The 72089-nt window shown below is 27.6% G+C and overlaps 2 protein-coding genes across 5 annotated transcripts in view; both read left to right on the top strand.

Moving 5' to 3' along the window:
• LOC100202393 (hyaluronan mediated motility receptor) overlaps positions 1-3644 on the top strand; it is a 68523-nt gene extending 64879 nt beyond the window's left edge. For both annotated transcript variants that reach the window (XM_065814793.1, XM_065814794.1), the window contains 4 exons: positions 1092-1160; positions 1338-1445; positions 3268-3382; positions 3484-3644. In XM_065814793.1, the coding sequence (XP_065670865.1) occupies positions 1092-1160; positions 1338-1445; positions 3268-3382; positions 3484-3494 (303 nt within the window). In that variant the 3' untranslated portion in view covers positions 3495-3644. The remainder of the gene's footprint in view (positions 1-1091; positions 1161-1337; positions 1446-3267; positions 3383-3483) is intronic.
• Positions 3645-14049: 10405 nt separating this feature from the next.
• LOC100213867 (N-alpha-acetyltransferase 15, NatA auxiliary subunit) lies at positions 14050-60303 on the top strand. Of its 3 annotated transcripts, none has more exons than XM_065814790.1 (22): positions 14050-14190; positions 15418-15493; positions 15585-15669; positions 24380-24573; positions 25372-25440; positions 38153-38299; positions 38963-39107; positions 39491-39625; positions 44430-44525; positions 44744-44850; positions 44949-45021; positions 45095-45261; positions 50452-50604; positions 50694-50972; positions 51069-51132; positions 53284-53370; positions 53444-53508; positions 53597-53705; positions 53793-53891; positions 54007-54153; positions 59669-59763; positions 59898-60303. In XM_065814790.1, exons 2-22 carry the CDS (start codon positions 15443-15445, stop codon positions 60042-60044), a joined length of 2514 nt encoding a protein of 837 aa, XP_065670862.1. In that variant the 5' UTR covers positions 14050-14190; positions 15418-15442; the 3' UTR covers positions 60045-60303. The 3 variants fall into 3 exon arrangements, with proteins under 3 accessions (XP_065670862.1, XP_065670864.1, XP_065670863.1); XM_065814792.1 differs by having other exon boundaries at positions 14070-14156; XM_065814791.1 differs by having other exon boundaries at positions 14121-14203.
• Positions 60304-72089: the final 11786 nt, after the last annotated feature.

Raw genomic sequence — 72089 nt, 5'->3', positions numbered from 1 at the left:
AAATTTTCCTTGAAAAGTCCTGGAAATATCCTGGAATTTTGAATTAGCTATTGGCTGGCCACTCTGTAATTTAAAGTAATAACAATTTATTTTATTATCTAAAATATGCAAAATACAAATTTATCTGTATACACTCATAAAAAGAATCAGATTTGTAAGAACTCAGACGCAATAAGAAAGTAGAAAAATTTATGAGTAATTATTACAGTAAACAAGATCTTAAAAGTTTGACAGATTTTTTTGTAAAGTCAATAAAATAAAACTTCTCAAATTTTATATGAGTTTAGAAGTTAATTTTATATAAGTTCTCGAGTCGAGTTTAAATTATTTTTGTATTTTATTAAAAAACTAGATATATAAAAAAAAAGTATGAAAAATGAAGTTTAAAAATCAATACTAATTTTGATCCTTTTGTTTTACGGTTGACTATTGAATCATTATAACAGAAAGGATTTACTGTGCAGTTAAAATAGGTGAAGTTTAAGTTATTGTTCTCACAAGGTTTTGTTTTTAGTACTGGTTGCTTCTTATTTATATTAATAATTTCCCTGATAGTTTTACCTCTAAAAGGACTATATTTGTTGATGACACAACTATATGCTTCAATCTTAGCAAAAATTACTTTTTGATGCCTTTGAGGACAGACATCCAATCTTAAATGAGATTTCCCTTCTGTCACACCATTATTTTTATGTGACATCATTGAGGATTGCAGTTGCTAATTGCTTAGGTAATCCTAACTTTGCTAGTTGCTTAGGTAACCATAACAAACTCATTTTTTACTGCTAATAATTATTGCAATGTTTTTGATATTCTCATTAAGTGGCAACACTGTGTTCTTTTGTGTTATTGTCTTTTCGGATTATCTTCATGCCAAACATAGCACAGCTAATACTCAGCTATTTTCAGCCGTAACAGAGCTACCATCGAGTTTAAGAACCAGGTAGATTTAGTATGCAAGCCTGTTAGATGTCAGGCTGGTCATGAGAAAATTTTTGCTTAAAGTGCCTTTGTCAAGACAATGGCTGGATGCAATTTACATCTGTCCAAAACAAGCCTTGTTTTAAGTGTTGAGTATTTTTGTTTTATAGGATCAGTTAGATAAATTTCAAGCAGAAAAAGATGTTTTGCTTTATGAAAATGCTGCATCTCAAGTTGAGGTTAGAATGTATTGTCAGTGTTTTTATTAATTTTTTATTGTTAAAAGTAGAACATTTTTAATTTTGTGGAATTATATACAAGATTTTTTTATATAGATATAAAAAAAATAATTGAGAAGATATATCATGTTGATTGCTGAAATTTTTATATTTAAAGTTATTGCTTATTTTATGTAGCTTGGTAAATTATCTGAGAAGTATGCAATGTTGCTAGGTCACCAAAATAACAAACAGAAAATCCATCATGTACGAAAGCTGAAAGAAGAAAATTGCTCTCTAAAAATGGTAAGGACAAATATAATGAAATATATTTTCAACATTTTTATTTAAAAAAATATTTTATGATGTAATATCAGTTTAATTGGTGAGACTGATTAGTTTAAAATTATTTTCAAGTCAAGAAATATTCATGTTGTTGTTTTTTTCAAGTGAGTATTTGTGCCATTGCAAATTACAGGTCTGTCATAAACAACAACTGTTCAGGTTTCAGTTTACAGCTATATTGTTATATTTAGTGATGTGCCATCAGCAAAGGCCGAATAAGGCTAATTTTAGGGTTTAATGTATGTATATAAAGGTAATATCTTAATATTAGGTATGCAACTTGCATATATAAGGTGTGCCTATGCACCTGTTTTTCAACCGATGCCATCGGCCAATGGTTAAACCGATTAATTGGTTGCTGGTCACCAATATCATAGGCTAGTAGGTCGAATCACTTCTGATGAATAGGAACATGTTAAATATGTAATTTAAATCCTTAATATTATTATAATATCCTTAAATAAATACATTAAACCTATTATTAGCCACAATCGGCATTAGCCGATGGTACATCACTAGTTATATTGCTATTGCATAAGTGAGTTTATTATTTGTTTTTTTATAACTAGTTTTGCATTCCCGTTAGTGTGAAAAAAACATTTTTTTAGAAAGTTTTAATTTTCTCTTGTTTTAAAGAGCTACTTTATTTGAAAACTCAAAATCACTTAATCATATATATTTTTTTTCATTTAATTCTCTGTAAATTTGTTGCATTTGTTTATTATATATTATAATTCTAAACACTTGTTTAGAACTGGTGAAATTTTTAACTCTTCGCTGCTGTGCTATGAAATGGGATAATCTTTAGATCCTTTTTAATAATCCAACTACTCCAACATGTATTGCTAATACACCATCTATAGCATCACTAACAAACTTGTTAATAGATTGATTGGCTTTATTTACAATCTCTTCGTATAAATTACTTGATTAATTATTAGTATTGTTTGTTGATCAAAGAATTCAACCACTAGCTAAGCTTTATACATATTGCGTTAAGAGAATGCAACCACAGTTATTCTTGCGTAAAAAAATCAAAAAAAAATTTATCATTGTAACGCTTTAACTTAGCAGTTTAAAAAATTTTTTTTTGGCTTGTATATCCAATAATATAGTTATGCCAAGACAAAAGTTAATTTGTAATTATTTACTTATATAACATATAAAGTATTATGAGTTGAGCGTATTGACACTTATTATGAATTTGTAATATAAATGATGAAACAAAATAAGATTGCATTACCACCTGCTATTTAAAAAAATTAAATGACCAAATAGTGATGTATTAGTTAATAAGATTAAGTTTTTTTGTTTGTTTAATGAATGCTTTTGTTGGTACAGCTGGAGTATTGTTTCGTTGGTACAACTGGAGTACCATATTTCGTTGGAACAACTGGAGTACCTTATTTCGTACAAAAATAAGATTTTCAAAAAATAGTTATATTTAATTATCTATCAAGTTGTGTTTTAAGCATTTGCAAAATGAAAAATTGAATATTTCATATTTTTTTTAAAAGAAAAATATTTATGAAAATATGAATGTTTGTAAATTTGTACTAACGTTTAATAAAGCAAATTCGCCTTTATATCGTTTTTTACAATAAATATTAAAATAATTTTTAATCTTAAATTCAAGAAAGCATAAATGAATTAAGTATTAGGGTTTTTAGTATTTTTAAGTTCTTTTTATTTCTTTTGGTATTATACTTCGTGGTGCGTTTTGATGGAATCTCTGTCACGTGTTTTAAACAAGGTTTTTTGTAAGTTTTTTTGTTTTGTTTAGGAAGTGCTAAAATTAAAAAGTGTTATTGCAAAATTTCAGAAGGAAAGTAACTCACAATCAAAACGATTAATTGATGATCTTTCATCTAGTGTCTTACGTCAACCTTTAAAAGAAGGTTTGTGATTAATATTAAATCCTTTAATAGATTTCATGTTTAATAACATGAAATCATATATTATGTTATGTACTTGTAAAATAATGTATTTTATTTTTTAGTTAATTCTTGAACAGGAAGAATTTTTATCTTCAAATTGAAATTTTGCAGTGCTCAATGATTTGTTTTACTTTTATTAACTTTGTTATTTAATAATTTTACTTTTTATATAGTAAAATAATATTTGTAAAATTAGGAAATTATGTAATTAAATTCAATACAATTTTTTTTTTTTAAATCTGCCACATTAAACAGTTATTAAACGAAATGCAAGCAACTACGCGGACGAAAAATATATTTCTATATTGGTGTGTCAAAATTGCAAATTTATATATATGTAGGGGAGACCAGGGCAAATTACACTGATAAACAAATAAAATTTTATGGTGCATATCTTGTTAACTAGGTGGTTTTTTAAAACAAATTAAATATGCTGATTTCAAATATGCAAACCATTTTTCACCATCACGTCAAGTTGTAAAGATATTTGGGTTCAAATCTTTAGTATTTAAGGTAAAGTCCCTAATATTGTCGAAAAAAAAGTTATTCAAAAGAATGTCAACCTGGGTCTCAAAAGAAGCGTATTTTCATAGAGATTTTAGAAAACATAAATATTTTTTCTTAAAATTTATTGACAAAAAAATTATGTTAAAAAAATGCTAAAGTCTCTTAAAAAAATTTCAACAAAATGTTTTTCAGCAATAATACAAAAAAATACTTATTTTTATTACAAATGAAGAACATTTTTAAAATCTCTATGAAAATACGCTTCTTTTGAGACCCAGGTTGACATACTTTTGAATAACTTTTTTTTCAACAATATTAGGGACTTTACCCTAAATACTTAAGATTTGAACCTAAATATCTTTACAACTTGACGTGATGGTGAAAAATGGTTTGCATATTTGAAATCAACATATTTAATTTGTTTTAAAAAACCACCTAGTTAACAAGATATGCGCCATAAAATTTTATTTGTTTATCAGTGTTATTTTTACTCTTTGAGCTCTGTAGTCCTAAAGGCACTTTTTTTTTTTTTTTTAAATGTTAAAGTGTTGTCTTGAAAAATATGAACTTAGAACTTGCATTCATTACTATTATATCATTTCTTGGGGCCTCAAAAAATAAATATAAAGTTTTTTTATCAAATGTATTAACTTACACACGCCGGGGCAAGTTAATGCAAACTATAAAAATAACACTATGTAACACAATTTTTGTTCCTGGCTTTTAAGTGTTATATTTCAATTGCTTATTGAAAGTGACTTTATTAGGCACAAGCTTTGCTTACACGACAATAGCACGAGGAAAGCTCGTTTTTTGTGTGAAAATAGAACGATTTTTTTTTTTCATTTTCGTCGATATGATCAGGTAAAAATAAAAATTGCACAAGCAATAAACAAGCACAGTCGGAAACCACTCAAATAGGTTCAGAAATGTTTAGATTTTCTAGATTTACGATTGTGCTGTGAATCACTCTCGAAGTAGCCCCAAATGTAGTGCCCCATATTTTCGTAATACTGTCCTTGGTAACGACGTTGAAAGTTCAATATATCTCAATGAAAGCGCTCGCTTTGCTCCTCTGATTAAGCGCCCATGTTTTTATGGCAGCATTTTTAATAAAAATGAGTTCATTAAATAATTGGTTTTAAAAACTTTTTTTAAATTATCTGGGTAATTTTATTGTAATAATTTAGCTGATTTAATTAGATCATGTTTTGATCATCTTTTGAAAATTTTATCACTAATAATATTCATATAAATAACTGTCACTTAATTTATCAAAATATCTTTTATATTTTGATTTTCTCTTAAATTTAAAAGTTAGTTTTATTTGCCACTTACTGCAAATAGAAATTTAAATTTGTGCAGCCATGACGCAGTGGTTAGAATTCTGCCTCAGAACCAAGAGATCCGAGGTTTGACGCCGGTTTAACTGGGAAGCTTACGCCGATAAGGAAGAAAGCGTAAACTTCCTTCCTTATCGGCGTGCTCCGTGGTAAAACCGTAAGGACTTTTGGAACCACCTAAATAATCATACAGTTTAATTAAATACTTTATTTCAAATTATTTTCTTTTAAGGTGTTTTAATTAATTAACTCTATATTTTAAATAAATCTTTTAACTTGATTTCAGATTACCTAAAAAAGTGGCCGCTTCTTTTATGTCTATTTAAAGGTCTATTTTTTAAGTTTTTGAAGCATAATAATACAGAATTACACAAATAAAAAAGCCTACGATATATTTATATCAGAATATTATAAATATTATAACAAAGCATTTCCTGAAATTACAAAATTAGTTAAATCAAAAACGTTATCAAATCCTTGGATAACTAAGGGTATCCTTAAATCTTCTAAAATAAAACAAAGATTATATAATAAATTCCTTTAAAAAAAAACCCTACGTAATGAAAGCAATTATAAAAACTACAAACGACTCTTTGAGTCAATTATAAAAAGATAAAAAAAAACTACCATTCAGATCAACTAAAAAGCATTTTTTTTTTTTGTTTTTTTTTTTGTTTTGTTATTTCAGTTAACAAAGTCAGTCGTTATACAATTAAATAAACTGTTAAAATACTTTTACAAATATATAAATATAGCAGACTAACAATATAAACTAGGTTTCCGAAAGAAGATCACAAGGATCTTGTCATCGGGACCTTATAAATATAATAATATAATAAAAATAAAAAAAATATAATAAAATATATAGTTTTTTACATCTTTTTTAATATATTTTTATTTACAATAATTGTGAAGTGCAAGGTATTATGAAGAATACATATATATTAATCTTTGACACGAGTTAAACTGTAAATAATATAAACCAGCAAGATATAAAATACAAAACGTGAGAAAAAAAAATTAGAAAAAAAAAAAAAAGTTCACAAGTTAAGTTAAAATAACAAGAAATTAAATTTTTTTCAAGTGATTAGTGATATTGTAAAATGTTATCTTGAGAAAGAATAAAATTTTTTGCTTTGTTTTTAAAAAGATGAAGAGAATTAGTTAGATCAAAATCAAAATTTGGCAAAACAAGTTTATTCCACAGGTGTGGCGCACGATAGGCAAGACAGAATTGATTAAAATTTGTGTGACAAAAAGGTTTTTCTAAAAAGTTTATGATTCAAATGATCCTCAAGGTACTTGGCGCATAATTAACGAAGTTATTGGTAAAAATAATCCAGAGAGAAATAATTTTCCAAAAATTCTTAAATTCAAAGACAACTATGTTATAGAAAAAGAATTAGTGGCTGAAGCACTTAATAAATTTTTTATTAATATTGGTCCGTCTTTAGCATCAAAAATTAAATCCTCTAAGATCAACTTTGATGCATACTTAGTCTCTAATAAAACTAATATTATGCCTAATGATAATCTAACTGAAGAAGAATTACTATGCGCAGTCTCTTCGATTAAGCCCAAAAAAAGTATAGGCGTCGACAATTTAAGTGGTAACATCATTATAAATTCAATAAAACTGATTACAATCCCGCTTTTGTGTATCTTCAACTTATCTTTAAAAGAGGGAGTTTTTCCAGAAAAAATAAAAATTGCTAGGGTGGTCCCTATTTTCAAATCAGGCGATCCTAGTGACGTTACTAATTATAGACCGATCTCTGTTCTTACATGTATTTCAAAAGTTCTTGAACGAATTATGTATAATAGACTCTATTCTTTCTTAATCCAAAATAATATTTTGTACAATAAACAATTTGGTTTTAAATCTGGTCATTCTACTGATCACGCAATCTTACATCTTGTCCACGATATATTTAAAGGTTTCAATGAAAAAAAATATACTTTAGGTGTTTTCATAGATCTAAGTAAAGCCTTTGATACTGTCGATTATTTAATTCTTTTGTCCAAACTTGAGTTCTATGGCATCAAAAATTCTAACTTGGCTTGGTTTAAAAGTTACTTGTCTAATAGGAAGCAATATATTTTTTACAATGGTGGTAAAACGGATAATATGATTATTACATGCGGTGTTCCCCAGGGATCAGTTCTAGGGCCCCTTTTGTTTCTAATTTATGTCAATGACTTATATAAATTTTCTATTATTTTAAACACAACTTTATTCGCCGATGATACGAATTTGTTTTATTCTCATGAAGACATTAATATTTTATTTTTAAAAGTTAACAAAGAACTTGATAACCTAACCCAATGGTTTAAAGCCAATAAATTATCTTTAAACATTACTAAAACTAAATACACATTATTCCATCGTGTTCATAAAAAAGAAAATATTCCACTTAAACTTCCAAATCTTTTTATTGATAAAAATATAATAAAAAGGGAAATATCGTCAAAGTTTTTGGGCGTAATACTCGATGAAAATGTTACATGGAGAGAACATATAAGTGTTGTTGAGAATAAGGTTTCTAAAAATATTGGTATACTGTATAAAGCTAAACAGGTCTTAAACCAATCTTGTCTTAAATACATATACTTTTCATTTATACACTGTTACCTAAACTATGCTAACATTGCTTGGTGCAGCACCAATGTTACAAAGCTAAGTAAACTTGTATGTAAACAAAAACACGCCATTAGGATTATTACAAATGAAAATCGCTTCTCTCATTCAAAAATACTTTTTAGTAAACTTAATATTCTAAATGTTTATAATTTAAATCTCTATCATGTTCTTATATTTATGTTTAAACTTGATAAAAAAAATGGCACCATATTTATTCAACTCTTTATTTAAAAAAATAAATCACATATACAGCACAAGATTTTCAAATAATAACTATACTCAATCCAAAACCTACTATTCTGCCACTAAATACTCAATCACAAACTGAGGACCTAAACTCTGGAATACACTTTTAAATAATGATCTTAAACCACTTTCTTCGCTTAATCAATTTAAAACTAAACTTAAGCAAAATCTTTTACTAAACGACAATGAATTAAATTTCTTCTGAAGCGTTTAAAATGAGAGTACTATTATTAATGATTTAGTATTAATAATTGTTTATTACTAAGATTGTCTATTCTAATACATAAATATGATAAATAATCTTGTCTCTAGTCTTGTTTCTGTTTATTTTTTTTTTTTTTGTTTTGTCTTTTTTTTGTTTTTTTGTTTTTTTTTTGTTTGTTTGTTTGTTTTTTCTTCTTTATTGTTGGTCTTTTTAGTAAATAAAAAGTAAACTTAAGCGTTAATAAAAAAAATAATTTATAGCATATGTAACTTTTACGGTTTTTATTAGCATTGTAATTTACGGTATATTTATTACGGGGCTTAGTGATAAGGCAACTATAGTCTTCTTTTTGCCCCTGTCATATATTGTTTTTTATTCATGAACATTGTTATTGTAAATACTATTAACGACGAAATATATAATTAAAAAAAAAAAAAAAAAAAAAATTCAAAGTTTGATATTTTGTCTCTTCTTTAAAAGCTTTAGTTTGTTCTTCTCTTTTCTAAAATTTCAAGGAAATTTCTGTTAAAGTTATAACTATACCTAAAAAGCGTAACTTAACAGTTAAATAAGAACTAATTCTTGAAGACCATCTTCCCAGCCCGCATTCGGTCCTAAAAATGACGTCTTTTAAACGTTTAAAAGACGTCATTTAAGAACTAAATGTTAGTTGAGTTGTTGGGTTTCACTCATATTTAAAAAATGTTAATAATATGAATAAGGTTCGTAAATCTCCGCGGGGCCCCTTTAGTTTCGGAGCCCTCCTCCCCTCCTCTCCTATTGCGGGGTTGTGCTCCCTCTAGTTACGCCACTGTAACTAAATACTCAAACAACACTTATTATATTCAGCCCAAAAGTTTTTAAGCCGCAACTGAGTTTTCAATATCTAATTTTATTGCAAGTTATATGTTGTGCAATTTTATTTTTATGCTTATATATTTATTTATTACTTTTTTTCTTCTTTTTCTTCAAATTGTGATTTTTTTTGTCCCAGTCATTAGAAATATTGATTGTATTTATACATTAATATGGCGAAACATGAAATCAAAAAAGATTAAAAAAAATTCTAGCACTTTCTAAAAGTAAACGCACGTCGTTAACTAGACCCAGTCTTCCCTGTATTTAGTTTAAATTGATCGCGTAAATTTTAAGATCAGCAAAATCTACGCTAACAGTTAACGTTTCAGTATTTCGAAGTTGTTTCATTCACTGTCTTGGCTTTTTTCATGGTTTAACAACTGAAACAAATGCAACGACTGTTATATTGCCGGATTTGAAGGTCTTGGAGTTCCTCTCAGTCCAAATTGAGACTATATAACATCAATTGAAAAGAAGGGTGAAAAGTAAAACTAACAATATTTTCTCTTTTAACATTACAGTATTGCTCATTAGAAAGAGAAAAGATTCTAGTGGTGGCAAGAAACTGTGGACCTGACTTAAAAGCAGCTGACTTTTTAACTACAGTTAATATTTTAACCACAATGCCTATACATCTTTTAAAAAATCGTGACTTTATGAACCAATCCAACTGTGAATTGACTTTTATCTATTTTTAAATTTATTTCTAAATTAAGTAATTTCAGATTTTTCTGTTGTTAAAAACTATTTATAATAAAGCATAATAAAAATTCCTTTATATATTTTAATAAAAAATGCTTTTTATATAGGCTTTAATATGGTGGTAAAAATATGCTGATAAAAATATGTTGATAAAAACATGCAGATAAAAACATGCTGATAAAAATCACTTGTTTTTTTTTCGTTGTCGCTAAAAATTCCCTTTTTTAAAACAGATTTTTATTTGACCTAAATATATTTGTTAAACATTTAATTTATAGTTATACAAATTTTATTATACTCAAAGAAACTGTATATTTGCTTGGCTATTAAAAAACTGATATGTTTTGGAATTAAGTTGGTGTAGCTGAAAATCAGTTTAAACAATTAGGCTAAACATTAGGTCCAATATCAAACTGTTTTCATAATGGTTTCATGCTTTTAAATAAACTAATTTTTAATGGTCGGGTTGACTACAACATCTTAAATAAAAGACCGATTTCTTTTTTTTATAATTATATGTGCTAAGAAAGAAGAACCTTGCGAACCTCTCCTGTGTTTACTTGGAGCATTAAATATATATAAAATCAATTTACATTTAATTTTAGTCTTCATGTATAGGACTATGTTAGCATTGTGTCTAAAAATATTTGAATCCTATTTTAGTGAAATCTGTCATAAATACACTACAAGATTCTCAAAAAATAACTTCGTTGTTCCAAAATATAGTTTGAAATTGAACTCAAATAAGTATCGTGGACCATACCTATGGAAAACATTCTCAGACATAGCTAATAAAAAGATAACCTCTCTAGATCTACTTAAAAAGGAATCTAAACATTACTTCTTATTTAAGAATTACACTGTGCTTGATTTTAAATGTTTCTTTTAAATAAAGTTAAACTTAAATATAAAAGTTAATATAAATTTAAAAAAAAGTTTATTACCAAAAGCAATATAACAAACTATATTAATGATATTACCTCTTTATAAGAATGGTATGTGTATGTGTGTAATATTTACTTGTTTTTTGCTACTGTAGAAAATGTAAGCAGTTTATCAATTACTATTTGCTACTTTATGTATCAAAACTTATATAAAACAATACGATATATTATTATCTTCTAGTATATATATTTACGACTTTACTATAAAATATTGTAAATTACGATTTTATAAAAATGGTGCTCGATGATAAGACATTATGTCTTCTTCTTGCTCCAGCTATTTATTTTATTGTATATGTATGTATATGAAAACTGTATTTATAATGAAAGGCAAAATAAACTAAAAAATAGTATATATTTTAATGTATTTTAAACTCAATATTGAATAGAAAACAGTTTGTTAATACAGCTATGAAGTTAGGATGACATCATTAACTTTTGTTTGATTTAATTTTAAAATATTTAGCTATAGTTCTTTTGGTTTCTAGACTAGTTTAGAAAATGAATAGGTAAACCAATATTTAAAGGTGCGCTTCAATGTGCCTAGTTTACTTTAGTAAGCTTTATTTGTTATCATTGCAATGTCTTAAGCATCTTTAAAAGTGCACAAATAAAACGTGTAATGGACGTGGTAAGTCTGAGAGAATGATTGCTGCACATTTGCATAATATTAAGGTTATGTTTGTGATATCATTTGCGATATCAAGTCAACAAATAGCATCAATCCAAATAGCAAAAATCCAACAACATGATATGGTCTTTTACTGAGAAGGACAAACATATTCAAAACTCACAAAATTTTAATCAACTGCCTCCTAGTGTGAATGTTATTTCAAAATTCGAAAGTTCGAAGACGCCTCGCTTGAGCATTTTAAACTTCAATTGTACAGTGCTGTATTAAAACCGCGCCATTCTCAAAAAAGTATTCTTGACTGCCTCAAATTTTGCAAAGATCATAAAGATTGGACTGTTAAAATGTGGCAAAGTATGATTAAAAAATAATTTTTCAGGGGGTAAAATCTAACACAAATAACTGTTAACCAGATTTTAATAAAATAGAAAGCGAGGCAATATTTACTAATTTAGACTAAAGAATGTTTGAGGTTTACATAAACAACAACAACAACAAAAACAACAACAACAACAACAACAACAACAGCAACAACAACAAATTTAATTATAAGTTGTTGCTACTCCTCACTCTCTGTTCAAACTGAAAATTTTGATATCTTTATATAAGATAAAAAATGCTCCAAAAAAAATTAATAGTTGACATTAATTTGGATTGTTTTTAATACCACACCGATTGTTGAGTTGGAAAAGAAATAATTAAACCAACATTTCTGAAATAATATTACTGTAGTAAAAATATTCTACCAGAACAAAACGTTGCCATAACGGTTTTTTACTTAACATAAAATTCTTTAAAGAACATTTACCTCTGCTTTATTAGAAACAAGTAAAAGCAGACATTAATCTAGTTGACATTTTTGTTATCATAAAAAAGCTAAAGCTCTAAAAAGAGAACATCGGCACAAAAACATTCGTTCGAAAAATGCCGTAGATTTGTTTTGATTTTTCAGGAAAAAAAAAATTGAATTTGTACCAAAATAGCATAAGCCTGCTAATGTACTAATTACGTCGGATTGAAAATTTTTGGTATGAACTTAAAAGATTGGTATATATTAAAAACAGGCTAGCTGAAAATCTAAATAAATTTAAAAAAACGGTTGAGGTTTCAATCAAGATAATTGACATAGAAAGCTTACATTGGCGTTATGGCATGAGAAACTTATTGTTTTATTATTTTGACTTTTTTGTTAATATACTTTTTTTGTTAATATACTTTTTAAATTAATAAAATTAATTACTCCGTTAAAATGTTATACTATTTTTTACTTTTTCAGATCTTAAGTTTACATGTTAAGTTAGATTAAAACTTAAAAAAATTTAAAAATAAATAAAAATGACGATTTTATTACAGATTATTGATATTTTCAAGCCAAAATTTGTTGCTGCATAAAGGTATAGTATCTCTACCAACGGTACAATATCACTACTAAAGGAACAGCATTTCTACTAAACGTACAATATCACTACTAACGGTAGAACATTTCTATTAACGGTATATTATCTCTATTAATGGTACAATGTTCCTACTAACGGGATGTTATCTCTACTAAAGGAACAACATTTCTACAAAAGGTATATTACCTCTACTAACGGTACAACATTTCTACTAACGGTATGTTGTCTCTACTAACGGTACAACATTTCTACTAACGGTATATTATCTCTACTAAAGGTACAACATTTCTACTAACGGTATATTATCTCCACTAAAGGTACAACATTTCTACTAACAGTATGTTATCTCTACTAAAGGTACAACATTTCTACTAACGGTATATTATCTCCACTAAAGGTACAACATTTCTACTAACGGTATGTTATCTCTACTAAAGGTACAACATTTCTACTATAAGTCAGCTAGTTATAATTAAAATTATCATATGTGCAGACAAAAGTAAACAAGTATGCACTTTCAGAAACAATTTTAGCAAGGCATAACAAATTGGTTTTTGGGAATGTAAGAGTTAAAAGAAAATTTACTTCTAACGAAAGATTGAAGGACTGGGTTTATAAAATTACATCAAGTGAATATCTTGCCTGAATAAAGCCATTCTTCTTTTAAAAGTGGAACGCAAAGCAAAATATTTAGCTTGTGCCAAAAAAAAATTGATGAAGTTTTGAATCTAATTTTGAAATTTTTTTTTCATAAGTGAATGGTTTTTATTTAAAACTTTTTAGGTTTTATATTTAAAGGTTGTGAAAGGTATTTGAATAAAAATAACTTTTTTATTTTATTTTCATTATATAAAAGAAACAGTTAAGAAAAAAAACGTTTAGTATTATCAGCTATTCCTTTAATTAAAACTACAATAATTTATGGATGGAATTATTAAAATGTGGGCGTTCCCTGACAATATTTAGTCACTGCTGCTTATTTTTAACATGTTTTAAGTTATCGTCCTTACTAAAATGAGGTTATCCTAAATGAAGAAGTTTCAAGAAAACCTCAAGTTATTTAAAATAACGATAGAAATAGGAAAGGTTGTCACCAAGAAGCAAGGCACAAAAAATCAAATTGGTTATTAATTTAGAAAAATTGAAAAATTTTCGTAAATGGCGCGGTTATTTCAGTAGTAGCATGCGGCTCAAAGGTTTTTAAATTTATGCGGCGAAACATATCGAAGTTACAAGATGTTCAATCGAGGCAAAAAAAAAAGTAAGAGAACAGTAGAGGGAAGCATAAGGAAATAGTATGTTAAAATTGTATGTTTGTACATCTGTACTTTAACAATGTTACTAACTCCTTCCGAAATATTTTTCATTAATATAAGATAAAGAAAATTTTTGTCTCATTTTCTATATGTTTCATATTTGACTTATATGACATTATACATTATACACATTAAACAAATGTTGACGATTCAAATATGATTTATTTTTAATTTACTTTAATATCAAGATTGACTTATAACTTCTATTTGGAGCTTTCTATTTGGATAATTTTCTATTTGGATAACTTCTATTTGGAACTATTTTAATGACTGAAATAAATTGTTCTATTTAAAGCGATTTTTATGACAGAACTTTTATCGTTCTTACAAGGCAAATAGTTATAAAAAAAAGTCATAGTTGCAAAATCTACAAGAAAAGTGTTTAAACGCTGTTTCCAATCAAAGTTGGAAACGGTTTTAAAATAGTTTTATCTTGGTGTTTTTAGCTATTTCTATGTCTTTACCTCCTCAGTGCTTTAATAATAGTAGCAACACCTGGAATAAAACTTTTAAAATATAATTATTTATAGTGTTCAGTGTTTAAATACCGTTTGTAACTAAAATTAAAAAAATCTAAAAATAATTTTTTCTTAGTGTTTTTAGGCATACATTTAAGATGTATGTTTTAAGATGAGTTTTGTAGTAACTGAATGAAAATATAGCTTATCTAGGATAACTTAAAAAAAAAACCTTTTCAAAAACACATAGGTTTAAAGTTACGAAAATTAAAATTATTAGAAATTGTCATAACAAAAATGTATTTTTACTTGTTTACTATTTTTAAATACTTAATATTTTGTGCTACATTATTTTGAGACAGCTTTCACAGTTCAAAGTTACACAGTTTTTTAACCTTGACTACAAATAGTATAACAAGTGAAACTTAAAGAGTTATAAGTAATAATAGAAAATAAAGTATTTATGATAACAATGAATAATAATAATAGTAATAAATTAATAATAATAAAAATCAGATACAATTAAAAATATTTAACAAGAGAAGTGGTTAGATCAAATAAGTTATTGCATTATAAATGCAATAATTTATTTTATAACATCATGATAAAAACACACTGTGTGTATTATAATGTATGACTGATATATTGTATGAAAAATTATATATATGAAAATTCATTGAAGTAATTTTTAGAATAATTTGAGTTTTATTGTGTCTACATGTCTATGATATAAATAATTTTTTTTTAGATTGACTTAATGAGTTTTACGAAACATGCCATCTCAACTGCCTCCTAAAGAAAACACGATTTTCAAAAGAATTTTGGTATTTATAAAAATTATGTATATTTTATATTATTTAAAGAATGTTTTGAATGAATGTCTTCTTGGTAAAAAAAAATTCACTCTTTTTTTAGAAATGTTACGAGCAAAAACAGTACAAAAATGGTCTAAAGTTTTGTAAACAGATACTTTCAAATCCAAAATTTGCAGAGCATGGAGGTAATATGTGTATATATATTTCCAAATTCTTTAATGTAACTATAATAAATAAATCCTTGATGAAACAAAATAAAGAAAAAAGTCTTTTTAGCTACATTTGTTAAATAATTTCAATTTTTTATAAATACATATTTAAAATTAGTTTTTGTTCAATTTTTTTTAACTGCTTTGATTATATATATATATATATATATATATATATATATATATATATATATATATATATATATATATATATATATATATATATATATATATATATCTATGTATATATATATGTATATATATATGTATATATATATATATGTATATATATATACATATATCTATATATATCTATATATATATATATATATATATATATATATATATATATATATATATATATATGTATATATATATATATATATATATATGTAAATATATATATATGTATATATATATATATATATATATATATATATATGTATATATATATATATATATATATATATATATATATATATATATATATGTATATATCAGTTTTTTTCGATTTGACCTTGTATGAATATTTTGTGTTTTTTTTTTTGGATTTGACCAGTGCTTTTACGCTTGCCCACATACCTGCAAAACTTTTGCAAGTGCATAAAAAGTGCTTGCAAAAAAAATAAGAGCGCTTTTTTTAAATTGCAAAAAAATCTTTTGTTTATTAAATACTTTTATAATTAATCATAAAAACACATTTGTATGTGAATTATTTTATATAGAGTTCAAATAAAACATTAATTTAGCTGTTTTTAGTAGAATTATTTTATTTAGAGTTAAAATAAATTGTTTGTTTTTTGTCTTTTTTTTTTTACCATTTTTATTTTGATTATTTTGTTTAATATTTATATGAAACAATATCTATTTTTTTATTCACTTGTTGTTTTTGTTTTAATTAGTTTATCTAAAATTTAAATAAAATATTTATTTGCCTCTTTTTAATTATTTTATCTAGAATTTCAATGATTTTTTTTGTTTTTAACTTAATTATTTTGTCTTTGTTTTTGTTTTAATTTTTTTGTTTAATATAAAACATAAAACATTTTTTTTTTAATTATTTGCTGTTTTTTTTCTTTAATTATTTATCTAGAGTTTTAACAAAATGTTAATTTTGTTATGTTTTTTTAAAAATTATTTCATTTAGAATTTATTCAAAGCATTCATTTTCCTATTTGATTTTAATTTAAATACTAAAATATATAAAATTTATAGTACCAAAAACTATAAAACCCAAAAAATCATTTACTAATATTCATAATCTTCAAAGTAACTTTTCTTTTGTTGAGTCTTATCTCATGCAAAGTTCACCAGACCTACTTGCTCTTTGTGATACTAAATTGAGTTCAGCTGTCTCATCTTGTGATCTTAGTGTCAATGATCTTCTTCCTTTAATTCATAACGTCTCCAATAGTCACATGCTTGGCCTGGACATTTAAATTCATAAGAATTCACCCATTTGTCAGGAAACTAGGTTTAAATCCACAGGCTATTCTTTTATGTGCTTTTGTTTAGCACCACCTCTATTTATAACCTTTTTCTTTTTTCTATATTATTCTCCTTTATCTCAAGACTGCACTCTTTTCATTGTTATTTCTTATCAAATTGACCTTATTTCTCTTTACCCCTCTGTTATTGGTAACATTAATGCGCATCACACTGAATAGCTTGGTTCTACTGTCTGCAGGCATTAAAGCCCTAATCAGTGCTCAGTTTGTCCGCATTCATCCTTAAGTGTTAATGTGGATGTGAATTTGGTCGTTTTACAAAAATGTTTTTTGATCATTTTACAAAAATGAAAAAAGCCTAAAAGAAAAAAAAACTTTCTATTTTTTAACATAATTATTAAAATTTTGAAAGAATAAAACCATACATCTTTAAATCTTACTTAGACCCAAATCAGAACCAAATCAATATTTAATAACAACAATCATATAGAAATATAGAAGGCTATACTTGAACACATATTGGTAAAAATGCTTATATAGGTTACTTTTAAGCAATAAAACAATACAAAAAAAAATTATTCTAAAAATAACAGTATGCTAATAAAAGTATAAGTAGGGGAGACCGGGGCTAGTTGCAACAAAATTTAAAAAACTGCATTTATCTCCTTAAACTTTAATATTTAAAAAAAATTCTTTTCAGGGTTATAAAATAGATCTTAGTGACATATTAATCTTGATTGATACAATATAGAACTTAAAAATTACAGTAAAAGAAAGTAGTATTCCTTGAGCTGCAATACATTTATTATGCTAGACTTTACATATACCTGACTTGTTAAGTAAACTAAAAACTGTTTTTGAAAAAAAAAATGTCTCTTAGTCAAATTAACAACAATTAAGTTTAAAAAAAGCAAGAGGAGTATTTAGGATATTTAAGTTCTGTTTTTAGGATATAAAACTACAATAACATTTTTTTTAAAAAACCATTTTTTTAATGCAAAAAATTACATTAATTCCATTTTAATTCAACATTAATGTTGTTGTTTTTTATGTAGAAGTATTAGAATTTCCTTTTTTCTGCCATAAGTTGCTGTTTTACTGGAGTATCTGTAAGAATTTCTGCATACTTTCTCTTTGATCTAGTGAGTATTTCTTTCCTAGGTTGTGCTTTTGGTAGAGGTCTTACGTTCTCTGGGGAAAATTCTAATGATGCTGGAGCTGAAATTGCATCTGAGATTAAAGTTGATATACTAATATCAATACCTGCTTTTGAATGAGTTGTAAAAAAATTTAAAACAAATATTTTATGATGAAGATAAGTTTATATAAGTTGTATATGTATATAATATATATGAATCATATGTATATATATTTATGTATTATATATTATGTATATATACATGTATGTTATATGTATATTATGTATAAATTTATATATATATATATATATTTATGTATTATATATTATGTATATATACATGTATGTTATATGTATATTATGTATAAGTTTATACATAATATACATATAAGATAACATGTATATATACATAATATGTAAAACATAAATAAATATACATATATATACATATGCTTTATATATATTATATACATATACAAATTATATAAACTTATCTTCATTATAAAATTTTTGTTTTCGTTTAATGTTACGCTGTTATATATAAAAAGCATCCATTATTTTAGAAAAAACTAGAAAAGTGTGTAAAATCAACAAAACCCGCAGCTAATTTATGATTCAACTTACCCCAAGCAATTTGATGCAACTTACCCCATAGGCATTATAATCACTCTAATCGTTGTATATAATTATTTATATTGAAAAAGTCTTTTTTCTTTTTAGCTTTTCCTGTTTGAAAAAGATTTTTTTAACTTACCATTTCTTTATTATTGTCATATACCTCTAAGTTTAAAGTAAAACCCAAAAAAACTTTAAAAACAAATTTAGAATTTTATTTTGAAAAAAAATATCAATAACTTTTGAAATTTTTATTTAATAAATGTAAGTTTTTTTACAGCTGACGTGTTAAAGTTATAGTTATATTATTTAAGAAAAATTTAGAAAAAATGTAAAAAAAACTATTCTTTAAACCGCATTGTTGCATCTTACCTCTCTTGCAACTAGCCCCAGTCTTCCCAACATTCAGCTGTTAAATTAAAACTTTAAACATAATCTTAAGTATAAACAAATTTATCTATTCCTTTGGAATTTATTTAATAAAAAAAGTTAGAAAATTTAGTAGGTTATAATAATATTATGTATTTAGTGACATATTTGCACATACTTATTTTTTTCCTTTATAATAATAACATTGGCAAATATTTAACTCTACTTGATGTTGATTACTGATGTTGACTGATTTTGTTAAATGTGTAACTTATTGGTTAGGGCACCCTATGTTTGCACTGTGTTTAAGTCAAGTTTTCTAATATTTTAAATAAATCTAATAGTTAAATCATGACTATTATACATATACATTTTAAACATGAAAAATGGCCATCACCACCAAAGTGTTACTACCAAAGTCAATCTACCTTTTACAAATATTTGTAGTCTTTAAAGTAACTTTTTATTTGTAGAATTTCATCTCTTCCAAAATTCATCAGACCTACTTTCATCGTTGTTATTGTATTTGCACTGTGAGATTAATTTAAATATAACTTTAGATTGTATTACATTTTTCGATTGCAGTGTTATTGGCTATTTTTCTTTGATTTGCTAAGAGTCTAATCTTAGCTAAGAGTAGCATTCTTGGTTACCTATCTATTCACCTATTTGTTGCTATTTTAAGTTTGAATTCTTTGACTTATTTGAGGTCAAATCTCACTATACTCTATGGTTACTATGGTTTCATTCTTTTTATGCAACTGCTATTTCTAATCATTTTTAAAAACTTTTTTAACTGTAGAACTCTCTTGTAAACAAATGTCTTTTTGTTATTGCAAGAATTGGTGCTTGATGTCTAATGGTAAGGTCTATTATACCTATTCTATCTAAGGAATAGGTATAATAGACCTTAGCATTTGACATTATCATCAAGCATTAAAGAATTTAAATGTAATTTCTTTTCTGTTACTAGAGCCTACTGTGGCTGGTGAATTTTAACCTTAACAAAGCTCACTTATTTACTGGTAATAGTTATTGCAGTATTGTTGATATTCTTATATTGTTGAATGGCAACACTCTTATTGAGTCCTTACTAATGTCTTCACACATTACCATTCACTACTGACCTCTTATGGAAACCATATTTACAGTCCATTGCAAAGTTAGCATCTGATAAGGTTACCTTTCTTTATCACGCTTGTCTTATTACTACTGATTCCTTTCTCTACCTCTTTGTCCTTGTATAGAATACTGTTGTCATATTTAGCTGCTAAGCTTGAGCTTCTGCCCCATTGTTGTAAGCCTGTATCTCTTTGTATCTACCATGGTTCCTGCTCAAATGAGCTACCATCCATCATTGTTCCATGAGTTAAACTCTGCTTCTTGTGCAGTGCCGTCTTAACGCATAGGCTAGGTAGGCTGCAGCCTAGGGCCCCCGATTTTTAGGGGCCCCCAAAATGTGTCTGGATTTTTTTTCAAATTTATATAAATAAAAAATTATATTTCTAAATTTTCTGAATAAATCATAGTTTGGGGTCCCTCGGGAATAATTTTTTTCTTGATAAGATTTTTTTTAATTATTTTTTAGAAAAGTATCAGTTTTTCAGTTTGGGGGCCCCCTAGGGAATTTTTTTTTTCTTGATAAGCAAAAATGCATGCATGCGTCCGAAAATAAACATAAATTTTCCGATAAGAAGTGTTAAATACAAGCACTTAAAATATCCCATTAGATTGAATTTGAAATTGCTGTGATCAACTTAAAACATCTGTTTTGAAAAAAAGTCATTTAACATGTCTAATCGGACTTATCAAAGTGGTGCTGCAAAGAGGAAAAAAACCGCTAAAGCAAAAGAAGACATTTCAAAATATCTTCCTTTGACATCATTTCTTTTGGTACAAAAGTCAAAGCCTGTTGTGTCCGAAGATGTATTTCTTTGTCCAACTTCAAACTTCATAAGCATTGATAGTGCTTTGTTGCCAAATGAAACTCTAGAAATTCAACAGGAACTGGAACCAGAACAGGAGCCAGAACCAGAGCAGGAGCCAGAACCAGAGCAAGAGTCAGAACCAGCACAGGTGCCAGAACCAGTACAGGAGCCAGAACCAGCACAGGAGCCAGAATCAAATCAAATTAAAACTTATCCAAACGCAACAACAAAAACCACTCAAGAAACTGACCCAGCATTGTGGCATCAGTTATCCCAAGAAGCTCAATCATTTTGGATTTCTAATGCCCCGTCCATGTGCCAGAACAATGATGGGAGCTTCAAAAATTCGGAAAGGTTGAGTTGCAGACAAAAAAGGTACTTATCAAAATCTTGCTTTAGACGTGAACTACACAATGGCGAATTTGTCAATCGAGAATAGCTATTATACTCACCTTCAACAGGTTCTGTTTTTTGCTTTGCTTGTACCTTATTCTCCAGCAAACACTCTAATTTTTCCACAACTGGATTTGATGACTGGAAAAATGCCTTAAAATGTATATCTGGACACGAGAATGGTTCTGAACATCACAAAAATATGCTTACTTACTCCAGTCGGCAGAGAGAAAGTGGCCAGCTTGACTCTGTATTATTAAAACAGTTACATAACGAACAATTGTACTGGCAAAATGTGCTGAAAAGAATTGTTGCAGTTGTAAAGTTCTTGTCATCAAGAGGATTGCCATTTTGTGGAAACAATGAAACCATTGTTTCAGAGCAAAATGGTAATTATTTAGGAACTCTTGAGTTACTTAGCCAGTTTGACCCATTCCTACATGAACACATGAAAAAACATGGAAATTCTGGAAAAGGTAATACTTCATACCTCTCCGCCAATATCTGTGGGGAGTTTATATGCCTAATGGGAAATAAAGTTTTGAGCGAAATAATTTCTGAATTAAAAAAAGCAAAATACTACTCAATCAGCGTTGACTCAACTCCAGACTTGTCACATGTAGATCAATTAACTTTTACAGTTCGATATGTTAAAGACTTGGCACCAGTTGAGCGTTTTTTGCAATTTGTTCCCATTCACGGGCATGGAGCTGAACATTTAGAAACAGTGGTTTTGAATTTTTTACAAGAAAATGAAATTTCAATATCTGACTGTCGTGGGCAGTCATACGATAATGCATCAAATATGGCAGGACAGTACTCAGGCCTACAAAAGAGGATTAAAGACAAAAGTGAATCAGCATTGTTTATTCCTTGTGCTGGACATTCTTTAAATCTGGTTGGCAACAGTGCAGCTGGATGTTGTTTAGAAGCAATTATTTTTTTTGACTTTGTTCAATGCCTCTACAACTTTTTTTCTGCATCAACTCATCGTTGGCAAGTGCTTCTGTCTTTTGTTGACAAAGGCAAAAAAATTGTCAAACAGCTTTCTGGAACTCGATGGTCAGCACGTGCAGATGCTGTGACTTGTCTGCATGACAGTTATGATGAGATTAAAAAAGCACTTGAATTTTTGATCAAGGACATAAGTCAGTCAAAAGAAACTCAAAATGATGCTCAAAATCTCATCACGAAAATGAACACTTTTGAGATTGTTTTTCTGACAATTTTCTGGAATGATATTCTTTGTCATTTTAATGAAACATCGAAGATTTTACAGAAAAAAAATTTAAACCTGGATGTTGCAGTTCGGATTCTAAAGTCATTGTTGCATTTCATTAAAGATTTGAGGAGTCAATTTGAGAATTACCAGGAAAAAGCCAAAATCTTGCTGACTACAGAGATTCTTCAAAAAGAACAAAAAAAGAAGCCGACGTATGGCCTTCTTTGATGGTGAGGCTGAAGAATTGGAATTTCAGGGAAGTTATAAATTCAAAATTGAAACATACCTTCCTGTTATTGATTCACTAACATCAAATTTAGAAAAAAGAACATTAGCATATGAGAAGATCAATGACAATTTCGGATTTCTAGTAAACATTCAAACAATTGCCAATGTTGAACTAAAAGACCATTGTTCAAACCTAGCACAAATTTATAAGAAGGACATAAATGAAAATGAACTTTTTTTTGAGTGCCAGCAATTTAAATATTACATTTCAAAAGATGAACATTCATTTACAGAATTTTACTCAACATTAAAAAGAGACCACTTGGAATCAACTTTTCCAAATATTGAAATTTCCCTTAGAATTTTTCTGTCAATGATGGTCTCAAATTGCACTGGCGAGCGATCATTTTCAAAACTAAAACTTATAAAAAATGAACTCCGCTAAACCATGCTGCAAGAAAGATTGAACTGTTGGTCGTTAATGTCAATTGAATCAGATGTTCTTTTAACCATTGATTTTGATGATATTATTAAAGAATTTTCAAGAAAAAAATCATGTAAACGTCACATGTAAATTTTATCATTGCTTTAATAAATGTTTCCTATTTTAGTATTTGATTTAATTTTTTTACTAAGGAAAAAGGGGGCCCCCAAATTAAGTCTAGCCTAGGGCCCCCGATGGCCTTAAGATGGCCCTGTTCTTGTGATTAGTCATGAAGTTCCATTAGTTAAACTTTACCTCTTTTGACTAGTCATGAATCTATTTTACATTCTTTTGCATTGTTTCACACATAACCAAGTTATGGTTTTTTTAAAGAAAGAATATGTTACTATATAATCATTTAGGTTTTTCAGCCTAACTCTTTTTCTTTTCCTTTTTTTTCGTTTTTGTTCTATCTTTATAATAATCAAAGTTTTAATCCTAATTTGACAATTCGTTTGGGCTTGTTTAACTTGCTTGAAAATTTTATCTTTTCACTGCAATCACATATATTTCAGCTAATGCTATGTTTTCTTGATTTATATATTTTGTAGTTTTTTAACTTTCAAACATAACTTTTATAATTTTTTCAACTATCAAATATTTAATAGTTTTTACACATAAATAACTTCTTTAAATTTCAAACCAATAACACCAACTCAAACATCAGTAACATCAATGTTCTAAATTAAACATCAGTTCTATGACTATTTATAATTATAACATTTTCAATATTATTAAGTTAACTATTATTGTTTGGGGCTTAGGAATTTTACCAACATCTGCAATTCAGCATCAAATAAATAATAAAGCAGTAATTGAACTGAGACAAATAATAATTAGATATTTATAATCTTTTTTTAGAAACTTTGGCAATGAAAGGTCTGACATTAAGTTATTTAGGAAGAAAAGATGAATCTTATGAATACGTTAAAAGAGGTCTCAAAAATGATCTTCGTAGTCATGTGTGTTGGCATGTTTATGGACTTTTACAACGAGCTGATCATAAGTATGATGAAGCAATTAAATGTTACAGAAATGCATTAAAATGGGACAAGGTAAAATTTTGTTTAATGTAACAAATTTTTTTTATTAATGCCAACAATCACGGTTTGTGAATAATTATAATCAGTATAAACAGGTTTATTATAAAAATTTTCTAAAATCAAGATTTTTTACAAAATGTTTTTAAAAGCATTTTTCAACAATGCCATGACTCGGTGTAATTGACGCAATTTTTAAATTATTTGAATTCTTTTATTTAAAGTTAGTGTTATTTTGTCAGAGTATTATGTCTAAAAATGAGCTTTAGTTGTTTTGATTTTTTTTTGCATCAGGTTTTTATAATGTATAAAGAAATTTTTCTCTGTTTTATATAATTTTCAAAACTTTATTTCACCTTAAATTATATATTTAAAACCTTATTCAAATTTAGACAAGCAATCGTGATTTTGAGGAGCTTTAAAAAAAAAAAAAAAAACGAATCTTCAGTCTGGGTTTTTTCTCTACAAACATTTTTATTTTATGTTATAGCAAAATTTAAAAACATATTTAAAATCATATCAAAAACTAAACTATCATATAAAAAAACTTTTATCAAAGTTTAAAAACATTTATCATTTCAATTTTTTTTTTTTTTTTGTCATTTCATAATTGACAGACCTGATCATTTAATCAAAATATGTCGAGGTCAACAAAATATAGAGACATTGTAATATTTAAAAATCAGCTTAACTACACAGAGAATTGCTATATTTGTTTACTTTTATGTTTTTTCAAAATTACTTTTTATAACTTATTACTTCTTAATTGTATACAAGCACCATTATAGCTTAAATAATGATCTGTTTCTTTAGGATAACATTCAAATTTTACGCGATCTTTCATTGTTGCAGGTGCAAATGCGTGATAGTGAAGGTTTTAGGGTAAGTTTTAAAAAGTGTAAAGGAATAACATGTTGAGACAACATGGCAATCATTATATGTAAACTAATCTTTATTCAAATTTAGTTAAGCATTTTTATCATTTTTATTGTATTTGTTTTGATGTTTGAAGTTATAATTTAAATTCGGAAATACCCAATCATTTTGGACTAGACAATCCAAGTCTAGCCTACGATTCTAATCTGTCTAATCTGTCTTTTTTCTCAGAATTTTAACAATAGCAGGAAAGAATTTTTCATGTTCACACTGATTAAAAACAAGGGATTCGGTAAATGTTATGGTAAATAAATCGATTTTTAGCTGGCTTCAACACCTTATATAAATATATTATTCTTTACTTTTTTTATGGTGTTAAACTACCAAATAAACTTGACATTACTTTTTAAGAATATTGGGTTAGTGTTTACAAACATAATTTATAATTTATAATAAAATCCATGTAAATGTACTCAAAAAATAATTTTAAAAAATAATGCAAAACTAAACTCAACTAAATAAAATACTTATAAGTGTTTAATACACACTAGAGCAATTATTTTTTACTTTTAATTTTTTAATTTTTTCGTTTAAATAAAACTTTAAAAAAACTAATGTAAAAAAAGTTCTTGTACAGAAGTTAGATGCTACAGGAATTTTTGTTCGGAATTTGTTGATGTTGGTTTTATCATCATTAACACTTGATACAATTTTATAAATATATATTTCTTTTTTTAGTTTTTGAAAACAATAAAAATTATTTTATAAAATCAGCATATTTATTTTCGCAACTTGGCAAAATTGTACATTTTGAACTTTCTATTATTTAATGTAGTTCTACAGGAAACGCACAAGCATTAACACTTCCAGTATTAATGCTTGTGCATTTCCTGTAGTATTTTCGTTACTTTCAGTTGAATGTTCCTGTTCATAATGTGTGTTTTGCTGTTTTTCATCCCTATCAAATAATCTTTTCATTAGATCTGTTGTATATTTTTCTTTGAAGAGTATTATTTACAAGAGAATCAGCTCTTCTAGTTTTTGCTTTTTTATTTATTCAAATGTTTATTGTTATTAATAGATTTCTACTTAAATTACCATATTTTTTTAATTTTTGAATATAATCAATTGCAATTTACTTTTTCAACATAATCGATGCTAATCTTACAACATAATCGGGCTGTTGCAAGACTAGCATCGTCTCTGCTAAGAGCTTCAACAATTAATTTAATAGGCTTTAACATAATGTTCAATTCATGTAGTAATTCAGTATTAATATTTTCTATTAAATGTAGACTTTAAATATCTTGAAGAGCTTCTTTAATGATATCAAAAAATTTTAAAAATCTATATATCATTTTGAAGCAATAAGTTCTAACAAGTTCTTACGACTAACACTAGCTGAAGTACATTTCCTTGTAACACTAGCTGAAGTTTATTTCCTTGTAACACTAGCTGAAGTTTATTTCCTTGTAACACTAGCTGAAGTTTATTTCCTTGTAACACTAGCTGAAGTTTATTTCCTTGTAACACTAGCTGAAGTTTATTTCCTTGTAACACTAGCTGAAGTTTATTTCCTTGTAACACTAGCTGAAGTTTATTTCCTTGTAACACTAGCTGAAGTTTATTTCCTTGTAACACTAGCTGAAGTTTATTTCCTTGTAACACTAGCTGAAGTTTATATCCTTGTAACACTAGCTGAAGTTTATTTCCTTGTAACACTAGCTGAAGTTTATTTCCTTGTAACACTAGCTGAAGTTTATTTCCTTGTAACACTAGCTGAAGTTTATTTCCTTGTAACACTAGCTGAAGTTTATTTCCTTGTAACACTAGCTGAAGTTTATTTCCTTGTAACACTAGCTGAAGTTTATATCCTTGTAACACTAGCTGAAGTTTATTTCCTTGTAACACTAGCTGAAGTTTATTTCCTTGTAACACTAGCTGAAGTTTATTTCCTTGTAACACTAGCTGAAGTTTATTTCCTTGTAACACTAGCTGAAGTTTATTTCCTTGTAACACTAGCTGAAGTTTATTTCCTTGTAACACTAGCTGAAGTTTATTTCCTTGTAACACTAGCTGAAGTTTATTTCCTTGTATCACTAGCTGAAGTTTATTTCCTTGTAACACTAGCTGAAGTTTATTTCCTTGTAACACTAGCTGAAGTTTATTTCCTTGTAACACTAGCTGAAGTTTATATCCTTGTAACACTAGCTGAAGTTTATTTCCTTGTAACACTAGCTGAAGTTTATTTCCTTGTAACACTAGCTGAAGTTTATTTCCTTGTAACACTAGCTGAAGTTTATTTCCTTGTAACACTAGCTGAAGTTTATTTCCTTGTAACACTAGCTGAAGTTTATTTCCTTGTAACACTAGCTGAAGTTTATTTCCTTGTAACACTAGCTGAAGTTTATTTCCTTGTAACACTAGCTGAAGTTTATTTCCTTGTAACACTAGCTGAAGTACATTTCCTTGTAACACTAGCTGAAGTACATTTCCTTGTAACACTAGCTGAAGTACATTTCCTTGTAACACTAGCTGAAGTTTATTTCCTTGTAACACTAGCTGAAGTTTATTTCCTTGTAACACTAGCTGAAGTTTATTTCCTTGTAACACTAGCTGAAGTTTATTTCCTTGTAACACTAGCTGAAGTTTATATCCTTGTAACACTAGCTGAAGTTTATTTCCTTGTAACACTAGCTGAAGTTTATTTCCTTGTAACACTAGCTGAAGTTTATTTCCTTGTAACACTAGCTGAAGTTTATTTCCTTGTAACACTAGCTGAAGTTTATTTCCTTGTAACACTAGCTGAAGTTTATTTCCTTGTAACACTAGCTGAAGTTTATATCCTTGTAACACTAGCTGAAGTTTATTTCCTTGTAACACTAGCTGAAGTTTATTTCCTTGTAACACTAGCTGAAGTTTATTTCCTTGTAACACTAGCTGAAGTTTATTTCCTTGTAACACTAGCTGAAGTTTATTTCCTTGTAACACTAGCTGAAGTTTATTTCCTTGTAACACTAGCTGAAGTTTATTTCCTTGTAACACTAGCTGAAGTTTATATCCTTGTAACACTAGCTGAAGTTTATTTCCTTGTAACACTAGCTGAAGTTTATTTCCTTGTAACACTAGCTGAAGTTTATTTCCTTGTAACACTAGCTGAAGTTTATTTCCTTGTAACACTAGCTGAAGTTTATTTCCTTGTAACACTAGCTGAAGTTTATTTCCTTGTAACACTAGCTGAAGTTTATTTCCTTGTAACACTAGCTGAAGTTTATTTCCTTGTAACACTAGCTGAAGTTTATTTCCTTGTAACACTAGCTGAAGTTTATTTCCTTGTAACACTAGCTGAAGTTTATTTCCTTGTAACACTAGCTGAAGTTTATTTCCTTGTAACACTAGCTGAAGTTTATTTCCTTGTAACACTAGCTGAAGTTTATTTCCTTGTAACACTAGCTGAAGTTTATTTCCTTGTAACACTAGCTGAAGTTTATTTCCTTGTAACACTAGCTGAAGTTTATTTCCTTGTAACACTAGCTGAAGTACATTTCCTTGTAACACTAGCTGAAGTACATTTCCTTGTAACACTAGCTGAAGTACATTTCCTTGTAACACTAGCTGAAGTTTATTTCCTTGTAACACTAGCTGAAGTTTATTTCCTTGTAACACTAGCTGAAGTTTATTTCCTTGTAACACTAGCTGAAGTTTATTTCCTTGTAACACTAGCTGAAGTTTATTTCCTTGTAACACTAGCTGAAGTTTATTTCCTTGTAACACTAGCTGAAGTTTATTTCCTTGTAACACTAGCTGAAGTTTATTTCCTTGTAACACTAGCTGAAGTTTATTTCCTTGTAACACTAGCTGAAGTTTATTTCCTTGTAACACTAGCTGAAGTTTATTTCCTTGTAACACTAGCTGAAGTTTATTTCCTTGTAACACTAGCTGAAGTTTATTTCCTTGTAACACTAGCTGAAGTTTATTTCCTTGTAACACTAGCTGAAGTACATTTCCTTGTAACACTAGCTGAAGTACATTTCCTTGTAACACTAGCTGAAGTACATTTCCTTGTAACACTAGCTGAAGTTTATTTCCTTGTAACACTAGCTGAAGTTTATTTCCTTGTAACACTAGCTGAAGTTTATTTCCTTGTAACACTAGCTGAAGTTTATTTCCTTGTAACACTAGCTGAAGTTTATTTCCTTGTAACACTAGCTGAAGTTTATTTCCTTGTAACACTAGCTGAAGTTTATTTCCTTGTAACACTAGCTGAAGTTTATTTCCTTGTAACACTAGCTGAAGTTTATTTCCTTGTAACACTAGCTGAAGTTTATTTCCTTGTAACACTAGCTGAAGTTTATTTCCTTGTAACACTAGCTGAAGTTTATTTCCTTGTAACACTAGCTGAAGTTTATTTCCTTGTAACACTAGCTGAAGTTTATTTCCTTGTAACACTAGCTGAAGTACATTTCCTTGTAACACTAGCTGAAGTACATTTCCTTGTAACACTAGCTGAAGTACATTTCCTTGTAACACTAGCTGAAGTTTATTTCCTTGTAACACTAGCTGAAGTTTATTTCCTTGTAACACTAGCTGAAGTTTATTTCCTTGTAACACTAGCTGAAGTTTATTTCCTTGTAACACTAGCTGAAGTTTATTTCCTTGTAACACTAGCTGAAGTTTATTTCCTTGTAACACTAGCTGAAGTTTATTTCCTTGTAACACTAGCTGAAGTTTATTTCCTTGTAACACTAGCTGAAGTTTATTTCCTTGTAACACTAGCTGAAGTTTATTTCCTTGTAACACTAGCTGAAGTTTATTTCCTTGTAACACTAGCTGAAGTTTATTTCCTTGTAACACTAGCTGAAGTTTATTTCCTTGTAACACTAGCTGAAGTTTATTTCCTTGTAACACTAGCTGAAGTTTATTTCCTTGTAACACTAGCTGAAGTTTATTTCCTTGTAACACTAGCTGAAGTTTATTTCCTTGTAACACTAGCTGAAGTTTATTTCCTTGTAACACTAGCTGAAGTTTATTTCCTTGTAACACTAGCTGAAGTTTATTTCCTTGTAACACTAGCTGAAGTACATTTCCTTGTAACACTAGCTGAAGTACATTTCCTTGTAACACTAGCTGAAGTTTATTTCCTTGTAACACTAGCTGAAGTTTATTTCCTTGTAACACTAGCTGAAGTTTATTTCCTTGTAACACTAGCTGAAGTTTATTTCCTTGTAACACTAGCTGAAGTTTATTTCCTTGTAACACTAGCTGAAGTTTATTTCCTTGTAACACTAGCTGAAGTTTATTTCCTTGTAACACTAGCTGAAGTACATTTCCTTGTAACACTAGCTGAAGTACATTTCCTTGTAACACTAGCTGAAGTACATTTCCTTGTAACACTAGCTGAAGTTTATTTCCTTGTAACACTAGCTGAAGTTTATTTCCTTGTAACACTAGCTGAAGTTTATTTCCTTGTAACACTAGCTGAAGTTTATTTCCTTGTAACACTAGCTGAAGTTTATTTCCTTGTAACACTAGCTGAAGTTTATTTCCTTGTAACACTAGCTGAAGTTTATTTCCTTGTAACACTAGCTGAAGTTTATTTCCTTGTAACACTAGCTGAAGTTTATTTCCTTGTAACACTAGCTGAAGTTTATTTCCTTGTAACACTAGCTGAAGTTTATTTCCTTGTAACACTAGCTGAAGTTTATTTCCTTGTAACACTAGCTGAAGTTTATTTCCTTGTAACACTAGCTGAAGTTTATTTCCTTGTAACACTAGCTGAAGTTTATTTCCTTGTAACACTAGCTGAAGTTTATTTCCTTGTAACACTAGCTGAAGTTTATTTCCTTGTAACACTAGCTGAAGTTTATTTCCTTGTAACACTAGCTGAAGTTTATTTCCTTGTAACACTAGCTGAAGTTTATTTCCTTGTAACACTAGCTGAAGTTTATTTCCTTGTAACACTAGCTGAAGTTTATTTCCTTGTAACACTAGCTGAAGTTTATTTCCTTGTAACACTAGCTGAAGTACATTTCCTTGTAACACTAGCTGAAGTACATTTCCTTGTAACACTAGCTGAAGTTTATTTCCTTGTAACACTAGCTGAAGTTTATTTCCTTGTAACACTAGCTGAAGTTTATTTCCTTGTAACACTAGCTGAAGTTTATTTCCTTGTAACACTAGCTGAAGTTTATTTCCTTGTAACACTAGCTGAAGTTTATTTCCTTGTAACACTAGCTGAAGTTTATTTCCTTGTAACACTAGCTGAAGTACATTTCCTTGTAACACTAGCTGAAGTTTATTTCCTTGTAACACTAGCTGAAGTTTATTTCCTTGTAACACTAGCTGAAGTACATTTCCTTGTAACACTAGCTGAAGTTTATTTCTATTTTGATCTTTTCTTGCTACATATTATTTTGTACAGAACTTTTAAAAAATTTAATAAGTATACAAACATGTTTTATTTTTCTTCTATGTTGTCTAAAGTTGTTAATTCAACTTGTCTATATTCTTCAATATCATCTCTCTTCGTCGCTCTCGTCAGAATAATAATTTTCATCTTGATCATCATCATTACTATCTTGACCATGGTCATCTTCATCTTGCATGACGATATTTTTCTTTTTATATAGTACATCACAAACAGTTAAATGTATAGTGTGATTCAAACATAAATTATAATGACTAGAAAATTCCTTTCCAAATTTTATTATTACACTTGCACCGTTGCTGGCTATTTTAGCAACAATTTCTTATAAAGGCTTTCTTGAGAAGGAAATGTAAGTTTCGATAGTTTTAAATTATTTGGCGGTGGAATTTTCTCTTATTTCTTCCTGTGTTGGTAAAGAAATTCCATGTTTAACTTTTAAATGTTTAATCATCAAGTATTTCCATCTTTGTTTGATATTATCATGAATACTTATTGCATTTACCACTTTTTAAATTGGTTCATTGGGTGAAATAGTCCCACACTTTTGAATTCTTTGGCATAATGGGACTATTTAAAAATTTATTATTAATAATTCGGGCAACTTAAAATTGATTGGAAATGGTCCAAAAAAATGTCCCAGTAAAATTGTTTGACTTTTTTTCTAAAATGGAAATTTTAATCCACTCTTCAATTCATAAATAAAAAGTTTTAGAAACTTTAAACTTTAATAAAATATTAAAAAAGTAAGAAAAAAAAATGCTTGTTTTATGAAAAATTTCGTGAATTTATAAGATAAAGTACATTTTGAATATATGCAGGGCTCGAATTAAGGCAAAAAAATCTAATCGCAAAAAAAAAAAAAAATTCACTTTATCGCATTCCTGGTGCCACTCTGCAGTTGGAGGGGGAGGGGTTGCATTAATACAAAATTGTATTTTTTCAACATAAGTTCATAGTTGTTATTTTTTTGACATAATATCTCCAGGGGTTATTCTAGACCGTTTTCGATAGCGTCGACTGTATTTGGGAGCCGTCCAAATAAAAATTTAAAGACCTTTTTTTCTCTCATATTTAAAGACTATCTTTTAATTTTCTTGTTGGTGGAGTTTAAAGTATAAGCATAGTTTACTATTATAGTTCACAGCTTAAGTTATAGTTTAAAGTTTAAGTTGCAGTTATAATGTAATGAGCAAGTTATGATTTAATGAGCAAGTATTTAATACTACTACGATATTACTTTTAGTAATTAATACAATACTTAAAAATTTAAGTACTTTTTAAAAAAACTTTTAGTAATTAATACTTAAAAAATTTTTAAAAAAAGTAAAAGTAAAAACACAAATAATATTTCACTTTAATTAGCTGTAGAAAAACTATTTAATACGTTTATGCTGACGATAAAACGTGTTATTTTTAAAAACACAAATATAACAATATTTCACTTTAATTAGCTGTAGAAAAACAATTTAATACGTTCATGCTGACGATTAAAACATGTGTTATTTTTAAAGAGTATTGAATTGTTATTGTAAAAAGCTGTAAAACAAGAATTAAACAAACAGCAAAGTTTAAAGTTTATCAACACGTGACACTGTTTGTGTTGCTGTTTTATAAAGTTAAGTTTTTACTACAACATTAATAACACAAAACGTGTTTTAAATAAAACAAATTAAATAAATAGAAACATTTAAAAAAAATGCATAAGCATGCATATATGTAGACTAAATGAGTAAGGTCAGAGCAAAAAAACATACCACGTTTTTTATAATTTATTGCTATTACTATTAAAAATCTAGTAAATTTTTATTAGTACATTAAGTATAATTAATGTACTAATAAAAATTTTAGTATAAATAATTTTTTCATTCAAATGGTTTTCAAGTTAATAATTTTATTAAATTTTTATAAGTTAATAATTATATTAAATTGTTTTGTAACAAAAAGTGAGAAAAAATTTGGTTTAATAAATTGATTTATATTTTGTTAAGTTTAAGTATATGCTTAAATTATTTTTTTGGAAAAAAAATATCCTTGAACAGAAGTAAAATAATTTAATTTTTTTTCATTTAAATTTTTTGTAGTTTAATTTTTGGTTTAATGTTTGCAATTAACGCTGGTTTAATTTTTGCAGTAGAATGTTTCTACTTAAAAAACTATTTTCAAGAAACAAAACAAAAAATTTACTATTCAAAATGTTTACAATTTAAATAAAATTTTCTTTCTCACTTGCACTATGTTCTAAGTCTGATATTGTTACTGTAGCTAGATTTAGACATTCAGGAATGACCCTCGCTATGCCCACTGGCTATGCCCATATTACAGACGCCGCTGCAATTAAATTTATAATTATTAAACATTAAAATTTTAAAAAATTTTCCTATTTTAATTTTTTTTTTTTAATTTCAAATTTTAATCACAAAAATACTTGAATGAGAATTTTAGAATACTTTTTTTTTAAAAAATTTTTTTTGTTCAAATAGATTTCTTTTTAAAAAAATTCTTCAAAACAACTTGAGTATTTATAGAAAATGTTTAATCTTGGTATCGCTTTACATAAAATTTAAATATAAAAATATAGTATCGCATTTTTCATATTCGACATTTCTTGTTAAAATAATTTTTAGTTATAAGCTTATATTGTGTTAACAACATATAAGATATAAATAGAAACATTTGTATGGCTAACTTAAGCAAGTCTTTGAGTATATTAAGTAAATTAATATAGTTAATCGATACGGTTTTCGATCCTCTTTCTCTATGGCAGACTTGCTAACTGTTGTGACTGAAAGATTTTGTCGTGCATTAGATTGAGGTGAAGAGGCTGGAGGTTTTGCTCTTGACATATCTAAAGCTTTCAACAAAGTTTAGCATGTTAGTCTTCTTCATAAGCTTGTTTCATATGGTGTATCTAGGAAAGTTTTTGAGATAATTAAATTGTTTCTTTTATAAAGTCTTCTTCATTTCCAGTAACTTCTGGGGTACCAGAAGTTACTGGGGTATCAAGGTTCTACCCTGTTTTGTTTCTTATCTACATTAACAATCTTCCAAACAACCTAACATCCAAAGTAGCTCTTTTTGTTGATGACTCAATTTTTCCTATCTTGACAAAAAGACTTCTCTTTTTGATCACTTAGAACAGACAGCTGATCTTGAATCTGATCTCACTTCTGTAACAGATTGGGGCTCACAGTGGCTTATAAATTTTAACTCCAACAAAACACAGTTATTTACTGCAAATAACTATTGTAATACTGTTGAGACTCCTATATTAATCAATGGCAACCCTCTCACTAAGTCCTCTTTACGTCTTCTTGGATTATCGTTTACTACTGACCTTTTGTGGAAACCATATATACAATCGATTGCTAAATTAGCATCTGCTAAGGTTGCTTCTCTTTACCATGCTTGTCATTTTCTTTCTCCTGATTCCATTCTCTACCTCTACAAACCTCTTATTCTTCCCTGTATGAAATACTGTTGTCATATTGGCTGGTTCTTCTAATGGTGCTCTTTCTCTTCTAGACAAGGTCCAAAAACGCATCGGTAACATAATTGGACCCGCTATACTGCTTAGCTTGAGTCTCTTTCCCATTGTCCTAAAGTTGCATCTTTTTTCTTTTCTACAAATATTATCATGGTCGTTGCTCTAAGGAGCTATCATCTCTAGTTCCATCAACTAAAAGTAATTCTCATTTGACTTGTCATTCAGCAAAGTCTCATTCGTTTACTGTATTTGTCCCTGCATGCTCTAAAAACTTTCTTTTGTCTAGTTTATTTCCCTGCACTTTAACTCTTTGGAACTCTCTCCCACCTTCATGTTTTCCTAACTCGTACAACCTACAACTTTTCAAGTCTTCTGTCAACCGTTTTCTTGCTCCATAACTTTTTCTTTTTTTTCTAGTAACTCTCAACTTAATACTGGTTGTTTGCAGCCTTGTTGGGTGTGATTCAGAATAATAAAAAATAAATAAATAAAAAAGAGCTTCTTTTCCAACAACTTTACAAAGCCCTCAGACATAATCAGCCATTAATACGAGAAAGTCCCAAATTCTAAACATCACCTCCTTATCCATGTACGTTAATATTCATAAAATGCTGGTTCCAAGAAAAAATCCACTTGTCAAGTGTGAGACTGAAAAATGCCATCTTCTTTTTTTGGGAAATTATTTTGGCAATTATTGACTGGCAAGTTTTTTTGCTGAAGTTCATTACATCAATCTGTATACTGGTAGGTGATTTAGGAACATCAACTTCTCGCATACTTAAACATTTTCTTAAATTGTCTGAAGTAGAAAAAACGCAAAAATCTGTCTGAGACAACTATTCTAGATATTACTGCAGAAAAACTTTTTTATTATAAAAATCTTTTAAAGTTTTGTTTATTCTATTTAAATTAACAGCGCTCGAACAAGCAACACTCAAATCATTATCAATTTTTCATTTGTTTAATACCTTGTTGTGTTTTGCTCACTAATGGGTATGCATTGGTGTCATATATCTACCCAATATCTTTAAAATCTGGTTACACTGTATGCACTTCACTAGTTGATTCTTTGTCCCTCGTAAAAAATAATTCGACACTAAATTTGATGAGTTCTTATTTGATGTTGAAGCTTTATAAAATACAAAAATTTCTTCTTACTGATCCAACATCCTAGGGGCACAATAAATATATGAAACATTAAACTAATAAAACTTACCTAATATGCTTTGAACTGGGCTTATATAATTAAAACTAGTGTAAACTCTATATGGGCCATTTTGAGATTTCCGAGTTATAGATCGAGTATTGATCCAGATATTTACCCATGGGCTCGCTGAGTCCTGGTACTCAAATCTGAAAAACCCTATGCATACATGCATTTATTTTTTATTTTTTGAGAAAAAAAAGTAGATTTTAAAGTTTATTACATAATTAGCAATTTATTCAGTTATTTTTTCGGTATTATTTTTATCAGCATTATTTAAACTTTGTTTAAAATAGTATTTAAAAGATTAAATATAATTCATAAAAAAATCACAAAAAGTTTAAAAATTATAAAAATAAGTTTGAAAGCAGTAACATTAGTTTATTGTATAAAATAAATACTATTCCTTGATTTTAAATACGGTTAGTTCTGAAGTATTCCTTATATCTGATGATAACTCTATTAAAATGTATGGTAGGTTTTTGTGTAGATGAGGCAAATAAAAAATGAGCGAGCTAAAAATTTAAATACTTCAATACTAAAAATCTTAAGATAAGATTTATGTTAGAATTTATTTTTAAGGTTTTCTTTGCTCTAGCCAAACTTTTATCGGAATTCTTCAGAATTTTTATAATAATTTTATAATAAATATATTAAAAAATATATATTGACTGTAAATATAAATATATTGACTGCTAAGTCTAAATATATTGACTGAAAATAAATATAAGTCTAAAATTTAGACATTTATAGATTCTAGTTTGAGTTGATTTGAAGATAATATCTTCAGTTTTGCTAGTGTTGAGAACAAATTTATAAGATCAAAACCACTGAACAAATTTGCAATGATCATGATTTAGGTTTTGTTTTTTTGTTTAACAGTTAGTTATTTTTTATTATTTTTAATTTGCTATTAGTAAGTTGGTGTCATCAGCAAAGTAACTCGAGTTATCAACAGCAAATACCTACCCACTAACTAAAAGTTAGTGGGCCTGACAAATTTTACTTAAGTAGATTTGGTATCATTGATTGAAACAAAATCTATTGTATAGATGCAATAAAAAACATTTACTTTGATACTATATTATTTCATTATACTGGGAATATAGTGGTCAGTGTCAAATATAGATCAATGTTGACAAATTTATTTTGCCTTTGTTGAACTACATTTTTTCTTTTTTAACAGCCTCAATAGTTTCAATAAGTTTATGTATTGTAGAATGATTTTTACAAAACTTATACTGGTGTTTGTATATAGATTGACATTTCTAAGTTATATAGTCTATTGTGAATAGCATTTTTCAAAAGTTTTGCTTATATTGGAAAAAAGAGAAATTAAATAATAATTTTTTTTAATTAAATAAAAAAAAAACACTTTTAATGGAGTAGAATAACTTTGGCGACTCTGAAGACATCAGAAAAATTCATTTTAAAAAGAATTATTCATAATTGCACAGAGAGGCATGGAAATTATATGAAAAATGAGTTCAGAAAAAATTTTTAAATGCTATAAAGAGTTCTATATTTCTATAAAGAGTTCTATATATCTATAAAGAGTTCTATATATTAATATATAATCAAAAAATTTTGTTTTTATTTTTAGGATACACGATACCAACTTTTAAAGATTCGTCCAGCTCAACGTCAATCTTGGATAGGTTATTCAATCTCATATTATTTACTTGGCGACTATGATATGGCTTTTTCTGTAATGGAAGATTTCCGTAAAACTATAATACCAGAAAATTCAGTATGTTTTTATTATATGAATGTGTTTATAATATGTGTGTATATAATATGGTGTTTAACAAAAAGCTAAAAATCTTAATCTTTTATAAAAATTACAAAAATCTCCTTATTAAAACTCATATTAAAATATAAATATATATATTTTTACTGTTTATTTTCTATTTAAACTTCCTTTTGTCTTGATCTTCGCGATCATCTAGATAAATATGGCATTTGTGACTAAGCACCCTTGATTTCTTATATAAATGTAGAAATTTACTGCGTTACCAAAGTTAATCGAATTGCAGTAATGCCAGTGTTTAATTTTGATCAGCACTGTTCTAATGTATTTTGCAATTTAAAAAGGATGATTTAAATAAGTATGCAAATATATATATATATATATATATATATATATATATATATATATATATATATATATATATATATATATATATATATATATATCAACTCGTTTCTCCACGCATGCGGCCTTGTTCATGTTTTGGAGTTATAGAGTTAAGAGAGAGTTATACCACAAATAAGTAGCCTCCTTGTCTGTAGTTGCCTTCTCAGCCTTGAGGAGGTGAATTGACAAGTATATATATATATCAAAATCAAAGTAAGATCAAAAATCTATATAAGCAATAATCTATAAAAATCCTTTTTTGTTTTGTTATTTTAGAATAAGGTTGATTTTGAACACAGTGAGATGCTACTTTATCAAAATATGGTTCTTTGTGAACAAGGCAAGATTAAAGAAAGTTTGCAACATTTAGAAAAATACGAAAATCTTATTACTGATAAATTGAAAGTTTCTGAAATCAAAGGTAAACTTGTTTTTTCTAATATTGTATAATAGTTTCTTACGAATTTTTCAGAAATATTTTTTGAAAATATTGTTTTTTAAAAAGATTTAAAATAATCATTTCAGTCATGATTTAAAAGTTTTTTCTTCTATTTGCCCTGACTAAATTTAGAAGTTTTTCCTTTAGATTTTATTTTAACTCTTTTAGTTAAATAGTTGTTTCTTTACTAGCTGTGTTTACCATAGCTTTAGGATCTTGCTTGTCTGCATTTTAATGTTAGCATACCTGTTAGCATACTAGTACATACCTGTTTTTAATATAACTGGCCAACTTCAAACCTTTATGTTCTGAATGAAAAGAATTTGATTGTTTAAAATTTTATTTTAAACTTTTCTTACTTTTAGCGTCTCAGCACATGCAATTAGGAAATTTTAGTGTAGCAGAAAAGATATATCGAAATCTTTTGAAGCGTAATCCGGAAAATCATATGTATTATGAAGCAATTGAGAAGTGTACTTCTGCACTTAAACAGAAAAGTTGTAAGTTTTTCTATTGGTTTAAAAAAAAAAAGTCTTTATTAAAAGATTAAAATTGTTTGAATAAGCATTTTTTTATTCAAAATTGTATAAGCTAGTTTGTATTTTTTATAATTCCCATCCTTAAAAATGTCACTCTCGTTTAATTATAAAATGTGTTGCTAATAGAAAAAAAAAGTCTATTATTGGTTTTAATCCAGACAGTTATAAAAACATATATGAAAAAAAGCAATGAATCATAAAAAATAAAAATTTCCATAAAAAATGTTTTTTATATCTAGATTTTACCTGCTCACTGGATATATGTACAGAAGTACTGCCCCAGCATAAGGCTATAGTATAAAATATTATATTAGTAAAATATCAATATTTCACGCAAAGCTAAGTACACAAGATGTTTGTTTGTGTGAATGTATACATACAGTATGCAAAAAAAATAATCGTACACCAGTCTTTCACAGGAAGACGTGCGATCCCATGTCATTATATGACCATAATCATATTTTGCTTTGACGATTTGACTACGGCTTTTTCAAAAAACATTTTGAAAACGCGCTGAATGAGAATTATTCTGAATTATACCTTAGGTTGAAATAAATTACATCAAAATTTCTTAACAAACATTTTTTTTAATGCTTTTTAAATAAAGTAACAATTTACTGTTAATGATTTTTTTTAAATAATAATTGACAGTTGTATATATTTTTTTTAAATTTATATTAAAATAAATTGTTTAAGTATGCATTTTTTATAATAAATGTTATTAAAAAATAAAAAACTATTTTGTTTTTATGAATGATGACTTTCTACGACAACGAAAGTCTCTTTAACAAATTTTAATATAAAAATAATTGAAGTTAATGCATTTAAAAAGATAAACAAAGTTTCATTGAAAAAATAAGATAAATATTTCACAAAGCCATTACAATTAAATAAGTTCAATTTGTAATGCTTTTATCGAAACACTTTTTAATGAAGTATCAAGACACTTCTAATGAATTTCTATAATAAGTATAAATAAAATTTTTTTTATTTATATAATTATGTATGTTTTATGATAAATGTTAATCTTTTGAAATAAGTTTAAAAAAAAAAAAAAAAATGTACCAATGTTAAATCAAAAAATGAAATAGTTTTTTAATGCGTAATTATTTACTAGTTAACATTTACATAGAAACTGATATTTATAAATTAGTAAAAAAAAGACTAATTTAAATCAAGTGTGAGTATATTTTATATAATCATTAAAAGTAAATTGTTCTTTGTTTATTAATGTTTTTAATGTTCTAAACATTAATAAAGATAAAAAATTATTCCGAATGTAATTAAAAACATGATTTAACTAAGCATTTTAGTTTGTTGAGTTTTGTTTTAGTTGGGATGTATATATATTTCGTGTTTTTGCTTTAGTTAAGTTTTTTTTTATTTTCTCTTTTGTTAAGTTTCTCTTTTGTTTTTTAAAGTTTTTTTTCAGATAACTTAAAGTAAATTTTTTTTTGGCCCTTTTTTTAAATTTTGTAAACATGTCAAGCGCCGTGGTCAAATCATCAAAACAAAGTATTTTTTTGTGTGGTCATATAATTGCGTGTGATCGCACATCTTCCTTTGAAAAACTTTAAAAAAAAAATCACATCTTTTATGTTTGTGACCAAAAATTTTGTACTAAACAGGGAAAGTTTAACAAAAATTGTTAAATATACATTTAAAAATATACATAAAGTTTTAACAAAAATCTAAAATATACATTAGAATATCAATAACAAAATATCAACGAAAAAAATTGAAAAAAAAAAAATCAAAATTTTCTTATGTACAATTAAAATTTAGAAATTTAGTTAAAAGAGTACGGCAAAAAAAGTGATTGTACATTTTAAAAATAATGTCAAATTGATCAAATTTCATGAAAATTAGTTTCAAGTGGGGCCTCCTTTAGCCTTGAAAGCCTCAGCTAGACAATTTGGCATTGAGTTGACCAAATCTTTGCATCTAAATGCTCTGTCGCAAATTTTTCTGTCTAAAATATACCACAAATTTTCAATAGAATTCAAGTCCGGACTTTGAGATGACCATTCTAAAACATAGAAGTTATTTTTATCAAAGTATAGCTTTGTTTTTTTAGCGGTATGTTTTAAATCATTATCCTGCTGAATTACAAAATTGTTTCCCATTCCTAATTTTTTAGTAGGTTGAGGTCCCTATCTACCGCAAGTTGGTTTTGTGAATTTCACAATACATTGATCAACAATCCATGTAACATCCATTTTGTCAATACTTATATAGATAATAATTTTATCAATACTTTTTGCAAGCTCTAATCAACGTTTCATTAGTTCTGCAGTTAAAAAAAGTTTTTTTGAGCTACCTCTATAATTTTGTTTAATTTCTGATTGAGGAATGTGATGTTATGAACTTCTTGAACTTTCAAAGCTAGTTCAGCTGCCAAATCAAGCCTATTTTCCTTCACATTAATGATGGTATTGGATCTGATGGTAAGATTTACCTTGATTTTTTAAATCACCTATAAGGCTTCCTTGATGGAAAGGCAAATGTAATAAGCAACCAATAATAAATAACAACAGTTTAAAAAAAAGGTAAAATCAAGCAATACCAAATATAGTAAACTGCCACCCTAGAAAAGTCTATTTTACAGAATTAAAAAACAGAAAAACAATAATAATTAAACAGTAACTAAGAGCATTAAGTTATACTATTTATGTAAAGAGATGAAGAACAACACAAGACCAATGTGGTACCCCAGAAATTACTGGAAATAAAGGAGAGTGTTATCGATCAATAGCATATGAAGAAAAATTATGAAGTTAACCAGCATACCAGATTTTATCAAAATTCTTTGATATATCAAAAATAACAGCCCTTGACATATTAACAAGCTAGCAGTAGAATCTGTATTATTTGTCAGAGAGAAAATTATTAGGCTCTAAATGAGATATTAGAAATTTATTTATTAAAGACTAATAGTAGCAAGAAAACTGGCAAGAAAACAAGATTCATTTAAGCACATGTTAAATAATTGATGAATTAATGAAGAGAGTTCAATTAGACTTATGTATGAGAGATGGAATGTTAGACATGTCTTTGTTAATGATAATGTTAAAGGTTTTCATAAGTCTAAATTACATGTTACGAGCTGGGGGTTATTCTAGGAAAAAAGTTTGGGAGGCGGTACCCCCCCCCCTGGTACAAGTAGCAGGGTGATTATTTTAATCTCGATTCTAAACTGACCTGATGATTACTGAAATATTACTAGAACAAATAATGCAAATTAATACTGAAATTTAAGTGTATAGATCTGAACAAATTATTAGAACAAACTGTTGAAACAATACTGGAAAAAACTACTGTAATATATTACTGTAAAATATTGTTGGAACATATTGTTTGAAATAATGTTGTCAGTTTTGTTGAGCTTATACTAGAAAAGCTAAATATAAGAATTTCTAGGCTTTCAAGAAACTTTACTTCAGCACTTGAATTTTATGACAGTTTGAATTATAATGAAACTTATGATAAACTTTCCAATAATTAAATAAAGAATAATAATTAGTTTCTTTACTTATTAAATCAAAATTAGTGTTCTTCATTTCATGCTCTTCATTCATAGCATTCTTCATTTTAATGCATTTTTTTTAAAATAGTTTTGTTTTGTATGTTAAAATGTATTTTAAATGTTTTGTTTGTGTGAGATGTACTAATTTTAACTAGCTCTGATGGAATCACGCAATTTTTTTTGTGTGAGATCTACTAATGTTTTGATGGCACATAAGTAGAATACAAAAGTTTTGTATTGGCCTCACATTCGTATAAATAGGCAGCAGCCACAAAAATTTGAAAAAATGCTGTTCCACCAACCCTATGTTTATTTTGTTCTAGCATTCTGTATTAATAGGTTATTAAATTTTCTAAACAAGAATAATAAAAGTGACACTTAATTTTATAATTACAATGGTTTTGAGATTCATATATAAATATATGTATATAAATATATGTATATATATATATATATATATATATATATATATATATATATATATATATATATATATATATATATATATATATATACATATATATATATATATATATATATATATATATATATATATATATATATATATATATATATATATATATATATATATATATATATACACACACACACACACACTCAAACCTCTTTTTATGCGGTCCTTTTTTATGCAATACTTTATTTGTGCATTTTGTTTTATGCAATTTTTTGTGTGCGATCTCATATAATTTAATTTTTGAACGCACAATAATTTCAATCTCAACAATTAAAATGTGTAATATGTATGTACATACGTCATTATTTTTTTTAATGTGTTTTCTTTTATGCGGTCCCTATCTACCGCACAAAAAGAGGTTTGAGTGTGTATATATATATATACACACACCCACAGGCATGTGCAGGCATGCAAACATCAATAAATGTGGGTTTAGCTTTGCTAAAAACATGACTGATAATGCCAAACTAATTGTGTTTTAGTACATTGAATAAGGTTGCGGCACTATTTATGTATAAAGAGCATTTATTCAACATTATTTTGTTTTTACTTTTATTATTTTATGCCAACATGTAGAATTCTCTAAACTTTTTTTTCATTTCATTACCACAGACTTTTTTCTGACCACTGTCTGAAGAAGTCTGAATTGAAGTTGGCATAGATTTTTTTTTTTTGTATAGATGTGTGTTTGTGTGTGGTGAGAGATTCAAAGTTTTTCACACATTTTATACTCATATATACATGTTATATTTGTATTTTGATAGTAGAAGAATCTGATCGCTTAGCCATTTATTTGTATTATAAAAAGCGCTATCCTTGGTGTGAAACACCTAGAAGATTGCCATTAAATTTTACATCAGGTAATTGTATAAAGAGTTATTATTTATGAATGTTAAAAAATGTTGTTAATTAGATGTATGCAAAACATTTGTTAATGTTTAATTAACCATATTATAATAATGTATTATATTTTGACATTTTATGTTGTAATTTATTATATTTTTTATTTTCCTGAAGCATTATGTTTTAACATATTTCATTTTGTATGAAGAAATAAGTTTTAAAAATTACTTTGCAGGAAATCTTTTTAAAGAATTGTTATCTGATTATCTTCAAAATGCACTTAAGAAAGGCATCCCTCCATTGTTTAAAAATTTGCAAAATCTTTACCAGAACACCGAAAAAGTAGGCATTTACACATTTTAAAGAAAATCATATTTTCATTTTAATTTCTTCAATATTTCATTTTAATTTTTTAAAATAATTTTTCAAATATTGTTTAGGTTTTGATTATTGAAAATATGGTTAACAATTTTGCTAAAAATTTGCTTGAGTGTAACAAATTTGATCCAAAAGGTTTTTATTTTATTCTGATTATTTTTTATTATTATCATAAAGTTTATTTTTAATGTTATTAAAATATTTTTAGATAGTGAACTACAAGATCCAACTGTTCTTCTATGGACTGAATTTTACCTTGCACAGCATTATGATTATATAAAAGATACAGAGAAAGCACTTTTTTACATAAATAAAGTATTAGACCACACACCTACGCTAATAGAGGGTTATATGGTTAAAGCAAAAATTTATAAGGTATTTTGTTTACCTCAATATTTTTATAATAAGTTAAAGTTTTCAGCTAAGTATACTTAAATCTTTATTTTTACAATGTATTTTTTGTATTTTTATTTTAAATGGATCTACAAAACAAAGTATTACTTATAACAAACCTAATGTTTTTTAAGGGATTGCTAACTACTTTGACAAATTTAATTTGTATCTTTAGAATTTTCTCTACTTTTACTTATGCAAACGTTAGCGTTTGCTTAAAATTTTTCAAAATAAATGCATTACTTTGGCAATTTTTCTCCAAATAATTATGCGATTGATAGTTTTTTATTTATTATAAAAAACATATACTTATTATAAAGAACACATATTATTAATAAAAACAATTAGTTACTAAATTTGAAAACGCCTTTAAAAGAAACCATGCTAAAACATAATTACTTTCTTCAATAGCATTACTTTTAAGCAGCCCTTTGAATTAAGGTCGGCTTAAACTGAAACTTAACTGCTGACCTTAAAGTGTTTAAAGTCTGCAAAAAATGGCCAACCTCATTTCTTTGTTTTATGGTAACCCTTTGTGTTAAATTTTTTTGCTGACCGCATTTTTCCTTATTCTGAGGGATGTTTAAGTAAAATAAATAAGTATGCTATTGTAAAAAAAAATTATGGTTTAGCATGGTTTTTGCCTGCAATTACAAATGCATGCAAAATTTTACTTAATAAATGCATTTGCAATTACTTTAAAAGAAACCATGCTTAAACATTATTGCTTTCTTCAAAAACGTGCTTTTTTTTAATTTTCTCATTTTCCTTAAAGTGAAGTTTAATGTTAGTTTGCGTATTAAAAACCAGGGATGCAGAGTCCCAAAAAAAACTCCAGCTTTATATCTCTACTTTTTCCAAGTCTGTAGTGTCCAGAAGCTCTAAACATGTTTGTTGACTTGATCTGCTATAAGAAAAAAATTCATGAGATTTAATGACTTGAAACTTATTGTTTTTAAGTCCTGGAGTCCCGGAGTCCTTGCCGCAATTATACCTAAGGACTCCATGTTCAAAAAATGATTGTTCCTCTAACCTAAAAGTCTAAATTTTTTTCCTATTAGTAGTCCATAAACTTATTTATATTTTCAGAGCTCCTGAATACCAAAAACTAGGATAAAGTAATCTTTTTGTGACTTTCGAATCCGGAGTCCTTTTTGTGACTCTACATTCCTGTTAAAAACACTTTTAAAAGTTTTGAAATTGATTTTTAAGCTTTGCTGAAATATAATATATATATATATATATATATATATATATATATATATATATATATATATATATATATTTTATATTGTTTTTGTTTTTTTATTGTGTTTGACAACACCAGAAATAAGATATTTTTTAACTTATTATTAAATACTTAATATAATGTTGATTAAATAGCAAAAGCATTTCATAATGCCCTGATTAAGAGCAAAAGCATTTCATAATGCAAAGTTACAAGGAACAGCGCCAATAAAACAACTGAAAGAAGTTTTTCCTTTGGTGACTACTTTCTATAGCAATTTAAACAGCTAACCAAATTAAACAGAAGCTAACCTTTTACTTAGTTTATCTGGTAATGAAAAAATAAAAAAAAGTTTTTTCATGTATTCAACCAGTAGTTGCCTACAAACAACCACCAAACTTACTGAGACAAATAATGTGCTCAAAATTTGACTCTTTACCATCTATCCAACAAATGGGACTATTCGAATGCAAAAACAGTCTATGTAGAATCTGCCGGTTATATTTACAAGAAGTTAAAAGTTACATGTAATAGCAAAAATATTTTTATCCTCTAAAATGCTTATCATGTTTTGATAAGTATTTTAGATAATAATTCAGTAAGTTTGACTATTTACTGGAAAAACAATTTAAGAAACCGCACAAATGGACATATTTCCAGTTACTGAACTGGCAATTCAAAAGATAGATTCGACAATCATGTATATGATTGCATGAAAATACACACAAAAAACTATGGAGCCATTCTTTCAGCTCTTTGTTTTTATCAAACTAAAAAATGAAAAAATTTGTTGACCTATGATTTTCATTAAAAAAAAATATAACATCTTCAAAACTAATACTTCCTTTTACAATAACATATCAATTTTAACTCATAGTTACAACACTGCAAATAAATATTTTTATTATATAACTTTTTACATATATCAAAATTATTATAATGACATTTGCAATAGTACTAATAATGGTAAATACTGAAAGGCCTCTAGTACTCTTTAATATAAGAAACTTTTTCTTTTAAAAAAAAATTCGTTCATTTTTTGAATATTGTTATTTTGCTTGGCTACTTTTTTCTCTCTCTCTCTCTCTCTCTCTCTCTCTCTCTATATATATATATATATATATATATATATATATATATATATATATATATATATATATATATATATATATATATATATATATAATATATAATATATAATATATAATATATATATATATATATATATATATATATATATATATATATATATATATATATATATATATATTCATTCCTATAGTTAGTCTTAAACTTACTGCTTGTGGTAAAAAACGGCTCTTAACTACTCTTTGACATATAACCAGACAAAATTACATACAGATAATGTCAAAGCCGTTAAATTTAATTGAAGAAAGTAATTAAATTTGATTGTTTTTTAAAAAACCACAAAAGCACAAATAAAAGACTATTTTTATTTTTTTTCTGTTTACATACATCAACTGAAAAATAGGTAAAATATGTGAGAAGTGCTGCTACATTGACTGGAAAAAAGGTAAACATGCAAGGAGTGCTGCTACATAAACTGAGGATTTGGTTTGGGCAGGCAGTCTATCAAATAGTTAAAAAAAAACTTGTTTTAAATCGTATTAAAGACCAAAAAAAGTTTTTTTTTTTTATTTGATAGACTGTATGCCCTAACCAAACCCTCAGTTTATGTAGTAGCACTCCTTGCATGTTTATCTATTTGTATGTTTACCTATTTGTTACCAATATAGTGGCACTTCCTTGTAGCAGCAGGCTATAATATAGTCAATGTAGCATCACTCCCTTGTAGCAGCAGGCTATAAGATAGTCGATGTAGCAACACTCCATGCATATTTTACAGTAAAAAGATAAAAATATTTTGAATGTTTTTATTTTTCAAAGAATAGGATAAAAACATTCAGTATTTTTTTATAAAGACATTTAAAATGTTTTTCAATAAAAATAATTTAAAAAAACTATTTTTATTTTGCTGTAATGAAAGTCTTTTTTTTCTATAAATAATACCTGGCCAACCCCAAACCCTTAGTCACAGTGTGTGTGTGTGTGCGTGCGTGCGTGCGTGCGTGCGTGCGTGCGTGTGTGTGTGTGTAGACACAATGTATATATATATATAGACACACTATGTATCTATATTGGGACACACAATATATCTATTGGACACAATTCCCTAATATTTTTTGTTCACTTAAATGTGCATTTCAATTTTTCAAAAAAAGAAGACAAAATAAAGATTAATTGAAGAAAAAAAAAATTATTTTGATAAAAGTCCTTTTTTCTCTAAATAATAGCTGGCCAACCCGAAGCCCTTAAATGATGTCTAAAGTCCCTGCAGCTCCCAGTTTCAGTATGTTATTAGTTTGTAGCTAATGGTGCATTTATATAATTTATATATACATTGTATATATGTGTGTGTGTGTATATATGTATATGTATGTATGTGTATATATATATATATATATATATATATATATATATATATATATATATATATATATATATATATATATATATATATATATATATATATATATATATATCAGGGTGTTAGCCAGCCTGATGGCACAGCTAATTTCCAATTGGTTCTAAAACTCCCAAAGGTTTAAAAAATCTCAGTAAAAAAAAACGAGCTATATCAGGCTCAGAAGTGTTACGCTGTACAGATAAAAAACATAGCATGCACAATAAATAAACAATTTAAGTTGATTGACAAATATGATTTTTTGTAATGTGAAAAAAGTGTTGTCTTTTACAAGCAAGGTTATTAATTTAAAAAGCTTGTAATTGATGCCAGTTATTCTCCAGTTTAGATTTTTCAATATGTTAGTTACAATTTTTTTCAATATGTTCGTTACAAATTTTTTTTAATTTATACTTTTTGTTTACATTTTTACTGCTATTTATCTTAAGTTATCTTATATTTTTTATCTTATATTTTTATCTTAAGTTAGGAAAGTTTAAAAAAACTTTACATAATAATAAATAACATATTATACATTAAAATAAGTTGTTAACATTTTTTTATTAAGGGAATATAAGGAAAAACACTGTCAATAAACTAAATTTGATAGTAAAGTTCACCAAAAATAACACCAACGAAAAGATCAATAATAAAACTGCAGTGAAATGCATCATTTACATTATGCTTTGTAAAACATAAAAGATTTGCAAATGCAAAAGTTTAAATTAAAAATGCAAAAACTAATTTTTGCATTTTTAGATTAAAACTGGCAAGCTAGTTGCTTGGCGCAAGTTATGGCCTTAAACTTTTTTTAAAAAGCATTTTCGCAGGTTTTTTCAATAGTTCTCTGAAAACCTGTTATTAATATAATTTTAATAGCTTCTTAAAAACTATTAAAGCTCTATAGTTTATATATATATATTATTATTATTATGGTTTTTGATGAAATTTTTATGCTGGTTGATATTTTATTTTTAAATGTGTTAAATGTTTTTTGCTATTTTTGTTTTGTTAGTAAAATATGACTCAATCTAAAAAATATTAAATTTAACAAAAATTAAATTTATTTTTTGTTTTCAAAAAAATAATTGTATTTTGCATTGGCTTTATTTCGCCCATGTAAACTGAATTACATGGGTGTAGATGCGGGCTCAGGCAATTGCTTGCCATTCCTATTAAGGCTTATATATATAATGTATATTTATCAAGTACTTTTATTGTGAAAATATTCAGTCTTGATACTACCCCTAAGAAAATTAATTAAGATTAATCTAAGGTTTATGAACTTTACCTTTTTTTACTGTAAAGTGGGAGTTTTATAATACAATTTTGTTTGTATTGGATATGCTGTTTTTATTTTATATGTATATATATATATATATATATATATATATATATATATATATATATATATATATATATATATATATATAAATTTTTTTAAACTTTATATATTTAGCATGCAGGGGCTTACCAGGAAGCAGCGAATTGGATGGATGAAGGTAGAAGCTTAGATACTGCTGATAGATATGTCAATTCTAAATGTGCCAAATATTTGTTGAGAGCAAATGAAATTCAAAAGGCTATTGAAACTTGTGGAATGTTTACCAAGGTGAATATTATTTTATTTTCAAGGTGAATGGTATTTTCATTCAAATAAAATGTTAAGACAGACTATGACTTGTATTTTTCATGAATTAGGAAGGCAGCTCACCAGATGATGACCTTGACTCCATGCAATGTATGTGGTTTGGAAATGAATGTGCAGCAGCACATTACCGTCGAGAAGAAATTGGAGAGGCCCTTCGGAAGTGTCATCAAATAGAAAAAAACTTTAATGAGATAGTTGAAGATCAATTTGACTTTCACACTTATTGTATGCGTAAGGTCACTTTATGTGCTTATATAAAACTTCTCAAGCTTGAAGATGTTATAAGGAATCATTCATTTTACTTTGATGCTGCTAGAATTGCTATTAAGGTATGTTCATTGTTTAATTGATGGTGGTGCTGGTGATCATGATGATCATGATTATGATAATGATCAAAGTTTTTAATAAATACAATGGATTTTTAGTGCTATATTGAACTTTATGATAAACCATATTCAAGTGAAGAAGGTGGTGCAGAAAATAGCAAAGGTAAAAATAATAACAATTAACTTGCGGTAGTGGTGTAGTGGTGTAGTGGTAGAGTGCTTGTTTCATAAGCAAGTATTTCTGAGTTTAATCCCCACTATGTTGTAGTACCCGACTCAATCTGTTTCTCCATGCAGCAGCTTAAGAGGTTTGTAACCATAATAAAGTAGCCTCTTTGGTTGTAGTAGCCCTCTTAGCCTTGAGGAGGTGAATAACAAAAAACAGAGTGTTTTGTTGGTCTAAGGATTTTTATTTTTCTTCCACAATACAATTAACAGAAGTTTTTACTTTGTGATGTTTTAAATTTTTGGTTTTGCTCACTAAGATTAAAATTTCAATATTTTTATAATTGTACACATCGATATTAAATTTAAAAGGCTGTTGGCGGGCATCTGAGTAGTGAAATAACATCCGCGCATGAGCGGAGTAGTGAAATAACATCCGCGCATTTTTGTGTAAGAACATCCGCTTTTTTTCTTTACTGAATTAACATCCGAGAAATAACATCCCAAATTTCATTGATGCATAATAACATCTTTAGAAAGATGTAACTACATCCGGGATTTTTTCTCGATGTGTAACTACATCTGCCCCTAAAATAATCCATTATTAAAAATAAAAAATAAAATGAAATAAATTTCCAGACTTAGTTACATCCGAAAAAAATCAGATGTGTAACTACATCTGGTTAAAATAATGCATTTTTAAATTACTTTTTTCCCGTATGTAGTTACATCAGAAAAAAATCAGATGTGTAACTACATTTGGTTAAAATATTGCATTATTTAAAAAAATCCGGATGTAGTTACATCCGATTAATCTGTAATGTGTAATTACATCTATTTAAAATATTGCATTATTTAGTTATTTTTCTCCCACATATAGCTTAGGGATCGCTGTTTACAGTATACGGTATAGTATGTTTACCATCAGGGTTAGGGGTTAGGGTTAACCCTAACCCTGGCCGGATGTAGTTACATCCGGAAAAAATCAGATGTGTAACTACATCCAGTTAAAATAATGTATTATTAAATAAATGTTTTTCCAAATGTGGTTACATCAGAAAAAAATCAGATGTGTAACTACATCTGGTTAAAATAATGCATTATTAAAAAAAAAAATTTGGATGTAGTTACATTCGAATAATCTACAGATGTAGTTGCACGGATGTTATTATACATCAATGAAATTTGGGATGTTATTTCTTGGATGTTATTATACATCGATGAAATTTTGGATGTTGTTTCACGGATGTTATTATACATGGCAAAGACGGATGTTATTGCCCTGACTCCGTTTTACAGGTACCCGGGCAAGCATTTTCACAAATTCCTATATTAGTAGTTCAGTCATTATACCATTCATTGTTAATCAAGATCAAATTGTTAGTACAGGGTTTTAATTGTTTTTCTATGAAGTCTAAAGTCAATCATCCTCTATCTAAAGTTTTAAGTCACCCTCTATCTTGAAGAGGATTTGAAATTTGAAGTGAAAAAAGTTGTACTTAAGTTACAATTATAAAATATTCAAACTTTAATATAAATAAAATATTTAATATTTTTGTTTTATATATTATAAAACTATATAAAACAAACAAAAAATTTTGTTTTTTCATTCACAAAAAATAAAATAATAAAATTTATAATAAAAATAGCGCTAAAATGTCAAAATCTCATTTTTATTTAATTTTTTTATTCTTTTACATTATTTTTATCTGTAATTCTTTAGCAATTTAAATACAATATCTTTCTTCATTATTGAGTGAGTCTACATAAATTTTTTTATCATATATATGAAATGTTTTAAGAAATGCATTTAATCAAATTTTTGTAGTCATGTTGCGATTGGTTTTTTATACTTACTAAATCAAAAACTGAGAGAAAAAAAAACCTATTATACGATTTGTAAAAATTACTTATAAAAAAAGTGTTAAAAAGAAAAGGTATTTATTATAATAAATGACAACACATAGAAGTGTTAATATAGAACATTTTTCAGCATTAGAGGAGTGTTTTTATTTTTATTTTACGATTTTAATTATATTAAAGTAAAGAAATTAGTCAGTGTTTAATAATGCACTAATTTTAGGTATTATAGGTTAGTTCGTGGATTAGTTTTAATGAAATAAAAAAATTTCACTAATTTTTTTCTTAGGAAGCATGTCAGATAAAGAATTTAAAAAATTAAGAAGTAAACAACGAAGAGCTCAAAAGAAACAGCAAATTGAAGAAGAGAAAAAAGGTATCATAATGATTTTGAAGTTGAGTTAACTCAATATTAATTTTAAATTTAAATTTTTATTTTTTCTTAATAGATCATAAAGAGGTTGAGACGAAAAAGAATGATGATGGAAAACCAGATCCTTTAGTATTAGTTAAGGTTAAATAGAAATTTAAAAATTAACAAAATGCTTTTTGAAGTGCAAAAGAAACCCTTTACCTATTTTAATTTTTTTTTTTTTTTTTAGTGCAAAAATCCTTTAGAAGAAGCAGTCAAGTTTCTTCGTCCATTACAGTTACTTTCCAAACAGAAAATTGAAACCCATCTTATGGCTTATGAGATTTACTCAAGAACAAGTATTTTATTTTTTTAAACATTTTGTTTAAAAGTTTTATGAGACTAAAAAGAATTTTTTTAATGTTAAAATATTTTTAATCTTTTAGATAAACCATTGTTAATGCTTCAATCAGTAAAACGAGCATATCATTGTGACCCTACCAATTCTCAGCTGCACTGTTGTTTAGTTGAATTTTTAGCTAAAGGTAACCTGGTTCATCAGTTAAGCTGTTTAATAATAGTTTTTATTTTTGATAGTTTTTTTTATTTTTGATGCTTGTTTTTAAATTCATTAATTATTTTTCAGAACCTTTTCTTTAGTTCGAGAAGAAGCAGGATCATATAATGCTATTGTAAAATTGGTCATTGACCGTGAATTACCTCTTATTGTTAGGGAGCAAGATCCATTTAAATTTAATGATGAATACTTACTTTCTAATCCTAATTCTCTCAAGACAAGGATAGCTGGTATAATTTGAATTTTGCTATTGAAATTATTTATGCTTAAGGGTATAAAGGGTTGTTTGTATAGTATGTGTGCCAAAAACTTTGAAATTTTAAGGACGTGTATGTAGGTATAACAAGAAGGTTAATGCGCTCGATTCCTCGTCGGTGACTAAAGATCAAATCGCAGACATATCATAATTTACTTTTTATTTTTTTAAATTTGTTTTAATGATGAATCAAGTAAAAAAAACTTTAATTTGGGCGGATGTTTTTTTTAGGCACCCCTCTTTAGTAAGTCTGTAAAATATGAGTCTTATGATAAAATATGAGTAATGTGTAAAACAAAGCCTAAAACTCAGAGCCAGGGCTAGGCTACTCCACACTCCCAATTGAGGTGGGCCTAGCAAATTTATGAGTCCTTTTGCTAAAGTAAGGAGCTGTTTTTTAGCAATACCTTGCAAAAAAAATTCAAGATTTTGGGGCCCTAATGACAGGTCTCTTTTTGAGTGGAGAGAGGGGGCTTTGACCCATTATCCACAGCATTGCTAAACCCTGTTTTTTGCAGACTCAAAAAATGGTTTGCCTGAAAGTCTGCCTTACTCAGGGACAGTGTATAATGTGAGTACATAAAAAGACATTATACCCTCGACTTCCCTATACTTTACATTCTTTTATGTTGGCAAACTAGGGTCTTAAGTTAGAAAATTAACTTTTCTATTGGTTAGTTAAAGAATTATGGACAACATGTTGATGATACAGTATAGTTTTATTATAGAGTTTATTAATTTTTAAGTTAGCATGCAATTTAAAACGGCTAGCAGTCGTATTGAATTACTTTAGTTTCAAATTTTCACATGTATTAGTTCAAAAATGGAAAAGTCTAGAATGGGGAAAACTTAACACATAAAAAAAGATCATCAAGACAAATTTAATGGATTTGGTTTCAAAAAAAGTTGTTGATTCAAAACTTCAAAAAATTGCTCTTTTAAGAATATCTTCACCTCCGAGAAGATGACAATATCAGTTTAAAAGAATAGTCATTAACCTGTGATGTTTTTAACACAATTTTAATTGAGCTTATAAGTATTTGTGGGAGAACAAGAATTCCAATTAAGTTATAGCGCATGATACTTTATCTAAAAGAAGATGAAATGTTGTTACGAGTGAAGAAGTTGAGAAAGTTATTGACAAAGATGATAAAAACAAAAAAAGCTTAAAAGATGATAAATTTTACTCAACACTACCAAAAAAAAGATTGCCAGCTCTTATTTCTCAGAATCGAAAGACACTGACTTATTCATTTACTAAAGTTTCTGATTACTTACACCTCAGCGTTAGAGAAACAATAGACATTAGAGCAAAAATAGTTAAAGTTGTTGGTGCTCTCCTTGAACAGTTTGCTATTTCAAAATCAAATGTTCATCGTCAACAAAAGAAAAAACGAGAAAGTCAATTTCATAAATTAAAAAATAAATATAAATGCAACCGTCCACTTTATCCATGCAGTAACTGCAATGGTAAACTTGTTTCATCACTTAACGATAAAAATTTTTCAGATATTGCTTTCATATGAGTATAATAATCTTAAAAAAACTTTTCTTTTTCTTAATTTTTTAAAGGGATAAAAGAGGAACATTTTGCCATTCTTGCAAGCAGATGGGATGGTTTAACTGAAGAATCAAATCCTAAAGTTTTTGGGATTCCTACAATCCCAAATGCTACTGATGTAGCCCAGAAAGATCAATTTAACCATTTTAAATCATGGAAGCTGCATAATAATTTGATTGCTTTTTGCTTCAATACAATAACTAGTAATGCTGGCTGGAAGGCAGGATGTGCTTTAATTGAGAAGGAGATCGGTCGTGTAATTTTTAGGCTGCTTGTCTGCACCACATTTATGAGTTGCACATTAAACACGTCTGGGAGGCAGTTATTGGAAACCATAATGAGCCAATCAAGTTGCTACTTAAAATGGATAACTGCGACTAAGTTTTCTCCGACTGCAGAAAATTCAAGTTTGAATTTTTTGCAGACAGAGATGACCCGATCCATCGTCTAACAAAACTTGTCTTGAAATGGGCCAGCAGTTGTCTAACAAAAAAAAAAATGCTTCCAAAAGAGGGTTATAGGGAACTTATTAAAGTGGTAATTGTTCATCTTAGCGGAGAATTACAAGATAAAAGAATTTTTTGGATAAAGAAAACCTGTGCTTATCATTGTGCAAGATTCATGCACAATGACCTATACTTCTTTAAGTACGTAATGTTGGACCAACAAATTTCTTGGCTCGACCAAGACCATAAGCTTAAGAGAATGGCAAGTTTTATTGCACTGTTCCAAGGAAAAGACTTTTTTGCAAAGTAAAATTTCCATCATTGCACCAAATGTCGATCGCCAGTACATCACTGACATGCAGTGGTATCGCGAATTTAACAGTACAACAGCATATGCCGCCCTTCAGTTGTGTTACAGGCATCTTTAGTATTTAACTCAACAGTTAGTTGTCTTCAACTTGTTTGATGATTCAATTACAGTGATCAAACAATCTGCCGCAGATTTGAAAATATTTAACATTTAAAGAAACAAACAACTTAAGCTTGGAAAACCAATATTTCCACAAATCAAACTGGATAAAATACTGGAAAAAATTTTGTGTTGCTGTTTGGGCCAGATTTCTACTGTTTGATTTACTTAAAATGAAACCAAATTAAGTGTATTGGTTGCAACTACCTATTGAACATTGAACAAAGATGAAGGACTATACTACGGACTATAATAAGGACTTAACTTTGTTAAGAAAGTAATTGAGTTTTTAGAAGTGGTAAATGACTGCGCTGAACAAGGAGTCAAGCTGATTTCAAAAACAACATCAAATATCCAAAGCAGCTACAGTTTACACTTCACATCATTAAGAACCATTGCGAACGGGTCTCTCATCAGAAAAAAGGAAAACTTAAGTGACACATTTTATTTTTTACCATTGTTTTAAGCAATTTTGTACATTAGTAGCATATTATTTCAGTCCTGTGCGACCACTAAATATTTTTCTTTTAGCCCAGTTTTTTTTATCTATAATACGTTACTTAGTGAAAAATAACATAGTAATAGGTTTTAAATGAATCTTTAAAAACTGACAGTAAAATCTTTTAAATGTTGAAAAATAGCCGCATTTACTACAATTCACCCAAATTAGGTAACTGTGCTACCCCTAAATATTGTTTGATTGTTCCAAAATTTTACAATAACTGTTTTTGAATGATAATGCATCTCATATAAAAAAGTCTCAGAAATAAAAATAAGAGAATGGGACACCTTAAGCAACCATCTCTTTTGTTTTTCTATTTGACAGCTCTAGTACAACCTGAAATTGCTTAACAAATTTAAGGGAAAACTTCTGGAAAAATTTCTTTTTTCTTTTTTTTTCTGTTGTGCCGATTATAACTTTGAGAAGATTTCCCCCTTTAGATAAACCAAAAATAGATCCATCAATCAATTTTTCTGCAGCCATTTTACTTTTTATGAATCCATAAGCAACTTAGATATAATTTCCATTAAAATTTAATATTTATAGAGAACTATATATTTATGTACAGTCACAAAAAACTTTTTTTCTCTCAGCTTGAAGAGAACCTAGGAGGAATGCTAATGAAGTGATATTAGTGGCTGCATTGGTGGGTTTACAGTTATGAGAATAACTAGGTGCAAGATATGTATAACAAAAAGAACTTGATTCAGATTTAGACAACTTAATTGTCTCATCTTGAAGAGTGACACTGGCTTTGGAAGAACTCCTCAGAAGAGTTTTCCACTCAAGCTAATTATAGGAATTTTCGTAGTAAACAAAAGTAAGTAAGAATTAATAAAAATTAGGACTTGCAGAATCATTAAATATACTTTAGCTCCCCAATCACCACGAGGTGAATCTCTCTTTTTAAGTCTATAAAGATTTCTTCTGCACCCAGGACAAACAACTGATGGATAGCATTCGTTGTTCGTCGAATATCCTGGAAATATAAACAGCTGAATTTGTTCCTCTAAAAATTTTTTAAGAATTTAGATCTTTCGCCATACTTTTCCCAGCAGTAACAACTAGTAGAATTCATATTTAACTAAAAAAGTTCTAAAAGTTCTAATAGATAAAATCTTAAACGGTAGAACTTTTCGCAATTAAAAAACATTTTAACTACCGTACAGAAATATTTCTAATCCGGAAATATATTAGTTTAGTATAGAGGGTAAAATAAACTTTAATCATATCAAACAATTACATTAGAATTACTCAAATTAAAAGTTATGACTTTAAATTTATTTATTTTTTATTAAATTTTTGTTATCAAAATTTTTGATAATAATAAAAATTAAAATTTTTATTATTATCGAAAATGTATAATTCTGGATGCAATATAGAAATAAATGTTATAAAATAAATAATAAACCTCCTTTTTAAGAAAAAAGTATTAATTGGTTTCTGTGATAAAAAGTGATAAAAAAAGTGGTTTCTAGTAATAAAAAGATTTTTTTATTCAGTTTTATAAGTTAACTTTTTTGATACTCGGCAAAAAATTATTAAGTTTCATTGCAATGTTATAATATAGATTTATCTAAAATTGTATAATAGCAACGCGTTTTGATTTCAGAAAAAAAAATTTTTGAAACATTATGGATAAAATTCTTACGTAATAAGGATTTGGTTTGAGCGCCACGATATAAACCTGCGGTCTCTTTGGTTCACAGTGAATAACATTCTGTAAGTAAAACAAGCCACTCTTGAAACTCGAAGTTAATCTTTATTATATAATGTAGTTTGCACCAGGATTTAAAATTTTTCAAATTAATATCTAAGTTTAGAGGAAAAAAGAAAGATACTTTTACGAAAGATTTAAGCTGTTCTTGTGAACCAATTTAGGAGAACGTGGGCTCGAGATATAGCTCGCTACTCACGCCGAGCGTGATTTGTATTGGATTAGAAAATTAAAGCCAGTGGTTAATTTTTTTTTAACAGTTAAGCAATATCAGTTCGTAGCTGGTCGTGGCTATCATAATGCTATGATTATAACAATATTTTTACCTTTTCTTGCCATAAATGCCATAATATTCATCTCCTTAAATACCATAATATTGCAAATATTAATTTTTTTATCTAACTAAACTTCAGAGCCTTTATTGCATAATGTTTAAAAAAAAAGTTCAAGTTCACGAAAAAGGTTCATTCATTGTAGAAATAGGTTTGTGTCCTACACGTTTAATAAAATTAAAACATAATTGGTTTTAGTATTGATCCTCCTAAATTGATGACAAGTTTTGTCTGTTAATTTTGGATCTTTTCCAACCCTTCCCTTAAATTTCTTTTAAATTATATACTTATTTATAACATTTATTTTTTTGATTTATATTCCGAAAAATTGTATAAAATTGAATACTTTAAAACTAAAAACAACAATAAACACGTAACACATGACATAAACACGTGATGCTTGAATATTTGATTATAAGAAAATGTCTTAGATTTTAAGCAAATTTTAATTACATCTTTTAGTTGGTTGGAGCAAATTGTACTTGGACCCATCTAGCAAAAACGAAGCTATTAAACTAATTACCGATTTAATCACACGTGTCGATTTGAGTTTGCAGGTATCTTGTTTGCTTTTTTTTTTTGATTTTATTTAATAGGTTATTTTTTGTGTGTGTGCAAAAATTTTGTTTTCCGCATTTTCTATTTGTTATTTTTTGGTAAAAAAAATGTTTGTTTGTTTTTTTAAATTTAGGTTTGCGTTGAAGTGTATGAAAAGTTGATTAGTAAAGGGTTGTTAACTGAAGCAAGGAACTACAAATTGGCTTGTCACCAGGTTTTTCCACTTGCTGATTTATTTAAGCCAGATAACATAGTCGAAAATGACGATAGCCAAGGTTAAGCACAGGTTAGCGAACATCTGTTTTCAGTTCGTGCAAATAATCGTAATACCTGAATAAATGCTTTCAAGTCGGAAATAATAATCTCATGAAGAGCGTTTCCCTCAAATTGACAAAATCGTCTTTGTCTCGTGAAATAACGTCACCATCTAACAAAGAAACTTGTTTGTTATATAGATTCTTACTTTTTTTAAAACCTTTTTCCTACCTTATTGTTGTCATACAGTCATCACAATATTTTAGATAATTCCCATAAATTTCTATATTCTTTTTATTTATAAAGAATTTATCAAAAAAATTATCCAAATTGATTATGTTTTAAAAACAGATATTTTCGTCCATTAATAAATTAGCTTTATTTAACGATCTTTACTTCAAGTTTAAGCATCATTTGAAATCAGTTACGCTTGGTTGTCTTTATATGATAAATCAAATTATTATTGAATCAAGTATTTCAATTAAACACGTTTATGAAAAAAAGTTCTTGTGTCAATATTAAAAAGTTGATGACTGAATCTAAATGACGGTTTGTAGCATATTTTTACATATTACGACGGATTGTCGAGAAATTTTGGTCTTATTTAAAAAAAAGAAGTTTGATATCAAAAACAACAAACAAAGTGTAATATAATAATTTAGACTATATTTTAAACAACTATATAGTATAACAACAGCCCGTCGCGTTGCTTTGACAAGGTTTTGGCATTTTTGCCAAAATTGACGTTATAACTTAATTAGACTATCTGTATCATGACAAACTAAATAAACTAAAATTAACTGAAATCTAGAGTAAAACAAGCAAACTACCAATAAGCCAAAGTTCTATCTGCAGGTTTAGTTAGCCAATATTTTGTTAGACAAAGTTCCAACTAACTGGTTAGGGTTGACCTTAACTGCAGTCTCTCCTGCTGCTTCTTTAATTAGTTATGATAGAAAATTTGATACTCATCAAAAATCATACATAGATCTGAATATCAATTTGAAGTAAGTTTAATTTAACGTTAATATTAAGGATGGCAATCCCGGGATTCCGTACAAATTGTTCGTCCCGAAATTTCCCGGGATTTCGGGATTATCTTAAAAAAGTAAAAGTACAAAAAGTTTCAGCTTAATTTGTAATTGAGAAATTTAGACATCATAAAATTTAAATATAGGCTTTGGAATTGTAGCTGCTTGGTTTTGTATTTGTTTATCCTCTTTGCAATGTTTTCTTTTTATTCTCTCTCTTTCTATTTTATTGGAAATGCAAACTAAAAACATTGCTTATTTGCAATATTATACTATGTATACATTTTTTATATGTTTGATCGTACATATTTTGTACGATTAAACTTAAAAAATGTATATTTTTGAAGAGATATTATATTCGAGATTCAAATGATTCATCGTTAATTAATGAAACATCTGGAGTTAAAATTAGGTACCAAATTATTGGTTATAACAAAAACGTCAGGAAAATTGTAAAAATGTTTACAAAAGTACGTAAAAATTGAGTTTAGAAAGATCATCCATGTAAACATGGATTGCAAAATTCAATGTAGCAGCTTAAGGTGGTCCACCCCAATTCAAAACGTACTTTTTACATTTTTTTGGGTGTTTTTTTTTAATGATTTTTTTAATTTCAGTCATTGTAGAACATAGTTAAAGCACTTTTTTTAGTTAAATAGTAGGTTTAATTGATCTCTTCAATAGGATAGATATATTTTATTTACCTAACAACGCCCATAGCAAACGTTTTTCAAAGAGTATTTTAAAATTAGCATCTCAAGAATCAATAAATACATAACAAAAATATGTATTTATTGATTCTTGAGATGCTAAAATAAAAAAATGTTTATTCTTACATGGGTTTTTGATAACTTTGGCTATATTTTAAAAGCCTATCGCGATGTGCATTTACTGTAAAGTGATATATAAAGTGACAACAGTAGTACAGACATTTAAAGTTATATTTTAAATAGAAGTAAAAATTGTAAGTTCTTCACAAAAATGCCAAGATCTACTAAATATATTAAGAAAAGAGTATTTCGAGGTAACCAACATGTTAGGAATCAAAGCATACATAGTTTTAACCAAAACTGTGTTGTAAGTAGGGATTGCAATCCCGGGATCCCGGACGTTTTTGGGTCCCGAAAATCCCGGGATTCTAAACACAAAATCCCGGGATTTTTGGGATTATAGCAGGATTGAACTAATTAAATTATTTTGTAAAACAAAATGTTCAAAATTGGTAACTATACTGAATTATAACGAGTTATATAATGCTGCTTTGCAGGTTTATCCTGTTTATGCTTTATCCTTACGATAAATGGAACAAATTTTTGAATAGACCATGGAGTTCGGGAGTTTATCATTGAAAAAAATTTCACAAACACAAATTAAGGCAGGTTTGTTTGACTATTGTATAAAAAACAATCGTCAAGTTTGTTGGCAAGACTTCTCGCGTTAAAAAAATAAATTGTAAAATTGTTGAGCGAATTTGTGGTTAAGTGATTGCTTGAGTTTATTAAGTCGCTTGAACGTTTTGAAATGATAACCTTTTTATTGCTTTTGTTGTTTACCGCAATGTTTGCCGCAATATATGTTAATAATAATGTTTACTAATGCTTGAGGCATCATTTTTTTGCAATGACTTTGGAATAATTGAAGAAATTAATTTTAATATAATGCTGCTTTGCAGAAAGAATAAAGATGATGAAAAAGAAGTCGCCTGACCCAATAAAACAAAGAAGAAAGCTGCTTCGTGCACAATGAAAAGGTTTTACAGATATAGCAAATGAAAGTGAAGGTGCATCTTATGAAGCAGGAGTGTTTTAGATATTGGTTTTTTGTTATTTTTTAAATTAAATTTATGTTAAGGGTGTTATTGTATTTTGTAACATATGTTATTGTATATTACCTTTTTATATTCAAGCTTTTTTTCATTGATTGAATAATTCTATTTTGGTTAAATGTTTTTCAAATATTAGAGTTTTCACATTTTTCTTTTTTCTGTGTTTCCAATAATGCTCAAGTCGTTTTATTTTTCAATAATTTTTTTACCTTTTTATATATTAAAAAAATTTTTTTTCATCAAAAATCTTTATTATTGTTTTTCTCAATATATGAGTTTTTTGCACGCTGTGATAAATATCTTGAGATTGGTTTGTCTGATTGTGTTGAAATTTTCAGGAGTTGTTTATTATATATATGTACATTCACCTTACCAAAAGAATTCATGTTAGTTAACTGGTTCTCATAATAAGGTCTAGGTTCTAAGCCTTTTCGGGGCATTTTTTTAAGCCCTTAAACCGGTTTTTTTACAAAAGCTTCAATATTTTTTTAACTTGTTTGATTTTGGCAGGGTGAGTGAAATCATCGGATATTAAAAAGCTGTGAAAATATCATGATCATGCCATTATTAGTTTACAGGCTGTTTATCGCAGCGCGTAGTTCATTTTTAGTGTCCATGGACCCAAAATTTTGACCAAAAAAAAAATTAAATTTTTTTTTTCCTTTGCTGTACTTTAAGTATAAAATACTATTTCTTATATGAAAATCATAAAATATGAGTGTATTTTTAAAATTCTGATTTTATTAGTATAGGACCACCTTAAAAAAAACATCCTTCTAAACATGAATGAAAACAGTGAAAAGGGAACATCATTTTTTCTACACGAAAAAGATAAAGACCCAACTTCAGTGTGGTCACATTATTTGAAGTCTGCGTCAGGGTTAGCAAAATGTAAGAAATGTGGTGTTATTTTGAAAACATTGGGTGGTTCTACAAAAGGCCTTCATACGCACTTATCAACTAAGCATAATTTGAAAGTAACTTCAGCGGACAAAAATTTACCCAGTTCGAGTCAACAGTTGAATGATGCCAGAACCGACGAGAAGCCTCCTACGAAACGAAGAATAACGAGTTACTTTGCATCCGGAAAAAAAAAACCTTAGACGAAACACTGGCTCGAATGACAGCTTTAGATGGGCTAACATTTAATGTATTTATAACATCAAAAGATTTAAGGCAATTACTGATTACCAGTGGTTTCAAAAATTTGCCCAAGTCAGCAAACTCAATTAAAAGGATAGTGGTGAGTTACAGCTGAAATATTAGACAGTTAATTTCCAAAGAAATTTATCAATATAAAGCTTTGGGAACACGATTTTCTCTGAGCTTTGATGAATGGACCTCTACAACAAATAAAAGATACATGAATATTAATGTACATATCCCAAATAAGCACTGGAATTTGGGTCTTATTCGTGTATATGGGTCTATGAATGCTGAGAAATGTATTGATGTTTTAAAAACACGTCTAAAGCAGCATAATGTTAATATTGATACAGACATTGTTGCTATTGTTACGGATGGTCCAAATGTAATGGTTCGTGTGGGAAAAATTATTGAGGCTGAACACCAGTTGTGTTTAGTGCATGGAATTCACCTTGCAGTTTGTGATGTTCTTTATAAAAAAAGTTCTACCCCAATGTCCGACACCGAAGCACCATTGAAGGAAACTCAAGATATTGTTGATGAAACAGATGATCACGAAGATGAAGAAAATATCGACGAGGAAATGGGATTAGGCTTTCTTCCCCCAACAAATGATGGGATAGCAAATATGGATTTACTCAACAATTGCAAAACAAGATAGAACTCTCTTCTATCGATGCTAGAGCGTTTCCTTGCTTTAAAAACATGTATACAGAAAGCTTTAATTGACTTAAACCACCCAGTTTCCTTAAACGAAAGTGATTTTGTGGTTCTTTCGGAAACAATAGAAGTACTTGTCAAATTACCTGTCAAATTAGCAGTAGATGCGTTATGCAGAAGAGATGCTAATCTATGCACTGCAGATGCAGTACTTATATTTTTATTCCAGCAGATTGCTCAAAAACAATCTCCCTTTGCTAATAAAATGTTCCAAGCTATAAAAACAAGAATGGAAAAAAGACGATGTGAAGAAATTTCTGGTGTTTTAAAATACCTTCAAAATCCAAAATATGATGCTGTGAATGATGAAACAAATGTCTGCAAAATTTTTGGAGTTCCTCCTAAAACCCTTATTAGGAAGCAGATAAAAATACTTATTGAAAGACTAGCTGCTTTTAAAAATGATAATTTAGAAAAATCAAGTATTGATGTTGATGAAAATATAATGGCTGTCGTTAGAAATGAAGAATCACAAGTTCGAGCCTCCCTGTCTTTAAGAGAAAAGTTACAAGAACAAATTGCACAAAGCATGAAAGCCATTCAACCAGAAACACAAACTTCAAATTTAATGTCAATCACAAAGAAAGAAATGCATCTGTTTGAAAATGGTGGAAACCGGGGGCATAATTTGGAATTAGTATACCAATACTTGTTATCTATTCCACCGACGAGCATCAAACCTGAGCGGGCATTTTCTGCAGCTGGGTATTTGGGAAGTAAAATAAGGAGTAGGCTAAATGACCAAACCTTAAATGCTCTACTATTCCTCCGGGCAAGTTTTCAGACAAAAAAAGAAAGTTTATAAATAAAATATGCATTTAATATGAATTGTTTTTTTGTTTTACATTTATTATTTAGCTACCATTTATTTATAAATATAAAATAAAGATTTTCTTTAATTTTTGTCTCTCAATATTAACAAACAACTTATTATGTTATTTTTTACAAAGTAGCTTGTTGCTACAGCAGCTACATCGGTAGCCAAATTTAAGAAAATTTATGTTTACAAATTTATTTTGAAATTTTGATTGTTTAGTTACTTTAGTCAAATACACTTTAAATGTTCAAATTTTATTTACATATCCAATTATTTGATGAAGGTTATTCTGTAAAGTCTGTAATCTTAAAACATAATATGGAAGGTACCGTATATATATTTCTGCATTATTTTAAGATCTTTATATACACCTGCTGCCTGTTACACAATTAAAACAATTTAAGGCGCCATAGAAAATTGATTTAAGTCATTAAGGCATGAAATTAAATAAAAAATTGAGGCATGAAATTAAAGTTTTTAGGGATTTTAAATTAGGGGTTTTTAGGGATTTTAAATTAAGGCAAATTAAGGCATGAAATTAAATAAAAAATGATGAGGATAATTACAATATTATAATAAACTTTAAAGTTTTAAAAACAATGTTTAATAAGTGTATATGTAAAAAGTGAAATGACAAAACAAAAATGGGTTCTCATACGAGTTACAGTTATCATGTGATACATGTGAATTTATCTCAAAATACGATACATCTCTTCAAATTTATAAACAAACCTTAACCTCTCCAGGAAAGCCTGTTGCAGCTGTAAATTTAATGCTATTGTAGCTTTTAGAGAACTTGGCAAAGGTTATGAATCTTTGCGTAATTTTGCAGCATTCATGAATATGCCACCTCCTACGACGCCAAAAAACTTTAACTATTTGACTAACGAATTATACAAAGCATATGAGACTGTTGCTATTCAAAGTATTACTAGAGCTGCATTCCAAACCAGAACGAATCTTTGTGTTGATCATAATGAACCTATAAATTGTCAGGTATCTGTTGATGGTACCTGGCAAAGGCATGGACATCAATCGCTAAATGGTATTGTAACCATAATTTCAAAAGAGAATTGAAAGTGCTTAGATGCCATTGTTCTTTCAAAAAAATGCAGAGGTTGTTTGTACTGGAAAATAAAAACCCTTAATCCTGGATATCTTCATTGGAGTTTAATTCATGTATGTGATGCTAATCATGAAAAATCATCTGGAGCAATGGAATCATGTGGGGCGGTGATATTATTTTCTCGATCGTTAAGGAAGAATAATTTAAGGTACACTTCATATATTGGGGATGGTAATACCTCTTCATTTACTGATGTTGTTTCCTCAAAACCCTATGGCAATATAAATATTGCGAAACTAGAATGTGTTGGTCACATTAAAAAACAAATGGGAACTCGTCTTCGTAAGTTGCGCCAAAGTCAAAAAAGGCAAAAAACTTATTAATATTAAACTTGGTCAAATTAGTCTAAGTGGCAAAGGTAACCTCACAGACAAAGCGATAAATTTGTTTCAAAACTATTATGGCATGGCCATACGACAAAATGTTGACAATCTCTACAATATGCAGAAATCCGTATGAGCTGTGCTTTTTCATAACTCTGACATTGAGGATGAAGATGTCCACCATCAATTTTGTCCAAGTACAAAAACAAGCTGGTGCTTGTGGCAGTCTGATAAACTAACTAACTTATTTAAATATCAAAAGAAATTAAGCCTTCCATTAGCTATTCACAAAGTTTTAATTCCTATATTTAAAGATCTATCTAATCAAGATTTACTAAAAAAGTGTCTTGATGGTCAAACACAGAATAATAATGAAAGCTTGAATGGTGTTATTTGGAAAAGATGCCCAAAAGATATATACGTTAGGAAAAGGTCTTTAGAACTATCTTTAAATTCAGCTATTATTTCGTTTAATGATGGTTTTCAAAGAGTTTTAAAAGTGTTTAAAGTTTTAAGTGTTAACACTGGGAGGTTTATGATTGATGCTTCTAAATTACATGATGCATTACCTGTATAAAAAGGAAATTATAAATCCACCAATAAATGCAAAGTTAGAAGGCAAAAATTAAGAGGAATTAAAAAAGGGTTCTTAGATAAAGAAGCAGAAGAAGAACCTGTATCATTTTATGAATCTGGAGCTTTTTAAATAAAATTTTATTTTTGTTTTGTGATTTTCTCCACATAAGCTTTTTAGCGAACCAAATAAAGTTGAAAAAAGATATCTCCTGATAGGCTTATTCTTTTTCTTTGAAATTTTCCCAGTTTGTTTAAAATATATTGGAAAAGAACTGGTAGCAAAATATTTATTTTTGCTTTTTTTTAAGTTTGCGTTTTTGTCATCAAACAGTTAGACCTTCACGATAAAACAAGAAACCATTATGGCAATGCCTATAACTTTTGAAATATTCTAGTTAAATAGAAAAAACTGCTAGGGTACCTGAGTAAACATGTTAGTAGCTGAAATACCAAAGGCCATTAAAAAGGGTCGTTTACTGAGAAATTTTTTTTAAAACAGGGAAAATGTTGAATAAATGAGGCAAATTGTAAGATTTTTTTTTATTTTTAAATACTCTTTTTTAGTAAAAAAACAGCATAAATAGACTAATTTGAAAAATATAAAGTCAATATTAAAGAAATTCATTTGAATTGGGGTGGACCACCTTAAATGAGAACTTAAAATTAAAAAAATCTTTGTCCTAAAAAGGCACTTGTAGATTTAGGATTGGATTCCAACATCGATGATTCAATTAAGATGAACGAGAAAAAATGTAGAATGATATTTGATTTAGTAGTACTTTTACTCCCAATAACGCAACTGTGGTAGTACTTTGTCGACAAGACGCAACTTTAGTTTCTTCTGACAATGCATAAAAGTTAATGTTGACAAAATTAAATGAAAAACAATCGGAAAACAATTGTATAATGCTTTGAGTTACCAAATTTAAGAGTGGAGAACACCGTTAAGGAGCTTAGTATATCTTCGTGGCCAGGTTACTTTATAAAAAATTCTAGTAGTTTATCTACCAAATGCAAGTATCAAAAATAAAAAAATTATGATAAACCTGATAAAGTGTTTATACTCGGCAAATATAATAACAGCAGCAGACTTGATTAGAATAATGTCAAAACAATTAAAATGAACAAATTAAATGAAGTGATGGAAAAAAGACAAACACAAAATATAAAGGTAAAAAATAACTTATAAAATTCAAAAAGAAATACTGTTATTTGAAAGTAGTAGCTTATTATTAGATCACCTTAAAAAAAATATGATTATATATTGTCTATACGGCCAACAAGTATAAATTCCAAAAAAGCATACTCAGTTTTTATGTCCAAAAAATCAAATATGATTAAGCGATGAAATGATTGACACTTTGATTTTTTTGGGGTAGTACTTTCCAAAACAAATATAACTCATGTATATTCATGCATGTTCATATTATTTTTAGTTATTATTTTTATTTATACTGTGTTATCATTTTAAAGTATTGTTTTATAATTTAAATTACTTAGGTTCATTAATGAATTTTATATAATAATTAAATTTATATAATAATTAAATTAATCACTTTTAAGTATTTGATAAGTACTTAAAACGTTAGTTCTTCTTATGCTTCTCTTTCTACAATTGCGTTTTTTTCTATTCAATCCTGGGATTTCCCGGGGACAACAACAACGAAATCCCGGGATTGAAAATTTCCGGGATTTTTGCCATCCCTAACTGAAATAAATCACTAAAACGATAATATTTGCCATTTTCTATAAATCTTTTTTATACCGTTGCGTAGCATAACTCAAATTAATTACTGCGATATTGCAAAACAAGAATTACTGTTTCAATCAGCATTAAAATAACTATTAAAAACAAAAATAAAATGGGGTTTTAAATATTTCATTTATTTTTATTTGATGATAGCAATTCAGTCTTCATAAAAACTCACCGTTAGTTAATGTAAGTCGTTTTGCCGCACTTTTTCTTAACAGTCTATCGATGTAAGTTTTTATATTTTATTATTAATTACGCCTTAGAAAGTTACAATTTATAAAATAACAAATAATAAAACAAATGGGTGAAGCAAGAAAACGACGTCAGCTTATCACCGAGTCCCTTTATCAAACTAATAAAAATAAAAGCAAATAAAAGAAATTATTTTACATTATTTCACTAAAAAAGAGAATGAAAATAATAAAAAACGCTGATTCAGATTTAGAACTGTTCACGTGTATTTTTCTTGATAGTGACAATCTGGGGAAAAAATTTCCCCATATGAGTATAAATTTAGCTTTAATGTAAATTTTGGGGTGACAAAGTTGTTATATCTTGTATTTATGGTTTTCATTTGTGGCTTGTTTTGTTAAAATAAGAATGAAATTGGGTGGTAAAGCCCATATTTTATTTTGTACATAAACTGCAAAACAAGATGATGTTAATTTTGTATACATTCAACGCTTCAGGTTTGCGTAAGAGAGGTTCACAAGACACTTTTTTACTTATTCCAAAGACAATTCTACAGGCATATTTCTGTTTACTGTAGAGTTTTTTTAAGCTAAGCATAGTTTGTGCTTACCCAGTCCATGTTACCATAACTTAGGTGACTATACATACACTTTTGTATTGTACTTATATTATTGAAATACATATACTTTTCATTTACACTTATTATTATTATTTCATTTACACTTATTATATTATTGAAATACATATACTTTTCATTTACACTATGCTACCTAAACTATAGAAACATCGCTTGGTGCAGCACCAACATTACAAAACTAAGTAAACTTTACTGCAAACAAAAACATGCTATTAAGATTACTTCAAATGAAAATCGTCTCTCCCATACAAATACACTTTTTAGTAAACTTAACATACTAAATATTTTTAAATTAAATCTTTTTCATATTCATATATTTATGCTTATGTTATATCTTATATTTTTATATTATAAAAAATATAAGATATAACATGGCACTGTTTTATTCACGATTATAAATTGTTTATTACTGAGGATGGAAAAAAAAATTCTCAAAATCGTATGTTTTGTATTTTTTTTTTTTTTTTTAGCTTCTATTTAATATATTTCCATAATGTAGTTTACATAGTTTACATTTTTATCTTTATAACTTGTTATTGGTGAAAATGTTTACTTGCTGAACTTGTGTGTCTTTACTAGTAGAAATTTGTATTTCGAGTTATGTATCCGGTTATAATTTTGTTCAAATTCTCTGTTATTTTTAGTTGTTGAACATCCAAGTCTTCATTTTTTAAGAAATTGATAATCTTTTTCTCCTTTCATCGCAATGTTCGTTTTTCAGTTTTAATAAGATAACACATCCTTTTTTTCTTTTTCTTCTTCTTCTTTTTCTTCTTCTTCTTCTTCTTCTTCTTCTTCTTCTTCTTCTTCTTCTTCTTCTTCTTCTTCTTCTTCTTCTTCTTCTTCTTCTTCTTCTTCTTCTTCTTCTTCTTCTTCTTTTTCTTCTTCTTCTTCTTCTTCTTCTTCTTCTTCTTCTTCTTTTTCTTCTTCTTCTTTTTCTTCTTCTTCTTCTTCTTCTTCTTCTTCTTCTTCTTCTTCTTCTTCTTCTTCTTCTTCTTCTTCTTCTTCTTCTTTTTCTTCTTCTTCTTCTTCTTCTTCTTCTTCTTCTTCTTCTTCTTCTTCTTCTTCTTATTCTTCTTCTTCTTTATCTTCTTCTTCTTCTTCTTCTTCTTCTTCTTCTTCTTCTTCTTCTTCTTCTTCTTCTTCTTCTACTTCTTCTTCTTCTTCTTCTTCTTCTTCTTCTTCTTCTACTTCTTCTTCTTCTCCTTCTTTTAAATCGTCTCAAATTCTTGACAATTAATAAAGACGTAGATATTAAGAAATTGCTGTTTTGACCAATGTGTTCCGGTCTGATAATTTTTTTATTTTATTTATTTTTGTTTTTATGCAAACACATATATAAATACACACACTTACACACATACATATATCTACATACACTTTGTATGTATAATCTTTCTTTTCTTTTTTTAATATAGGGTTTTACATTTACTCGAATTTTTATACTTTTAATAAATTTTATTAGAGAATATAATCACCACATCAATAAGAATAAAAATAAAAATAACAAAAAAGAAAGTTTAAATAAAAACTTGGTATCTGATAGAAGATCTAATGATTTTTTCGCCAGAACCATAAAGCGTTATAATAAAATATAACTTAAGCTATTAATAAATATAAACAAATAAAAATGACAAAATACAAAAACAAAAGAGCGTGTTTATATAAATTTGTTTTTTTAAAAAAGTATTTCAAAATATTGTCATTCGAAAGAATGAATTCTTTTAATTTCTTTTTAAAGACTGGGAAGGTAATTGATAAACCAAAATTAGGTAAAACGATTTTGTTCTAGAGATTAGGTGCACAATAAGCTATACAGAACTGATTGAATTTTGTTTGACAAATTTGGTTTATAGAGCGAGTTATCATTTCGTAGTGAATACTTATTTTTTGTTTTTAAGGTAATAAAATCTTTAAAAATGTG

This window comes from Hydra vulgaris, chromosome 12, assembly GCF_038396675.1.
Source record: "Hydra vulgaris chromosome 12, alternate assembly HydraT2T_AEP".
Classification (NCBI taxonomy): Eukaryota; Metazoa; Cnidaria; class Hydrozoa; order Anthoathecata; family Hydridae; genus Hydra; species Hydra vulgaris.
The sequence above is the reverse complement of the archived record's forward strand: the minus strand, read 5'-3'. Positions and strand labels throughout refer to the sequence as shown.

What these genes read in the sequence shown, in the direction of transcription:
- LOC100213867 (XM_065814790.1), top strand. Translation starts at nt 15,443, where the DNA reads ATGCCATCTCAACTGCCTCCTAAAGAAAACACGATTTTCAAAAGAATT. An exon ending in TCTCAAGACAAGGATAGCTG is followed by an intron (nt 54,154 to 59,668) that starts GTATAATTTGAA and finishes TACATCTTTTAG; the next exon opens with TTGGTTGGAGCAAATTGTAC. An exon ending in GTGTCGATTTGAGTTTGCAG is followed by an intron (nt 59,764 to 59,897) that starts GTATCTTGTTTG and finishes TTTTAAATTTAG; the next exon opens with GTTTGCGTTGAAGTGTATGA.